The following is a 72089-nucleotide window of genomic DNA, read 5'->3' as shown; positions in this document are numbered from 1 at the left end:
TTCAGTCTTTCTCAGACTTTTAGCAAATACTGACTTTCTAAACTGCATGAGATAGATTTTCATCGGTTTCAAAGATAGGAGGCTACAAAAGCGCACGGATCAAATATTCCTTGCAGAGTCTCCGTACTTGTGACCAGCTTAACTGTAAACTAGTTATTTCTGCATATATGGCCGTTTCTGGATACTTCACTGGTATATCAGAGACATATTTACTTGTCGGACCTAGGAAACTGCACGTTTCAGTGGTTACAGGGATCAAATAGGGGTTTCAAGGAATGTCGTTAGGCTAACCAAGCGTATAAGTCTGATTATACGCGGTATACTTTTGCAGTATGACGATAACACGGTTTCCGCTGATCTCATTGGAATTTCGTTTGTATTTATTGAGCATTGAAAAATCAATAGTTACCGACATTCTCTTGTTCATATTTTGCATTTTCTAGTCTAGCCATGGCGCAAACCCAGTCTTCATATATGTTAATTACGGGTAGCAAAACAGTCACTAATTGGCTCGTCTACCTCTTAGTTATGTTGAATATTAATACCTGAGATTCTGTATCGTTTCTTTGGGTGATCAGCCGCAGCATTGTTGCATGGGTAATCACCGTAGAATGCCGAATACGTAGGATGCTTCCTAGAATTCACCAGGGTTAACCAGTTATAATTTCTAATCCCGCATACAGTATCTCTATGATTGGATCTTGTCTGAAAAAGTCATTTCGGTCATTTAACAATGTTCTTCTAGTTCCTTTATTCTGGCTCTGACAGGCGTAGCGCAGAACACATACTGCGGACACGAAATGCTAATGCTACTTGGAATCCAATGGCTTGGGATGCCAGAAAACTTTAAATAGATCTCGTGGGTATCCACTGTAAACATGGCCTAATTTAGAGGACCATCTATAGAATATTGTTTTCTGGATTGGAAAAAAAATTTAGGATGCATCTTTTGAAGTTCTTCATAACACAACTTTTATCCATGTGTAAGCCTGTAGAAACGGCTAATTGAATCCGACTTTCATTTAGCTTGGCGAATCCTAGGTTCGCTAACGAGGAGAGTATTGGTAACTCGTTTAGCATACATAGTCACTGGTCAGTTTACTGAACGTAGGGGTGGTTCAGTGGCTATGCCCTGCAAGTGGAGCCCATGTATGGGGAAAAGTCAGAAAACACCATACAGTTGGTCCATCCTGTTAGAAGATCATCACTAATGTGTATCTAACGCATCTCTAAGGGGATGCGCAACATCTCCGTTAGTAGTTCTGAGTAAATTCGTTTGACCACGGTTGCCTGATAGACACTGTAATTAGCTGGCATTCGAACAGGATATAGCATCCTTCTGTCGAGAGCATCTCCATCTGGGGGACACATATTTGCTGGCTGCCCCAGTGAGAGTCGCTGTGCCTCGTCTAAGTGCGAGTTAATTACACGAGCGATCAACCTTCTGTTTTTTTGGATCTAGCCTGGAAGTAGCGGGTTCGTATCACCTTGTATATTCATGAGAAGTGCATCACTGATGATTCTCAGTGAAGACAGAGAGCGTGGAGAGATTTCTGGACTGAAAAGTTAAAAATTCCCTGACGTCACCACTAATCTGCATTACTTTTGAGAAAATGGAGTTAAATGAAATTGGGTATTGAATTAAAATTATCCATGTTAAGCTGAGGTAATGAGCTGGATCAAAATGCAAACGAAAGTCTCAAAAAGACTGAATAACTTGCTCCTTCCCTGCCTCCTCTCTCGATGTGTTTGTATATGGGGGATCACTGTATAGGGTACGTTAAATTTAGGCAACAGCGGACAGAGGAAGAGGTTGATGGATTAAGTGGGCATTAAGTTCGATGACATTGCTTGAATTATGATTGTGCAATATGGCTATAGAGGCAGGTAGGTTTATTTGGAACTAGAAGGCTACGTCTACCTGGTGAGCCCGGTGAAGAGCAAGACCACCAGTAGGTCATCGAAACTTTTTCAAATCCCTGTATGTCAAGGAAGTTTAAGGGTCTTCTGCACCACGGGATTTATGGCAAATGCTACAGAAGTGAGGCACATGCGGTTGTCGATATTCTTCGCTCCTTTTATGCAATACATATCGAAAATAATACACTGACATTTAGGGACATTGATTCTAGCGTCATGTGATGTAAAAAAAAGCCAGGAGAGACAAGAAACTACATTCTGAATATCCGCATCGTTATTCCGTTCGAAACATTGTCCAATGTTCATTTATCACTTCGGGCAAGAGGCACGGCTGCTTGTCATCAGTAGAATACAGCTTCATTTTCAGAACCAGAAGCAGTTACTTGACTATGCCGCGCAAAGCCGTGCAAAAAGACTACACAAAAAATGAAACTGCAGGTCAATGCTGGCTCTTGTTTAAAAAAAGAGATTGTTGGTTCCGTGGGAGTGCACGCCTGTGTACCTCACGGACCAGGAAGCTCAGATAGGTCAAATGAATAATCGAAGAGGAATGTGAGTAGATCATGAGTTTTTCTATTTCGAGTCCACTTACTTTAAACGCAGTGTTCTTCGTCTGGATGAGTGAAAAAATACCTGCCATGTCAAAAAAGTCTGACTTGGTAGAGCGTGACAGTCAGCCTTCCCATAAATTTTCCATATAATGGACCACCAGCTTGAAACGGAAAATCGTAGCAGCAGCTTGGTTGGTCGTTACTACAACGGCAGACCACACGCATTTTGTGTCAAAGACAATATACTATCAGATTTCCAGTACGGTAAGGTGTTTCCGACATTCAAAACGAATTGCTGCCTACCAGAGTGCCGATAGAAGTGTGTGATTTACTGAGTTTTACTTGGTGTTCCCTACCGTTTGTACGCAAGAGTTTCATCCGCGTATCGCTGTTCCACTCAGATTCACCAAGCAGTTTATATGCTTTCCAACTTACCCTTTGAATACTGAGCTCACTAAAAACTCCGCAAAAAATCGACCCATTCTTGTCCTCACTATTTTTATTCAACTTTGGAGCCATCTGTCCAATGTCTTGCCTCACAGTCAATCGTTGGGAAGCAGCAGAAAGAATGGCGGAAAACCCTTCAGGCACTCCGATGATATTGAGGGCCCCTGACTTATCAGACCTCCAAAAAGTAATGCTTTTTTGAGACGATCTCCACAGATAAAGGCAAGTGCTGGTCGAAGCCTTGATTATAAAATTATGCTGTGGATGTAGCATCATACTGTAAACAATTGGAGCAACAAATAGTAGCAAATGATAGCTCAGCTACAATTATGGATTATCACATCTTGATTTTTTCTCTTCGAAACGAATGAAGAACATTGGGAACCAGACAACAAATTCACTGGGCCTCCGTACAGCCCAGCTTTAGACCAAAATGACAGAAGTCTTTGTGTGGCCTTCCACCATCTGAAGAAAGGAAGCGATATGTACTGCAGGCTGATCGATTCCGTGAGTCAGCAGTGGAAGCCGGCAATGTCGCCAGGCTGTCTGCGATAGACTGTAGGGACAAGTTATTTCAAACCATGCAGTCGACACTGCACCAATCCGATCTGTGCCGATAGATAACAGCTATTCTACCGCACATGCACTCACATACACAAAACCAACTTGTCATCCTTTGGGGGATTTTTGTTTTATGACCAAAATACAGATGAAAACAAGGTTTTTGTGTATAAACTCACCAAAGAGGGGCACAGACACGGTGGCGGCGGTGGTGATTTTAACAGCAAGAAAAAACGTGCCCAACACTCAATCGGAAGCAATCTGAAGTGCGCATCAGGCATCTCGTTTCAATTGATTTATTGATCTGGCGCCACACTGTCTAGCATCGCAAACACCACTGCATACTACCTGCTACGTGCTTTCGTTTGTCTGCGCATGCATGTTGGTGATGTTTCTGTAGGTATGTTAGTTGGCCTACTTGGAGGCTATAGTGAAAAGCGACACGTGCCTTTCTCGTTTGCCATCCATCTAGCGCTCTAGTTCGCTCGTCTACTAACTTGCTGGATTAGTCGAAGTGGGGTGTGAGGGGCCATCGAGTGGATTATCTCCGCATACGTTTTAGAAACTAGTTCTCTGCTCCAAGATCTCAACACATGGTGGCATGTAAGGGAAATCAATTGATCTCGACGAAGTGTGCGGTCTAATCTGAGCGAAACCATGTCTTTTCGAACGTATCTACGGCTATCTTGTGGAATTCCGTCAAAAATGAAACCTTTAACTATTAGGAAGGTAGTTAATTTGGGATAGTGTTAAAAGTGCTAAAAACTGACATTCGAATATAGTCTTGTTCTTGTCTCTTTTTAGGAGTGAATAGTGCGAACTGGGTTTTTGGGAACAAACAGCACCGAATCGCTGTGGATGAAAGGACCACTTTGTAAAGCACATTTCCTTCATGATGGCAATCAACCATGATTTCACCAGTTTTTCTTCACTCCCAAATGAAATGAAAAAGCTGCAACAAATGAGTGAAAAGTTGTTGAATCCTCTATCCAGATTCGATCGTCAACCTTCGGAGAAGAACACTGAGATGAACAATCGCGGTGGCCCAAATCAAAATGCGACTATTCCAAACCTCCCTTCTGACAGTTCTGATGTAACAATTATCCCAGCTGACGTCAGCTTGGATAGATGTTCACGGGTGTCTGTATCAAGGACCACAAGGTCTAGTGATGTCACGCCATCAGAGTTACCAACCCACTCCCCCGGCTCGAGTAACCCTCTTGATTACTCTACGCATTCACGAGTTTCAGACTCCGTAGGACATGGGTCAACACCGCAGGCTTCTCCTGCTGCTAAAACGGGCTCAAACAGTGCTTCTCTTATTGGTTCTTTCAGCTCTTCCAGTTCGCCTTCACCATCTCTACCTGAAACCTGTTTCACTGCGCTACACAACAATTCGGATCAGTCTGGATGGAAGGGGTCAAAAATCAGTACAAGCCCATTTGTTCAGTCGAACAAATTTCCAAAGCCTTTTAGCCATCTCTTGGGCTCCCAGGAACTGGCAAAAAATCCGCCTGATACGTGCTTGAAAAGAAGAGGTCGGACGAAAAAAGACCTACTGAATGAGAAGACTGTAACAGAGGTATCGGCAAACACCAACGGCAGTACTTTTGATGGGTCAGTGAAGAGTTCAGCTATAAAGAAGGTTTGTGACCCTGTGAAGCAGACCATAAAACGCCACACCTCGACCAACTTGACAAGCACTCCTAATGCAAGGACTACCGTCTCAACTGCTGCGTATAAATATCTCACGTGGAGAGAGAAAGACCGTCGAAGACGATTCCGTGAAGAGTGGAAACATCTGTGGCTGGTGGTACCACATGGCCGGTATGAGGTAAGAGTATCTGTGTGGGTTGAAAGTTATTTGCGATCGCTGGTCTCAAGCTGTTTGTCTAGTAGATGTATGCAGTATGCAGAATGTGAGAACTTGTTTATTTTTATATTACAGTGGTCGTAACTGAAGGTTTTAGATTAATACGGTCCGCCTTAAAGTCGAAAAAGTTTCCAAGCGTTTTGCTGAAACAAACGAGTAAAAAGTAGGCCTATTCATGAAATGTATTTTTTATAGATGGAATGATGTTAGTCGAATTGAGGTTTAACGGTTAAAGTTTCTTTTTTTCTTGCATACTGGGGAGCTAATTTTGCAAGCGTATAACTTACTGGTTCGCCACACGCTGCTGCCTATCACGCGTTTTCTGATGCATGACGGCGGACAGTCTCTGGGGTATCGGTAGGACGGTTTTCGTCGGCCGCATTTTCTCCAACCCATTCTCCCAGGTGCACGCATGTCTCGAATCCGTTCCTTTCTTTGAAGCCTGTAGTCATCGTGACAGAATACGACAAATGCAAACGTTCCACACTGTACGACAAATATCCACACAGTCCGCGTTGTATGCACTGATGCATTCAATATTTGCGTGGATTTAAAGTTCAACGGTGATAGAAATCTCGTGCACCCCGAAATATTTCCTGAATAACCAGCTGTGAAGTCTGACAGATCTTTATCGCTTTTGGACTATTACCAGTTAAACATCCAGAAAATTAGAGCCCTTCTACAGCGTGACTCTTAGTGATAGCGTGTACTCGGTAGACTTCTAGTAGGCGTCATCTTGCGCTGTAGAGAACTGGACACTAAATGATCTGGTTACTTAACACTCAATCGTAAACTAAACGACATCTCACATCGTTACTGGTTTCAATATCCGATTTTAGTACAAGAACAGTGTAACTCTTTATTCTATAGATACGGCATGGACAGATGTGTCGCCGCAAGAAAATCAGGGGTACCGGAAAAAAAGTAACATTCGCTGTACTGTGTCAAACTGTGGGGGGGTAGTGGGTTGTTATACATTCAAAACTAACAAAAACGTGGAACAGCCACCAGTATAAAAAATGTACTGATTCCACACAAAGACTAGCTTTCTACAACAACTCAATGCCTTGTCACAGTATAACCTTTAGGCTAACGCTTTTATTTATTTGACCGATTATTTTTTCTGTTTAACCATCCTGATCTTAGGATTCGACCAGTTTCGCGGCTTGTTCACACCAAAAATTTAGATTAGCACCGACACCTGAATAAACTTGTCTATACCAGTAGTTGCACTTGAGAAACACAGGTTTGTCGTGCAGTACAAATTCTAACTTTCAAACACAACATTTACATAGAATGTCGTCGAATACGGTGACCAGTGATGATCTAGCTCGAACATACCTTCACTTTATGTGGTGAACCTGACAGTGTTGCAGGTTTACGCCACCTGAGGGTCTAAACCGTAGATTGGTTTTCAGGCACGCAGTAAGGATCTAGGTGCCCACTTCTCGTGTTAAGAGTAGCAAGGATAGAAGAATCATGCTTTTATTGCGGTTCTCCTCACAACTCCTCCTCACAACAACTATTTGTACTGTACGGCTGATGGCTCCTGTGGTCTAATAGGCCGGCCCCATGTTAGGTCTAGGTCAAGGCGGAAGGATCCATGTCCATTACGTTTCAGGCCCGTCTTAGCAACGAACGCCACTAAATGAATTTCCAGACAGTAGGCACTGGAGTTGAATTACCGTCACAACGGTGGCTTCAAGCTTTGTAGGCTATGAAGGAGACAGCTTTCTTCACTTGTTAGTTTAATGGTTTCAGAGGCAAGCTTAGTATGCAATGTCACAGGACCTTATAAAGTTGTTAAGTAGAAGCAGCTTTGTCGATCAAGCCAGCAAGATAAAAACGTGCTCCTCAAACACCGATAGCCAAACATCTTAGGAAGTCCAAAATTTTAATCGAGAACTAGGTCTGACGTCCGATAAATAGGACAGGGCAGGGACACAGCTTGAATTTCCTGAACCTCAGTTGAAACGCCGAATTCAATTTTGTGCTGTCAAGCATTTCACAGTAGAAGCGACTCCCTTTTGGCAACATTCATCAGGTTTCTCACCTCATCTTTGGCCTGATCCTTATGCAGAATCAACAGACCAAGGTATTTGGGGGGATCAACCGGAGGAGCTACGTGCAGATCACCCAGCTGTATGTACAAAGCGGATGTCCCGCCAGTTGCTACATTCTGTCTCAAACTTTCGAACGGACCAGAAGTGGAATCCAGTTATTTCATTCCGGTGTAAATATTTCTGAGTTCCAGGCAGAACGCAAAATTTGGCGAGACGGGTCAAGTGGCACCGTTTTATGCTTCATAGAATTCAACGGGAATGCTGTCATCCCCCAAAGATTAGCCATTGTTAGGCGGTTTGTGACCACAAAAATCCATGAGGATGACGGAATTGGATCCATTTCATCCTCTTGGCAGAAGAAGTATCCGGAATCGAACTGGAGGTACCTGTTTTGCTCCAAAAAATGACCGTCACATCCCAGTTCATGGGAACGAAGTGTGTTAGAAATAACCTCAAATTATTAGTGTGCACAAGATTTCATGTGCCATGAAGAACTTGATGCATATAAATTCAAACCATTTTACTGGGTATTTATGTTTAGGTGATAGCCTGATAAAAGTGCCATTAGTTGAGCAGTATCATCATCATCATCATCATCATCATCATCATCATCATCATCATCATCACCATCATCATCATCATCATCATCATCATCATCATCATCATCGACAGCATGACATCAGTGTTCAACACCAATGCTTCACTGCCATATTCATGGCTGTACATGGACTGGGATACTGTCAGGGCGCCCACACCTAAACAGAAGGAGGACTAGGGTCCTCAACCAAGGCCTTTGGCTCAAAAGCCTAACCGCAAGGCAGTGGTGTTTGGCGGGAAATGCAAATGCATTACCATTTCTACGGAACAAGTCGCCACATGTCCCAACCCCCAACCTGGAGGGCCAGGAGATTGTGTTCGTCAAACCTCTAACCACTTACCAAGCTGGTATGAGAGACTCTGTGAGTGTCGCGGGGACACTCTCCAGTATAGCTCAATGGATCGCTGAGGTGCGCAAACCGTCACACCACGGTTAGGTCCAGTCTCTTCGTGACGGTTGAGAAGTATACTAATCACAACTCATTAAAGACAAGGAAGTGGTGAACTTGAGCACAATAACTCGATATTCCTATCGTTTGTCGTTAAAGATTACTAAGAAACTACTGATTTTTTATGGCTAACATTTTGATTTAGCTATGGCCCCTTGGCATCTGCTTGCTGTTGGATACTTAGATAAAAGGGGTTAACGACCGTGCACATTTTCAGCAGGCGTATTGCACTGATGCCTCAATTAGTTCCACAAAGAATTTTGGAAATTAATTTTAAATAGTTCCAAATAAAGCGACTGTCTCCACTCCACTACCCAAAGGAACTCGTTGCAGACCTACAGTTGTCATTATTTTTGTGCTTGGTACAGTCGCCTTCCCATTAGGACTACCTTGGTTGAGAAAACATTTGGTATCTCCAAAGATGTCCCCTCAAATAGGGTAGTATTAGGCTCGGTTTCCAATACTGTGGATCAGTAAGATAGAATGGGTGTGTAATTTCAGTAATTATGCCTGCGTAGTGCTGGTTGTGTGAGATTAATAACCCAATAATTCTTGTCAAAGACCGTTTCTAAACTTATAACTACAAACTATCCCGCTCTCGATAAGTAATTCTTATGAAATGTAGCGGCAGTTTCGAGAGGTGCACGGAAGATGCCAACGTATGGTTGACTACAGATCAAAGAGAATAGAGGCAGTCTGGCTGTAGGAGTTTTTGCTTCCCCTATTTCTGCTTTCAATAACTTAGGTATTTATGTGTCATCTGGAAAGCGATTGTTTGCGCATCCTCATTCACACAATAAGGACATCAATAATATGAACCAGTTCATTATGAATGTGTATCGCCACCCCGGATTAGCTGAGGTTCCTCTTCCTTCCAAGTTATGGATGCCCGGTATCCATGCTCTAAGCACACGCACAAGTTAGCTGAACTGTCCATTCATTTGTCTGGACATCCGACAGCACTGAGGGGGCAATAAAACGCCGTTAGAAACGACCAGCGTCTCAAGAGTTTTATGGACAGCCGGGTGACATTTATTGACTCACACAACGTTCATAATTCACTTAGTGTCGTGGCAGCAGCAGTAGCAGTAATGGTAGTGTTAGTAGACTAACAAAAAGGCGATTTGTGATTTGTTCAGGCCAGCTCTAATAATACGACTTAGTAACATTGCTGGTGGGATGAGCTCAAAACTGGTTAGGCTTTGCTGCCCAGATAGATAGTGTGGAAAAAACAAGTGCTTAATTGTCTTTGCATAGTCAAGTGAAATTACCGGTTGCATCGGACCGTATGAGAATTAGTGGCCATAAAAGCAATGATTCTGGGACTCGTAAACGTGTTATTATATATCATCCCTCCGGTGGAAAACGCACATTTATTTCCACAAGGATGGAATAACTCCCCAATCCAGCCGAACATTGATGAGCTCGTGACTAGGTCTTTAGAAACAACTCAATCGAAAGCTTCTGTACGGATGTAGGTTGGTCAAAGTGAACGCAAACGGTCCCTGCAGTCACTCTCACTTAGGCATAAAACAGTCTAAGTAGGCTGGCAAAGTCCCATTTTCAGTGAATGCTCTTCGTTGAAGTCGAAAGAACTACAGTGCTTGAGATGTGTCCTAGTCCTCCAATCAATGAAAAGAAGCAACAATTTATGGTTGACTGTGAAATGTGGATCTTAGTTATTGGTCGAGCTTACAGAAATCCTGTCTGGATTGGGCCTGGCGTGACTAGCAGTAAAAATCGGAGCCGATTTTAAGCGCCGCTAAGACTGGGGAAAGTATCCTTTGAGAGCATGGCCGTAGAGTATTATGCCTGTGACAAGGCGGGGACCATCCGTCGAATCTTCCAGTTTCAAAAATGCAAAACTGTGTGTGCGTGATTGAGTGAGGCACTCAAACCATGGAATGGCTGTGCTGGTGGGTCCTTAGAAGAGTACGAAATGAGTAACAATTTTCAGCGATGCAAATTATTCTACAGCCTGTGAATTAAGGGAAAGGATCATTCTTCTTTCTTTACTTATCTCGCACATAAGAGTTTTAACTGTTGTAAACCTACTTCTGCTCCTACCGGCCAAACTCATTTAATCGGCCAGACACAGACAATCCAAATTACCACAATAAGTCTCCCGTAATTGGGTTTCTATTGTGGTTTGTTTTTGTTTTTAAACGAAGGAAGGGAAAAATGGCCTTTATAAGGCAATTTTCCCCGGCTGGTACAGTGCCCACAGCAATTTCACTGATGGCTTCTTCATTATTTAATCTGGTCACCACCTATCTTCGTTCTGATTAAGTAGGTAGGGATAATCTCAAACTTGAAGTGCATAAATCTTTCCACCAACAGACCTGGTTTAATTATCTAATTGCCCAGATACCGGCGGGATAGCAACTTTAGAAGAAAGGGAGAGGTATAGCCACAAACTTGGGAACATAAATCACTTAGCGAGTTCGACTGAACGAATACGGTGATATTTAGGACATGAACAAAAGATTCAGTGAATGTATGCTTAAGTTGGGTTGGTGCTCGGTATCACTTGTTTTGTAAGATTTTGACCAAATTTCGCTTAGCCCAGGAAGAGCTTTGAACACCTCTTTCTTGTGGGATTTACAGTGAAAAAAAGACAAGCATACCTGAAGAATAAGTGAAGAGATGCGGTTGAAAATATGTGCGGATCAAACACCTAATCAGCTTATCACATCATTCACTTGGACACACGATGATGAGACCACTTCTGTCACTCGTTTATCTGGAAACATGTAAACATTCTTAGTGAATATACACTCATTCGCAAACTAATTTGGTTCTTTCGAGAGACTCACCTGGAACCCAGCTGAATCTCTCGTTTTTGATGTTCTCAGCAACCTTATGAGTAGTACATTACAAAGATGTACATGTACACATTCTGTCTCCTGCGACGTTTTTCTGCCAAAATTTCTCACTCGACCAGTTGGACAAATAACAGTAGAATACAGCAGAATTCCGTCTTTGGTTATCAGAAGAGGTCCTTTACTCTAGGGAGTGCAGGTACTGTATTAGCACTGTAATAATAAGTTTCTTTCACAGTCGCTCTTATTAACTGGTTGAAATAAGGGAGGCCATCACCAGACAAACAAACCTAAAGAACTCGTCACCCAACCATCAGTTAGGCGAGTAGCCATACACCCACTTCATAAAATAAACTAGCACACAGAGGTTGCCTGTCCGTAAACGTGTGTTCATGATTCGTGGTTCCAGCGGAGAATTTTAAAGACTCATATTCCGACAGCTATCCTTGTTGCATTGATGTATTTCTTCTCCAGATCCTAGTTGAAGTTTTAATCATCACACTGTACTTGAAGCATTTTTGAATCTCGCTTTGCTGGATTAGTAATATTTGCTTGATGTTCAGCATAGTCCGGACGGTTTACTACAATCACCTTGGGGATTGGTCGTATGCTGAATGCTGGATGGTCCTTTACGAAGATAGTAATAAACCCAAATCATTGTTTACGAAACACTCATTTGCATACCAATTTGGTTTCGGTAGGAGACTCACCTGGAACCCAGATGAATCTCTCGTTTATGATGTTTTTTAGCATGGAAAACTGGGGGTCTTATGAGCCTTGGAAAAGGGAATTCAAGTGAAGAAATCCAAAGATACTGTTGCTTCATTTTCTTGAATGTGATAAATTGCTTACACCAATAGTATATCCACATTTCACGAGGCAGTATACTGATTTTTTATTCAAACGATTTGGTATTTTTATTAGCACAGTAAAGTGCAGATGCTTTAGGGCGCTAATTTGTTTGCCCTTTGCTTGATTTCCGGATGCCCGTTTAAACTGCTGCTGGTGACAGCAGGAATTCCTCAAGGCTGATAGTAAATTTTCAAATCTCAGCTGTCCATGTAGGCCTTTCAAATTACTCTTGAGCTTAGGATGACAATTTTGGGGCAAATATGACATCATTTTTAGCCTGACGCCTATGGTTCCACTAATCTACTTCCAGTCTTAGCGATAAAGAACCATGGAAAAATCGTTGGAAATTAAGGGGACTTTGTCTGTATGTTTATTTTTTTAAAAGAACTTAATGGTCCACTACTCAGGCTGCAGCATCCGAGTCTTAAGCTAATGACTGGATTTTCAATAGACACTGGCAATCGTCATAGTTCTGTCTGACGATCTGGTCAATGGGATGTCTCCGACCGTTTGTCCTCGGACAAAATTGGTAGCTCACGTCATCTAAATGGATTGACCATGGGCCTTTTTATATGATCGTTTACCGTTCAGAACAGTGGAGCTAACGTTTGTTTCAGTCCTGTGTTTAAGTGTTGTCTTCTTTGAAATCTTATGGAAGTGAAGCTATGCTGATTTGCCTGGTGTACTTTTTTATGGAAAGGAAGATCGTTCCTTTTTCACACTCTTCATATCTAGCTGGAAACAAAATTGTTGTCAGTTTATGAAATCAAAACTTCCAGTGATCTCACCAAAATAGGTTAACAAAAACTCGATATGTTAAAAACGAACAAGTTCAGGATTTGATGTATCAGTGAGTTAGCTGTAAAAGAAACATGGACTATTCTTAGCCATATATTTCGGTTTCTACCCATATTAACCTCATCAGTTTATCACCTAAGGCAATGGGCTAGGGAGAGTGGGCCACATGGACTAGGGGTATTCGGCTGTTCACATTATTAAAAGGACATTAGTCTGGAAGCGACAGTACAAGGAAGTTAAAACTTTATAATTCAGGTATGATGAACGTGAGAAATACTCTGTAAGCTAAATTGGGACAATATGATCCCAAATATTGGTCTGACACAAATGTCGATCTAAATTGATTCTCGTCATGGATTTTTCACGATATAATATTTGCATATTAAAATCAAGATCTCGTCATTTGAATAAAGTTAGTCGATGTTGATTGGTCGTTTAGGCTTTTGGATTAGTCTATAAAAATGGAGCTTCAGGCGCCAAAAGAAATCAAGACACAAAAATAAGTAAAATCCGATGAAACATACTTGGTAGATGGTGCATTTAAAGTTGATACACACGGTCATTTTGAGACTACTCGAATGTTACGGTATATCCCCCCTCTTTTCCCCTACACTTTTGTTCTAATAGTAATTAATGATCACAATCGGAGAAATTCTCCTCTGAAGTGGAAAGTGTGATGTAAAATTTCACTCAATCTCTTTCGAGGGCAAAAGTTCGTCTGTTGTACATAAACAGCCCAGAAGAAATTTTTCTCTGATGTTGTAAATGAAGTGCTTCTTATTGGCCAGCCAATGTTTTTTCTGTTGAGGAAAAATACCAGATTATTTGGTATCGACAGTCGTTGCTTTGTTCTCTGAACATTGTCATTTACTCTCGCAAACGCGTGGCTGTCAACTGGGAGCACAACCAAGATCTGGCGATGAAAATTTGCAATAAAAAACTATTGAGCAAACCAACGGTAATACTGGCAACTTACTGTCGACTTATCCATGTTACTGCACGCATGTATGTAGCTCGGGAATTTAGTTCGTTTGGCCGATAGCTAGTAAACATGCATGTATCGGTAATCAACAGAGCAGAAAATAATACGTAGTTTTACACGGAAATATGTGAAAACTACAAAAACTCGATTTTGGAATTTTTACAAAATTTTCACAGTGAGCTGGGTCAACCGAAAACTGCACTCGTTATACTCAATTTTAGTGTAACCCAGGCACCCAACTTGCTCTGTGTTTTTGGACCAGATACTAGACAAAGGACAAAGGCGTTACTCATCAGGGTGCATCGACTCACTTCAAGTCAACTTTCGATCACCTCATTTTGACTAATTCAAATTACCTGATGCATCGTTGAATGAGTTTTACAGGTGGTTTCTCCAACGAGAGCACATGATATTTAGAACGGTCTACCGAATTGTCCTGAAACAGGTCTCCGGTTTCTGAAAACTGGTCTTTTGTAAATTGTAATTTTTTAAACGTTGGGATTTGATTGGATTATCATCCCAAATAGAAGGTTCTTCAAACTCTACCAAGTTACCGCAGAGTTTTGGAATTCGCAACTTGCCTTTCCACAGATTTCGCACAGGCTAGGCCAAGAACAACTCTCGTCCTGTTAAACTTTTATCTCCTGTGTTTGTCACAAACAAGGAAATTCCCCGGATAGGCCGTCACGAGTAAAGCGAACATTCGGATTCCCCTGCAAACCCCCGTTTTGGGAAGATCGCTGATTATTGGACACCTTCAGCAAGGTTATTTTCTAAGATTTCATTTTACTTGACGAAGTCCGCTGCTTGGAGAGCTTTATACTGATACCATTCATACCGTGATTACCGTGGTAGGTTTAACCCTGTGACTTCCTGTGAGATTGTACTCAGGCACGAGTTTGCCGTGGTCGAGATAGCGCCCTGCTTAGTTTTCATTCCTCGAGACCGATAACTATGTTTCAGAAGTCCATAAGATCTAGCTAACTGTACCGAAGAATCGAGTAGGGGTTAGTTTATCAACAACAGAAAAAGCAATACAGCGATAAACACTACATAATTGGCTTAGCAAAATTTCCCACTGATAATAAAGTGATTGGATCCTCATACCGCCAGTAGCCGTGTGCGCTGAACCACTGAACATGCCAAACTACTTGAAGGGTATTTTCACGGGAATTCTACTATGGCGAAATTCCCCTTGACAGGGACAAACTGATCCGAAAATGCTAAGATAGACCGCTGTTTGGGTGTATTGATTATCTCAACCTGTCTTAAGAGTACATTTTTTAGTCTCCTGTGTATACATTCTTCTGAGAATCGGACAAGGAACGTTACAAATTGAAATCACACGGTGGCTACAGCTAGGGTCTAGCAGCCAGCCAGGATTAATCCAGGTATATAAATGCTTAGAACCGAACGAAACCGAATACTAATGGCTCACGATTTAAATTAGTACGCGCCGTGCCGAAGAACATGAATCAGGACACTTAAATTTGTCGCCTTAGGAAATATTGATTTAAGAATCACTTACCATTTGTCACTTGGGCTCAAACAAACCAAGTGCTCGATTGGTCTACACTTTGTGTTACTTATGACGCTGCTTTTGTAACGTACTTATAAATTCTTGAAAATAGAACAAAAAATCGAGGTTTTCTGTTTGTGTGAATGTTACGATCTCACCTAATAAGTCATTTTCATACGCCGCTGACAGAGTAGGAACGAGTAATGCACGTGAGACTCCATTAGTACGCGAGTTTTTTTCAAGCATCTAGCTAAGATCACTCTCATATTCTCGAGTGTAGTGTCATGAACAGGTGGGTCGCAGTCATATGTTCTTGATACGGACCATGTTCACATAGTCCATGATGTTTACGTCTACATCGGACGAAGCCAGACCGAAATCATACGGTTGCAACTCATCCTTTTGGGCCCAAGTTGTATGCAACCAATTCTATGTGGGGATTTTGTCCTTGTCAGTGAGAATATTTTAGTGAAATATTCATTCATTGGAGGTGAGTGGCACTGAATGCTTTTTGAACACATACCATGGTAATCCCGTGATAAAACTCACGGCGTCTGAGATCTAGGAATGTGGTAAGTAGTTCTGAAGAGAGGTTATACCGAATAAGGCGCAGATAACTTTCATGGCTGGAGAAGCCATGGAGAGCCCATACTTTTTCTGTGCACAACCTAATGCAGATTACAAAGCATCGACAAGAACTTACAGTAATGAGGATAATCGTTTTTATGGCGGTCGGACCCAGATGACTTCATCCCCAAGAACCATCTCCAACGTTCACCACTGACCACCAAGAAATAACTGATCTCTTCGAACACGATTGACAGCTTTGTTCCACCTGTTGAAAAAGTAAACCGGTTTGTGGCATGCAGACATCCAGTTAGGACCGCATCTGAGAGTTGACTGTCGGATGTGGTCCACATACTGACGTCTAGTCCCCATTTGATGCCCTATAGACCGGTCGGATGGAAACGGTAAGAAGGGAACTTGATTAACTCATCTTTTCGGTGACATTCCACAAACTGGAAGAAACTAACGATCCCTTTGTATAAGCGGATCCAAATGGCGAATTGGTGGTACTTCATCCATTGCTATCGATCAGTTGAGGACGCCGGAATCCTCCTATCACAAAGGGATGCACGGTGGAGACGCGAGAGATCGCCTTGGAGGGAGTGTTTCATTTGTTGGGGCCTGCCATGTGTGTTTCTTCCACCAAGCACCTTTTACACTGAAGAGAAATGAATCTATTTTGAAAGCACGATTTAGTGGTAATAGCTGTGAATCAGACAAATTATTTGTGGCTCTCAGTATTTCAAATCCATCGTCATGGCTGCGAGGGGAATATTTTGCGCTCAAACATAAGTTCTGAGTACTGTGGTTTTCGAGTCCTGAACTGCGATATTCGTATATGCTTACCTCTCCCTGTAGCACAGTCTAATTCGTATTGTTGTTATCTTTTAAAAAATGCCCGGTATCCTTACTGGCGAAGTGGGGCTACCTAATTCCGGTTTCATACTTCCACCTGTTGATAATCCAAACTTATGCCACAAAGGCAGGCCAGATGATTCGACCAGCTGAAAACGCAATGTTTATTTTCAGTTCGTCATTCGAAGCCACAATAGTGCGACCATCCGGGCATTAATGACACGCGGTGTTCCATGCCCGCGAACGATTACTTCCTCCATATGTTTATTTGTCCTTGCGCGCGTGTGTAGGTAGACGAATGTTGCTAAATAAGCATATGCGCGTTTTGTTGGCGGTAAATTCGTATAAACACCCTAGGGTGACGGAATACAGAAGTTGTTACTGGATGGCGTTAAACCACACAATCACCAGCTGGTGCGGTCGACACCAGGGAAAATCGCCCCCGATATGTTCGAACAAATCTGAATGACTGAATCACATTGTTGCTGATGTCGCTACAGCTGCCTGGCTGCTGCTGTTTTGTTATGGTTGGTGGTGGTGATTCCGATGACAAGAGGGTATCAGTGGTCGAAGCTGTCCCGTATGGGACCAAAAACATCTGGACCAAATCGTTGCTTGGTAACAACGGCAGTACAATCATCATCATCATCATCATCATCATCCTCGTCCTCGCCACCACTAGCATCAACCACCTCCCCACAAAAGCACAAATCAATGGAAACTGCAAGTAAATAAGCAATTGATCAGCTTGTCATGGCACACCTTTCGCCAATTGATCATACGCTTCACCGACAAATGATTAATTTGAAAAAGCCTCCGTTTTTATTTGGGCACCATGAAATGATGACGGGTCCAGTAAATTATGATTCCATCCCTGGAGTATCTAACAAAAAACGCCCTGCCGCCATTTCCACCCCCACTACACAGTCACCTAAGCATCGGCTGTTGCCAACGTGCAAAACAACATTAGACAAATTGGAAATAGCCAGTCCTGACGGATGCTGTGAATGTGAACGGAACGCAGGTAATAGATCAGGTTGCACCCTGTCTCCGAAATTCGAAAGGTATGTGTCTGACTGAACACATACTGTTGGGGAAAACTTAGTAACATTTCGATTACGGAAAATTAATGAGCTAGGTAGACGTTAAATACAGTTCCAACCGTGGGAAGCGGAACCTTGTCAGGTGGCTAATGAGTAGTCGTGGAGTCATCCTTTCATAGTCCTACATAGTAGCCGTCTAGTACTGACCACATAGGCTCGGAAATATTATGACAGATCATGTTAGAAAATGCAAACATCTAAGGCCCTAAGCCTCTATGCCAAATACGCTTTACTGTGTGTACTGGCTTCCGCTGCGTGTACTGAAGCAGGTAGCGTCAAAATACAGAATCCGATTCCAACTGGAAAGAGCAACTGGTGGTTGGTCAGGTGGTCGCTGAACTGTTGGGTGCGCTTGACAGTTAGCCTATGCTTCATCATCATCGTCGTCAACATCATGACATCAGCATCCAACACTAATATTTCACTACCGTATATGTTTCGTCACCAGTATCATTAGTACACGGTTAGGCGGAAATACGGAGAAGACCGACTGTTCCTACGGTTTTCTGTTGATAGACACTATGCATTCAAACACAACGTTCCTGATTGGTTCTAACCTTGAACAGTACGCTTTATTGAGGTATTGGGTAATGACTGTAAGTTTTTGACTACCTGGAGGGCTGGAAGTTGCACCGGGGCTCAGGAGGAACTATCGACTAGAGAGATAATGGGGGGGGAGGTTTTTTGAGGGAGATTTATCGTTACCTCGTTAGGAGGTGCAGCGGTCGATATGCAACCCAATGCATCCCACACACTCCCTTTAATCAGGATGGAAATGATGTAGGATACAGCAGGCCTGTTACATTTCACATGAAATTGTCATTTGAATTCAGTGCCCTGCCACTATCTGAAAACTGTCACAGGTAGTTCAACCCTACGATTTTATACGATCGTCTGTGCCATATTTACTCGCTTGTTTTGTAACGTGAATTATCCGACCTCGAAAGCCTTCAGCCAAAATTGGAAACAGTGGTAGCCCAGTTTCATCCTGGCTTTCGATTTTGCGGACTACATTTTACAGAAGGTGAAAGTTCCACTGCCAAGGAGCAAATTTTTAATTGGGTTGCATGAATTTTCGTTTGTTAGAGTTGAACGAAGAAATAATCACTGAGCAGCTGTTAGCTAATTCTACATACACTCCCTTCAGGATGGAAATGATGTAGGATACAGCAGGCCTGTTACATTTCACATGAAATTGTCATTTGAATTCAGTGCCCTGCCACTATCTGAAAACTGTCACAGGTAGTTCAACCCTACGATTTTATACGATCGTCTGTGCCATATTTACTCGCTTGTTTTGTAACGTGAATTATCCGACCTCGAAAGCCTTCAGCCAAAATTGGAAACAGTGGTAGCCCAGTTTCATCCTGGCTTTCGATTTTGCGGACTACATTTTACAGAAGGTGAAAGTTCCACTGCCAAGGAGCAAATTTTTAATTGGGTTGCATGAATTTTCGTTTGTTAGAGTTGAACGAAGAAATAATCACTGAGCAGCTGTTAGCTAATTCTACATTCTGCTTACAACTACACCGCACGACCTTTTAGAGTGTTTCACCGTAGGTCGCTTTTAACCACCAGTCAAGTGCACAATTTAGAACGATCCATCACCCTCACGTAAAATTTGAGTATTGTTTGTTACAGACTACAGCCTCGAGGTTATCCGTATTTGAAATCTGATGGACCATTGGCTGACTACAGTACACTTACAGCAAGAAGTTTTGAATGTGGTCGAGTTCGTCTGTCATGAACATGAACGAAATGAAAAAGTAGAATAAGTTAGCTAGTCTTGAGGCTCGACAATCTATCCAGTTTGCTTGGAAGCCATTTATGAGGGAGAAGGGCACACATTGTACAAAACTGATCGTTCCGTACATCGGATTACGTAGATCGACACTTTCTCGTTTTTTGTGAATAGCCATCCTGAATGATGATATGGTAAACACCCTCTTACTCATACTACCACATGAACGTCTTATTATTATAAGAGTTATTTTGGCTCAATTTTGCAATGCGAAATGGTTTAGTGCTATTTTATTTGCAATAAACTCATGATATCTTCGATAAAGGACAGATATAGGTTCACAACAGAAGGCCGCCAGTAAGGTAATTAGAAGCTTGTCTATTGAAAGTAAGCTCAAGTGGGACCTGTTTTGATCAATTAAGAACAATTCCGCGACATCCTTTTCTTATCATGTTTCACCTGATGAACAATTAGGTTCTTGCCAAATTGTCTCGAGACGCAACAAACACCATGCTTAATTTTCAGGTTTAGTGCTCCATAAACTTATAAGTTCCCCATCATACCATCGAGAATTGCCTGCTAGCACTATCTGCTGTCTAAAAGAAACAAACCTCGATGTTCGACGTTTACAAAACTAGCGGTGACATATTGTTTCTTATGTCCCAAATAAACTTCCAGAATGAAAAATATCTGCCAATAGCTGGGGATCTCACAATGCACTAATTTTAACCACCCGTACACACTGTTTGTCTGCCTACTTGCTTTTTGTTCGAAAGAGCACCCTAAATGGCAAGCTGTAGACACTAACCCAAACAACAGCCAGAAGTCTGAAATAAACAGATGGAATCAAACCTGTAGCAATTGGAGGTTATGCACTAGCTTTTGGTAACACCACTGAAACAATAAGTTCCTGTTCCCTGCGTAAGTAAGCATCAACATCTGCCATTGAGTATGTGATTTCCGATTCTGCATCATGTTGCCGGTTTGGTTATATTTCATAGGATTGCAAACTGGCTACTCTGCTCGGCTTTTCTGCTCACTCAATAAAGAGGGGACTCATTTGGTACACATAGTGGTGGCACTGCGGAATCAAAGCTTATGAGTCGGATTTTGAAATGTCGCTTCCATTGGTCACCTATTGTTGCGTGAAACCAGATAGTTGATAGTCGGTACGGAATATAAACAATGCACACGCTTTCTCTTTGTATAATCCCGCATAAACACACACGCTCAAGTACGTAGGTGTACACCACTGTGCTGCAAACAGTGGAAGATCGCTCGGCCATTTGGATTAAGGAGGACGATTATCTGACTGTGGGATGCTATCGTGTAACATCTAAACCGGAGCCTACCGTGTGGAACGCATGAGCCATTAAATAACAGCGTTGCAACATAGATGCTCGCAGCGTATTGACTCGCATTCGATTAAATACATGAAGTAGTTTTAGGGTAAAACATCAACAAGACCATCAGAGGACAACTCCTCTTCAGAATATGGAACATCGTGTTTTTGCTCCGCAACTGGAGAGACTTATACCACATCTTTAGGGACACAAATACCAGGTTCAACTTGCCTGGCGTCGAGTGAACGAGAAAGAGAGCACCAGCAAAGGGCTGCCAGGGTAAAACTCCGGAAGAGATGGCATACCGGAAATTTAATTTGTGTGTCACTTTTTCTTTCATTCACAAAACATGTGTAAATTGTCTTTGTGAAAGCTGGCCTTCTAGCCGGATTGCCACTTTTGGTTCTGAGTTGTTAGGTCCGGACTGACTATTGAACTAGACGCCTCAAAATACCCGGAGACTTTTTCATTTGCCCGGTGATCAATTAGTGAGTATTTGTATGGAATCCACGTTTACTGGTCCCAGTGATAAGTCAGTTTCTAGCAAAATACACTCATTTGCAAACAAATTTAGTTTTGCGAGAGACTCACCTGGAACCCAGCTGAATCTCTCGTTTGTGATATTTCCAGACAAGTGAAGGTTCTGCACCAGGCCGCCTCATGTTTCGGTATTTGGCTAATTCCGTGCAATTTGATTTCAAGTAGAACATAAGGTTGACAGAAACTCGGGGACTGCACCCACCTTATGAGCCCCAAGAAGGGATAAACCGGTCGTGGGCTGTGGAAAAATTTTCAGCACCTTTATAATTAGTGCATTACATATATACAAGTACGTTTCTACTTACGTCGTTGCCCATAAATTAATGTTTGTTTTTCTGGTGAAATTGAGTAAAACTCATGAGAAGTCAATCAGTTTAGGGTCAGATCTTTAACTCAGTGAAGAGGAGAATACATAATTTTGAGCTTGTCCGATTGTATGCTGGGGTGATCGGTGAATAAAGTCAATCCGTCGTGGATGGTGAGCATAAAAAAACTGAATATACCACTTTAAAGAAATTGAAATTTCACATCAGAAAGAACAATCCCGAATAGAACTGGAAGGGTTGGTTTTTCTGATTTGAGTCGAAATATTCTGCAAGTAACGAGATTTGGTAAGCTGTGAATATCTCCTTGAATTGAAGAAAACCTAGCTTTTCTTACCTGAGTACTTCAATTCAAGACTGCCCAGATATAGACATCAAGAAAATCACACAATCTATAGCTGTGATTCGCCTGTAGAGCGAAGGCACAAAATCCTGTGTCGTGGATGTACTGAAGACGTACGGAACAATAAAGAAGCGGAAGTTCCAAAGAAGCATCCCAGATTCAGACCTTCCTAAGGTACTAATAGCAGGCGTTGCAGTTTCTGAAAACACTCAAATTTGTGCTTGTTTTCTACTCTGACTTTAAATTTCGCATCCACCAAGGTGTCAAACAATGTCTTCCGACTTCTCTCAAGTGACAGTGTTTCGTATCAAACTATCTCAAGCTCGTTAGGAGAGAATCGAATAGAGAAAAAGTAGCTTGGTAGCATCTTATACAATATATCCTCCCATCTGTCATTGTTCCATTCTAACCTCCAAATTTATCCAAAACACACGTTTGGATTTTTAACGTTCCCTGGTCAGAGAATTATCAGTTTTCCTGGTCCCTTTTATCACATGAACAGATTGTGAATTTGGCCTTCAATTCTGCCGGTAACCCTTCAAACCTTACACTTTCCGAGCATTTTATCCCCTTTCATTTCATCTTAGCACACTGGTACCAAATATTTCTGGGTAATGACAATATTCTGCGAGATTCCCATGAAACGAATCGACTGTAGAGTAAAAAAGTTGGTGAGATATTGGCAGACGGAAATAACGAATATGACCTTTTCTTATAAATTCTTTCAGAACTGTTTCGTGGTAGGTCGTTTAGGCCTTACGTATTACGATCAGGTCCTTGTATAGTTTTTTGACCCTTCTGGTCAAAAGTGAATTAATACTGTCGTTCATTTTTGTTCAAGATAATAAAGGAGAAATATCTACCGAGAATGACTACGGCAGAGCGGATTAGTAAAATGTACTCATAAACGAGACTAATTCTATCGTGAATTGATCCCTAATCTTTTCCTCCCGACAGATGGCTTTCGGACACTCTTGTAATCAAATTCCATGTAAAAGGTGTGGATGTATTGTGGACAATGTGCACTGAGGTGTTCAACGGAGGCAACCAGCAAATTGGTTGGACCTTCTCTCCGCATATCATTACTGGTGGTTCGCCAGACATCGCAAATGACCTTGATCAAGACGTCGTTCATATACCGGATGGACGACTGTCATCAGATTGATATGAACACACGCACACCGAGACGGGTGTGCACACAGTCTTCGAGTATGCTTAGCTCATTTCGGCCGAGCCCGACATCTACACAAAGCTGAAAAAGCTAGCTACTTTCACTAATGTGCGGAATGTGCACAATGCATTCAGTAGGTACCCAGACATCTAGGCGTCATTTTTGTCACCCGCCAATACCACCACTCAGACCACAAGACTAGTTATTGTGCAGAATGTCGGACAGGTGATAGGCGGGAGAACTGGCTGGTACGATGAAGTATGCGACAAAAAACAAACACTTCAATGCGACATTTGGGAGTGTCGGTTTTGGGTGACTAGACAGTTAGGAGCCACTGAGATAGATGTTCGGGTGGGGTTTACTGGAGGATGGAACCAGACACAGCCAAACAATACAGCTGAATATGAGTCATGGAAACCGGGATATCATGACCGTGGACCACCCAGATGAATGGGAACGGATGCGAAAAACGCCAAAAACATTCCAGCTGACCTGCTCTTGCCCGATGAATTGAAAAATCCATTAGCTGGCAGAAGTGTAAATATCACTACTATTTTCTGTTGCTATAGCTGCCGCAGCTGGTGTCACTTTACACATCTTTTCAATGAATGTATGTTACAATGATTAGGAGAAAGCTTGTTCCCTTGTAGATAAAAGTATTCCTTAGTAGATTGGCAGGTGAGCTGCCATCAGCTGGCTAAAATAACTTGCACTCTTTGATGGTATGCATTAAAATACTTAAATTCCACCCCAAGAAAATGGTTCCATGTTTCCCAGTAAAATCCAAGAAGCGCTTCAAATGTATCCAATGTAGTGGTCTAATGGTCAGGCTCAGGATTTATTCCTCACTGTTAAATGCATTTGAATGAACATGGAAGACGCGTTCTCACATAAGGAATGAACATTTTTCCCGTGACACCTAAATATTCATTGTTCAACAACAAAACATAGCAAAACAAACTGAAAAAAATAATGTAGTGTATTTGAGATTATTCTTCGTCACTGAGCAACCCAACACCAAAAACTGCTTTGATTTTAAAAAATGAGTAGTTGGATGTTTTACAGTGGTTAATTTCGGATCGTGGTAAGAATCGTGTATCTTCATCCTTTACATTGCCGTAACTCAGCTACCATACAGAATTATTTCAGCTCACTTTATTTGCTGGAACAGAACTCCCCGATTGAACTGTTCAGAGCTGTCAGCGCTTTCGAAAAACCTGAACTTTTATTGAATGGTTCCTAAACGTAGATCGAAAAAAAAGAAAACTCGAAGACCATTCCCACCTAATGAACCCCATGAAGAACATAACTCGGCATGAGCTGTAGGTCGGTTTTCAGAAACTCATGGACAGTTCCTTTATAAAAATAAGTCACTGTGCTTACTAGTAGCTCTTGTACAGCGGTCGATCATGCACAGCTACTGGCTCCCTCATAAGTCTCTTACAGTATGATATCTAGTCGATGTGTATGAAGCGTCTGACGGGAAGTCATAGGCAGTTCAGATCTTGCGGCTCGTGAAAAGACTCAAACAGAAAAAAAAACAAATGAGTCTAAACAGCACTTCAAATCTACCGTGGGTACTGTTGACGAGAGAGCTTAATTTTATCTTACCGTTACTAGCAACTGACTGTCGACCTAATTTTCTGCAAAACAACCCTGGAAGTGAACAACACCGAAAACTAGTGGAGTAAATAAAAAACGGGCCACTTTTGGCAAAACGCAGACCGATGGCCCACCAGTCACCGAACGAATGCCAAACCAGCTGAAACATCTCGTGTGTCGGCCGACAGAATCACCTGTGGTGGGGTTTTCAGTAAAGGCTATGGAACTTTCCGTCCCTTTTAGAGCAAAGCAAATCGGTGAAACTTGTTCATCTGGGGATGTCAAATTATAGCCTACTTTCGGGGTTCATTGATGACTGACATAAATCCGCTTTTAATTTGTCGCACAGAGTGTTGTCAACTCAATATTAGATGCACCTGTGTAAAGGCGTCCGAGGACTAACTCTTTTCACGCAGGCGAGGAAGAGTGTGGTTTCTTACTGAACTTGCAAGACCTTGACACCGATGCAACACCTGAACAACATCGTACTTACTTACTGTATGTTGAATTGCTTAACCCAAAATTCCACCCTGACCAGCGCATCTTGGGTAAGAAAGAGTTATTGCAACTATCTTAAAATGTTCGACCTCACTGCTGCAGTTGCAGAAAGCCTGTGCTTTAGTTGGTCCCACGATTTAGCCTACTGACATTAATAACCTAGGGCGACAGTTATATCTGCCTAATTTTCGTTGATTTTGTGTTTTTCCGGTTACGTCCAGCTACCTGATTGATGAGCTGATCAAGGTAGACGGCCACATAGTGTGGAGATATGGAATATTCCAGAGAGGCATATCAATCCAGTGACACATACATATAAATGTGTATAAGAGTGAGAAACGTAGAACAAATGTGTCAGTGCACAATAGTCTAACTCTGGTGCTAAAATGAACACATACAGGCCCACACATGAAGAATAAAAAACTTCCACAAACGAATAACCAACAAATGTGATGTTCGACAGTGATTTGTGGTTATCTCTGGTACAGACACTCACCTGCTTGTTAGACAGATATGGTTTTGGGGAGAAAAACTGGTGACACGGGGTGCGATATTGTGGGCTGACTTCTCCCATTGCTCATACATCAGACAACATTTAGACGAATATTGATTATTCATGATACAGGTTGTCTGAGTCTATTTAGTTTTCTTCCATCACTCTTATTCCCTCTTAATGGCGGTTTTGCGTGGTTCCTCTTCATTACGAATTGCAAATAGTGAATATTTGAGCAACCGTAGGAACAAACACTATATAGTTCCGGGGGTCTCAATGAGTACAAAATGAACAGGCAGTACAGTCATTCGTTAGGTCCAGAGTGCCATTGGGAAAAAAACGTTGAGGCAAAGATGGTTTGCAATTCTTTATGAAGTTGCTGGATTTGTAGAAGTACACGAGAATTTTCACATTTTGACCGACAGCATACCTTTATCCGTTGGAACCTACTACTGACTTGCATGTCTTAAACCATCATTTTAATCTTAATTCTGATAATGTGACATGTGGATAATATGCACGAAGTTATTTCTGGAAGCAGTACACGCGGGAATCATCTGAACACTTCGAGATGTCCATGACTGAACTATTCGGTTCATTCACCAGCACTGATTTATTGATAACCTGAGTCTTCCACGGCTGTCCGCACTTCATAAAGAATGAACTGTTTTGACTCATGATTTAGTAATTCACTTTATATTTGTTAACCTGATCAAGTTCAAGAGAGGGCTTCCAGTTTGGAGCTCACTAGTGAGCTACAGTGTGCGGAACTTTATCAATCTTCTTTCAGACTTGAAAATGATTGAACCTTATGGATAGGTAAAAGTGGGTGAGGTAGGTGAAGCTAGTCCGCTTTTGACCTGAGGCGTACTGTGCAGAGCACAAACGGTGTCTTAAGAATTTGAATTATCTGTCATTGCCGCTTCAGTTCAAAATTAGATGTTTAAGCCTATGCACTTCATGACCCACTTCCTTCCATGTTAGTAACGAATTATTTGGTAAGCCCAGACCTATTTAATCCGGTAAAGTACATGAAAAATATTCAGGGATAAATTTAAATTTTGGTTTGCAGTGCTGAGGGTTTTTTGGTAAGTTGCAACACGTTACCATGGTGGTCACGTTTAGCATCGGAGATGATTTTTTGGGCAGTGCACATATGTGCACACATTCGACTGCGACGTTTTCGACGCTGCATCATGTGTTCTATGGACCCCGTACTCCTGTTCACCCACAGTTTGAACCATGCTAACACGTGGCAGCCACCGTTCTGCTCCAAAACCCAGTAAGGCCCGTGTTCACGCTTGCGCCACAAGAGCTAAATGCTGCCAAACTGGAATACAGAAGTTTCACACCTCCATCCAGTTATTTCTCTCATCTATACGCTTTACTGCTTCCATGCTCGATCTCCTGGGACACAGGCACAGCGTCACGCCAGCAAAGCTGATGAAAAGATTTGTTTCCGGTTGACATGGTCTCATGTGAATATAAACATCAATAAATAAAGCTTCTGGATTCACAATGCACACACACTAGTGACTGGTCAAAACCGTTCTGAAAATTCGTTCTCGTTAGTTAAAATTCTGTGCTAGTTGGACAAATGACTGGGTTCGATGATATATAAGAGTTGACTTGGTCAAAGCTAGTCATGCCTTTTCACTCAGTAACTAGGTGCCGTTTACCCACTGGTGTTGAGTATAATTTTTTGCCTCTCTCTTCCGAACAGCCACAGTTAGTGAGATAAGGTGAACTCAGGGGACTTAGCACAACACGCACGTGTCTGGATGGTGCACTGGCGAATTCACCAGCTTTGTGTGGCACAGAACAACAATATCAAAACAGTAATAATGAGCATCAGTATCTCAGCCTAAAGTTACAAACCTAAGGACATTTTAGCTAAACGGTACTCTCTGAGAAAGCTTTGCACAAAAACATCGTCTGCCCCTTTTTTGGTCATGGAAAAGAAATTTGGCCCCAAATAATTTCAGTGAGGCTAAACTTTGCGAGATTGAAAAGTAACCATAGAAATCACGGGACAATTTTTTAGGCCACAGGTTTACTGGACGTAGTAGTTTCTTTGCATTAATTTCATATCTGTTTCCAACCAACAGCTGTCATCTTATCGTGGTTGTCAGTCTTTAATGTCTTACGACTTCTCGGGTTGAAGTGGTTAAATCTCGATTTCATAATGCCAGATTTTTGCCAGAAATTTTAACGTGGTACAATCTGACGAAAAAAGACGCACTGATCGTTTTGAATGGAGCGTAGCATAGTGTTTCAACAAGAATGCTATCATCCTCTTCTTTGTGAAAGCTTCTATGCTGCCTTCCCAAGAGTAAGAACAGGTCGTGAAAAGTTGCCGGACAGTTGACCGGAGGGCAGTGATCAAGACAGCCGAGATCATGAGCCCGAGGTTAGTAGGAAGGCACTTGGTGTGCACAGGAGTATTAGCAATCGTAGGAGCCGTCAATACCTCGTGTGTTACACATTGAGGCCGAGGGATCCATTCACTTCCATTCGGAACGATTTTCAGACTCCACTTCCAATCATGTAATACGGTCTATTCAAGAACGAATGAAAGTAGATCTTCTGTGACCTGAATCCTGGAATGCGAGGGTGCTCTTTTCTAAGAATGGTGGAAATAACTCAAACGTTACGAGTATCATTGTGCAGCAACGTGCTGATGACGGAAGCAATGAGTGTCACCGGCTGACATGACCAATTAATCTGTTTGGTTCAAAACTGCCAAGATGAAGCAGGAAAAGGCCTCGAAAATCTACAGTGCTCTTGCATGAAGGCTAGTGCTTGGCCAAGCCTCATTCCCACTAGAAAGCCAGTGGGCTCAAGGAAAAACACTTATCTAAACAGCTGCTGCGGGTACAAGTGGATTAAACCAAGATCGAAGGCGAGATCGGTTTGATGAAAGTAACTTATCAAAATTCACCTTGATTCGAAAAAAGAATTCGTCGTTCATTAAAGCATTTTGAGAACTTGCAGATTCAACGACGAGGAAGAAACATAAAAACACTACGACAAAGCTCCTGAAATGTTTGTGGAGTGCAAAAAATGATCATGGACATGCAGATTTTTTAAAAAAACTTTTGGTGGGCTGACGACAACCGAGGTACTAAAAGGACTTGTTTCATGAATAGCGTGATGCGAAATGGCTGATTCCCCACCGATTTAGCTACAGTTCTGTGCCACGGATGACCAAAGACCTTAATATGTCTCATATCCTGCACCCAAAGTTGCTGGATCACAATTCATACGACAATACAACCTATACTGTAGTCTGATAAGCTCGTCCTTTGAAACAGATTGACATGCTTTTGATGACATAAATAGCGCAACTTCGTAAAAGTAATTTTCGCCTCTGAGATTCGTGCGTTCACTTAGTACGTCACAGTACCGCTAGAACTAATAGAATTTCCGAGATACGTGCATCGTCCCAAAAGTTACAGTAACACTACTAGATTTCTTAGGGACCATGCACTTCACAGTTGTCAAGCTCATGTGGAAGAGTAGGATGATTATGTTCGGCATTGCCAATCAACATTTGCGTTTTTCGCTCTTTTTTGGAGTGAGTGAAATGTTGTCTGCATATTCTAGGTTGGCAAGATTCCGACTCCGAGGGGTCTAAACAGCTGGATTTCGAAGGCCATCCGGATTTAACCTCATCATTTCGACGATGATGAACTTGAGCAAAAATGGGGAGAGTAGAGGCTGTCAAATATAACTTATTTTGGGGAAACGTTTGAGTAGATCCCCAAACACCCTCAAGCTGGCATAAGTATACGGTTCAAACAAGTGTATGACATTGACAAGCTTCTGCTGCACAAACACGTTGAAAACTGCGAACCGCCCGACAGAATCGAGCTGCTCTCGTGTAACCTCGTCTCGCGCCGTTGTAAGGGAATTTCAAACAAGTGATTTTAAGAGTCTGGTCACAAGGAGAATTAAGATAACTCCATTCTGATTGCTGTGTTTGCTGCAGAGCACTACCACAAACTCACCCCAGTTGACCGAGAGAGTCTGTACTTAGACAGAGGTAATTAGTTTATGCCAGACCAAATTAGCACAGCACTTCCATCTTTAAACAAAGAAAGCAGGATCAGGAGTGATGTTTGGGTGAGAAAAGATGCTTACGCATTCCCAAAGCAACCAAACGTTCTAATTTCTCTGTTCGGTGCTTTGGTACAGATCGGCAGTCAGGTTGAAGAACTGTAGGTAGCCAGTTGAAATGTTGTTGAAGCGTTTGACGCAACAATTCACATGAACTAGCAGTTTTATCATTCCTCATAGGCCTTTTACGCTTGTTACTCGTATCAGTCTGAATAGCCTTCATAATGTCCAGAATTTCTCTCTGAGTTGCCGGACTCAAGAAGCTTCTCAATCGGTGCGGATTCTGTTTTTTTTTGGCCTGACCCTTGATGATTCATGGAGTTGTGTTGAACTCCCAACACAGGAATAATTTTGAGCTTCCAGTAAATTAAAAACTTTCTCGGGATCCAATGCTTAGTTTTAGCTGGTTGCGTAAGCAAAGCATTCTGCGTTCTGCAGGATTGTGACTAGTACTTTCCAGTAAAAGTCGTCTTCAGAAGAGGAGCTGCCCGAAAACGTCTTAGTGGGTTATTCAGTGAGCTGAACCAGGTCTTTTCGCCTCATTTTTAGTTTGTTACTTTTATGGATTTAGTTCGCCGAAACTCCATTTATCTTCCAAACTTTTGTAATAAAATCTATGTTATAATCTCAAGCGGATTTCGGCTGGTGACAGAAAACAATTGCTACTTGAGCATCGTATTTCGTCTTAGGCCACGGTAATTTACATTTATAGTGTAGTAGTTTGATGCATGGAATAGCTCTTGCTGTTGCACAAAGACAGCCCATAAAGAACTCATCACAAATAGTTTGGTGTTTCAATTGGCATTCCATATTTAGCCGTTTGAAATAATTAAAGTGCTCAATAAACTTTCTAGCTACGCAGAATGATGAAGAAGGATACTGCAGGGTGGTAGTGTAACGAGTGATGTGTGGTAAAGCTTAACACTACCAACGGTGCATTTGTCTCTGAACTTGAGACAGGTGATCCGAATCGTAGCACCTTTGCAGCTGTGTGTAAGCTGTTTGGCGTCAAATAACTCAAGTCTTTCAGTACTTAAATTTACATAGAACCTCAGTTTTTGGATTCTGTTCATCGCAGAACGCTTTTTGAGGAATGTTAAGTATAATTTCCTTTGGGGGGTTGGGGCGAGAAACGCGTGTTGCAAACTCTCTGGCAGGATGGTTTCTTTCGAAGACTACTGGACTGCTGTCCAAGCTATTGCCAAGGTGCGGTTGTACAGACTGGTCTAGAAATCTACATAGAAGCTATATGGTAGGCAAATATGTGACATAATTCTGTGTTTTGGGTCACAGTAAATTTCCCTGCGAGTACACAAAAATTAGTACTTCTCCAAACGGCGGCCAACAAGTGGTCCAAACGAAGTTTACTGAGATGGGCTAGCAACAGGTCCTCCTATCACCCAATCTTTTTCTTCCTATTCACTTAAGGCTTTAGATAAAACTAAACAAACTTCGTGATTCTGCGGCAGTGACGCGACCGCGACACGTCAGTGTCAGCACCAACATTGAATTTTCTGATAATAGCTACTCAATGTTTTTGTTGTATGTCTTTATTTATCCTGAAAGCCAATTATTGGAAGAGAACATTCGGGAGCTAAAATGTTGCCATGTAGATTTCTGGCCGCATGCCCAGTGGCTTAGGAACTTCCAACGTCTTCGACTACAAGTTACTGAGTTTGTTTGGAAAAGAGGTAGAATTTTGATTTGAAATTCGATGTAGTTTAGAAAAGTGTCACTCAACGTTCACTGCTGCGCCCAATACCCCCTATTCAGAAGAAAAAGCACAGCTGGCAAGTCATTTATCGTCCGCAAACTGGACCTCATTAATCTGTTTAATATGCCTGTTAGTACTGCTGTGTAAGACATGTGCCATTCAGCCTTGCGCCTTGCTGTCTTATTTGGTATCGAATACGTACAGACACACGTGCAGACAAACCTAGCGAGCATGAGAGTGCGAGTGAGCGAGCAAGCAGGAGATCAGATGCACTGAATAGTGCATTCCATTGTCACATGTCACCCACACATGCTGCAGTCTCGCCACAAAGAAAACGCATCTTCAACTAGCTAATCAAGATTTGGGCGACCTACGCAATTGCGCACACCATGATTCTAGGCAGTGAAGGTGGGCCGACACAGCAACGCGCCGTAAGTAGTGGCTTGATTTTCAACACGACCGGCGTGGTAGAATACCTAAATGACAGGGTTCACATCGCCGAGTGTGAGACAGCGTGAGGTGTGAAATAGCAGAGACAAAGTGCTAACCTGGACTAAAGCATCATCTGGCAGTATGCTGACAGCTAACTGAAGGGGGTGATTTCTGCTTACAGCCGGCGAGCACGTCCAATTCTGAGGCGCTTAGTACTTGTAGCAGTGTCACCTTTAGTGCAAATAAATGAACGTGTAGAAACATAATAACATAACATAATAATGAGATGACATTTGAAGATATTTATGGACTCTGTATACTTTTATCTTCAACACTTGCTCATCGAAGTGGAAGAGGGAAATTGACCATACTCTGTGAGTTCTTAATTTCTTCCTCAAGTAAATGGAGGTGCCAAATGGAAGTTTTTAGCCATCCTGATATTTTCCATTTGTGAACTTGCAAGTGAAATGAGTTCGGACGTAAGACGCTACTCGTAATGTTGCTGAAAATTCTTTGACAACCTACTACCTGTTTCGCCCTTCTCGGGGCTCATCAGGTAGGCGCAGTCTACGAGTTTCCGTCAAAAGTATGTTCTACTTGATCCCTAATTGCGAAAATTAGCGAACCACACTTATTTACAAACCACTTCAGTTTATGATGTTTTAAGAAGAGCAAAACCGGTCATGGGCTATCGAAGAGTTTTCAACAACCTTATGAGTAGTGTATTACGTCTATATAAGCATCGCGACTTCTCGAAAATCGTACCAACTGACACATGAGGCGGCCTGGCGCAACACATTCAGTTGCTTGAAAACATCACAAACGAAAGATTCAGCTGGGTTCCAGGTTAATCTCCCGCAAAGCTTAATTGGTTTGCAAATGAGTGTATTTCGCCAACGCACTGTCGCAGTTTTGTATTGCGATTACGAACTGCGAAGGTGGACCACCAGGTGAGCACTAATCACGATTCAACAGGCTTCACACCTCTGTCACAGGCCACTTAGTGTTGGCTTAATAGAAACACGATTTATCTATCTAAATGTTTGTGTATGCTCACAGGCCAGAACTAAGGTGTGTGGTTTTTTCAACAAAGACTTTTGTTGTTTTTAACCGGAAGTGAATTCATGTTAAAAGTTGTTTAAACTATATCCGTCCCTTTAGTTAATTATCATTATTATTAGTCAGGCAATTAAACGGACTGATGTACAGGTGATCCTACCGATCATCATCACATTCATCTGGGCAAATTTTGTGAGCAACGAAGCTATAAAAAATATCTCTCTTCGTCTTTGATGAAGTGTTACTGAAAAGAAAGAAATACAGGTATTGCAATGCAGTTGTGGGTATATAAAGCTTTCAATTTCGATAAGATCAGCGCAGACTGCATTCAATCCTCTTGGTAAAAATGCAGAGTCGAAAAACACAAAGGTGACTGCATTTCGATAGAGCGAATGTGGACATCTAAAAGGCGCACACCAGAAACGCTGTTGTTTCTGAAACAATTTTAATAGCGAATGGGACAGATTTAATTTTAAGCGGACACACCAAACTTTCAAATCATGTTGATGCATTTTCGATCGAATGCTGCAGTGAGATTATTGAAATTTTCACCGGTGCCATGAAGTGGACGACTGCAGTAATTTTACTTAAAGTTTCATCCTGCAATGAAACGTACCTGTCCCAAAAAGCCCGAAAGTAAATGATTGTTACGTACTTCTACTACTTCATCCTCCTACCTCAAAATATTTACTGTGTGCATCTCAGGAGGGATCCAAGAGACTCTGAACAACCACATCTAGTGGCTGGGGAGTTCCGTCACAAATGGCCTATCAACAGTACGGCTAATGCGCGTTTGGACAGGACATGGTAGTGCCATCAATCTGTCACGCAGTCCACATCAATTGAACCGGGCCCCTGGACTGGCGGTTGTTCTGCCAGATGAACCATGGAGGGACCATGGGATTTATTCTGCTACTAAATAAATTACTTGCGTTTCGTAGGGAGTAGGACGCTGATGTTCCAGTTAGAATTCCGCCTCACCACTTAAGCCCGTCTGTACTGAAAATAAAAGCACTCCTTTACGGTTGTTCCCTGCTTATTAGGAAGCATAATTTATTCGCATCTCACTTATCACTCGGTGGTTGGAACCCAAATATTACAGCTAGCAGTCGGTCAGCACCAAATTGCCTGGCGCGAAGTATGACTGAAGGACGGTGTATATATTCATGGTTCAAGTTTGAATTACACTGCCAAACAAATGTTGTGGTGTCCTGGTGTAATATATATTGTTGAAAGTTCGAATATCCTCAAAGTTGCATTGAGCGCGGACCTCTAGTGATTATCAATAGGACTAAAAAGAGCGAAAACGGCTACTGTGATAAAAACTGGACCAAACTCAAAAGCGTACTTTAGAATGAAGTTGGTGGAAAACGGGAAGTCTATTGCAATTCGAATGATTATCCCGTTCGTAAGATTGTTGAAATGAATATGCTAAACTTATGCAGCCTCATATTCCATTTGTGAAAGTAAGTAACCAAACTCTAGACGGTCCTCTACTGTCGAGTGATGTTGAAATGGTCAAACAAACATGATGATTTCTGTGGAATGAATATGCTTATGCAGCCTCATATTCCATTTGTGAAAGTATGTAAGTAACCAAACTCTAGACGGTCCTCTACTGTCGAGTGATGTTGAAATGGTCAAACAAACATGATGATTTCTGTGGAATAATCTCTCAAGGAACTCCTCCTCAGAAAATGATGGGGGCATATATTTTCGGAGCGATCATTTTCGGACATTACAGCCCCATAAATTCCACCCATTCTAAAACCTTATGCGTCAGTGGTATTGGTCCGAAACGAAAATAAAAACATTTATAAACAATCATTTTAGTGTTCCTTAGTTTAGAATGTGAACTGTGACTTGCGGGCCAGAGGGATGAAAATGTATCTAACTGCTTTTGTGCAACCATAAGGCTAAATGTGGCTGTTTGGTAGCTGTTTTCCTAGCTTAGCTATAAATTACATTCCAGTCTAAAAGTAGCTATATAATCAACAAACTTTTGCCGGGATGGCTTCCCCATTTTGGCCTGTATTAGAAACTTTTCATCTCGACAAATTGAGATATGATTTAGCCGATAGGAGCTTATATCGGAATCCCAAAGTCATCAACCGTTAGAATAAAACGGTCAACCCCTAAGCTCTGTGCACCTTTGTACAGTCACGTTCTCTGTTTCACTCCTTACATAACGCAATTGATAACTCTAAATAACAAGGATCCTGAAGAGCTAAAACGAGCGCAGATGGTGATCAGAGCAATATCCGAGTGACCTGAGTCGGAAGGTCCCGGACTCAGTAGGTGACTGATAACAAGATTCCTTACTGTCAAAATGGGTTGCTCTGATGACACAGATAACATACCTCATGAAGATTAGTCCTGACAGTTAACACTTACAGACTACGTTATGACGAAGATGTTGTCGATTTCAGAGCCGTCGTATCCGCCCGAAACCACGCCTTCTTCACTGAGCCACCCACCCGAAACATTTTGGTTTATTTGCACTCTTGTTCATGTACATTTTGGAATCAGAAAAAAGTCTCATTACGCCACTCGAAGTATGTCGGTTTTTCATGGAATCCACCGAGAGACTACACGTAAACTTAACGAATATTTAGATCTACTTTCACTTCCAAACAGATAGGTACTAAAATCTGATTCATATTGTCATTTCGGAAGATACAACCGGGAGGAGTTTGCTGCCTGATAATCAACTGACTTCCCTACAGAACGAAGCACTACCTCTGTAATAGCTAAGACGCTGAGTGGGACTGCGTACTTGGACAAAATCAGGGAAAAGATCTGTAGACAGTTGGTTTCGATAGTCTCAGGAAGCAAGTCTAGTATAGTAATATTAGAACTGTTTAATTGTGAACCAATGTAGTCAATAGCAAAAATAAACGTCTTTTGTTTTGGTAACCGATAAAATCGACGCAATACGAATGTGAAGGATGTCATTTTGCGTCTCCAAAACCAAAGGTTTGGAGTCTTTTCAATAAATGCTTTTGGATTTCTGGTTGCCGGCCTTTCTTTCTCGAAGAGGCTGGAGATTTACCGGATGATTGTCAAATTCAAGTGTATTTGATTATTATATTGAGCTGCGCTTATTAAAGGTATCAATGTGCATTTCAATACCTTATGAGTTTAGCCCGACAGTATAACCACTCGGGACTTTGTTGCATATAAATCTTAATCCAAGAATGTTAAATGGAGTTGTGGGCGCTGGATATGGCGAGTTGCTGAGCAACTTCAGGGTGTACCTTAAATAAACTTTTTCACGACAGCCACTAAACGAAGGCATTTGTCTTAACGGGTCAGCGGCTAATGAATGTTGGGGTTGACAGGCATAGTTAGGCTTTTAACTACATATTCAGTTAGGGCCTTCATGGGTTACTGTAGAAGATGGATCCACTTAGAACTTCCTCTTATAGTTGGACTTGCAGATAGCGATCAGAGTTCATGCTCATCAGACGATACAACAAAGCCACTAGCAAAGGGGTATACAGGGCCTAGAAGTATTGAACGTGTTGACCATATTACACAAAACAGACCACACATTCCACATTCTATTCTAACGCGGGCATTGTTTTTCTTCAACCTCAGGTCATGTGTTTGGTGTGTCACAAGGTAATGACACAACGGAAGTTGGATACAATCAAGCGTCACACAGTTCGTCGTCACGTGGAGTTGCTCGGCATGCCTGAGACGGACAGACAAAATTTGTTTGAACAGCTGGTTCGCCAACACAACTTGATTGGTCCCATGGATGCTGCCCAGACAAACAACACATCCACGACCCGCGTGAGCCGTAAGGTTCCGGAGATGACAAAAGCACTATTAATGAACAAGCCTTTGGAAGGCATAGCTTTGGGTGGTCTGGAAAACCAAGTGTCAAGGTTGACGAGCGCCCGGTCCACTGAGCTTCCGACATGGCATCCGAACCATATGAGTCCCTCGCTCAAGTTGCCAGAGGAAAAACCCGTGTTTCCAGAAACCCGGCACAGGAAAAACAACTTTGAGCAAGTAATCATACCAACACTAGGCCGAGTAGGGAACCCAACACCTACTACCCGTCCCATGATCTCACCATTCAAAAACGTCTCACCAATATTCAGCAATGAACAAGGTCTACCGGTGTCTCCAATTTTGAGGAGTGCCCCGACTGATTCTCCACTCAAATATAACCGTGCTTCATTACGTGCACCCTCTTCGTTTCCAAGTGATTTTGGTGAGGTTGCCTCCCAAAACCATTATGTCACACCTTCCTTTTTTGACAAAATAGGTGGTAATCCGCCCCCATTCCCTTCTCCGCTGCCTTCGACCAACTCAGTGTTTCGGCCTGCTGAACTTCTGGAAAGCGAGCGAAAATTGAGATCCTGCGCTTCTCCATTCAGTCAAATACTGGATCAGCTTGCAGCATCCAGAACGAAACACTGTGCTAGCGAGGAAATGGGAACCGTTACTCGTCTCAAAAGCTTTTATGGCCCTGCACAGACAGCATTTCACCACATGGAACCAGCACCTTCATTTAAGCTTCTACCTTCTATCGGGATGAATCACACCAAACCTGGAATCTGCTCAGATGCTCCCAAGCCACATGTGTCTAGCCCGAATCTAGTAGCTTCGGGTAATCTACCGGGTTCCAGATGCAATAAGACTGATAATGACCAATCAGTCAGTTCCGCACTGCCATCCAGTCCCCTGCTACCCGGTATAAGCTGCCAGACGGGGCTCGGGATTGAACCAATCAGTTTGCCAAAGTTGGCATCGATCTCAGACAACCACACAGCCTTTGCGTTGGCTGCAGCCGCGACAGCACAATCCCTCTTACGTTTCCCTCAGAATTTGTGGCCTCCACATTCTCCCGCCGAATTGATGAACCAGGTGAGTCTCGTTTTTACCGTTCGGTCTATACAGATGCTGCCATACTTAAAGAGATTATTGTGTGAGAAACAAGTTCGAGACAGGCTAGACGAATTTACACAGAGTTGAGGACAAATTGCGAGGACCATGAAAACATGAGATCAACAACCCACCGTCATGCATAGCTTATCATGTTAGGAGCTCTGGCTTCAGACTCATCTTTAGCCATGTATCTGAACATAAAAGTGAGAAAGGGATTAAATTAGATTACAGTGCAAACACATTACTATGCAGCTTTGGAAAGGAATGGGATGAAAACACGCAGCAGGTATAACAGGTGTCACTGGTCTTACCGACTACAAAATTTACGGCCTTGCTCAACGATATTTCTCCCCATAGAGCAACATTTAGCGGGAGGCATGGTCAGACAATGCACTCTTTCAAGAGGCTCGGAGAACACAGCAAGGAAACAGCATGTCCAAACATACTGCATTCTACTGAGCTTTGAGTGCAGATTCCGGAAGAAGTAAACTCAGTTCAGTATGACGAGCCTATCTGAGATTGGATGAGAATTGTATTGCCAAGCAGATCACTACAAAATTCATCACTGGTAAGCAGAAACGAGTAAGTTATTCAGTAAGTTGTTGCAAAGCATTTGTTGGGTGAGGAGGGAACCCATCTGGTGGCACTCTAGAACAATGAATGGCAACGAATGCTCGGGAGATCACCGGGGCGAATCAAATTTCTGCACGAACCGATTGTTCGCAGTTCACTGTGAATAGAACATGAAGCCATGGGGATAGCTGTAAAAACACTTTTGATTGAAACTCTCACAATAAACCCACGTTTGGGAGCTTTGATGTAAGATATATGGGTATCACTCTGGGTTAGTTTGAAACTCCACCTGACAGCATGTAGTGTAGGCCATAAAGCAAACTTCCAAAGATTTTTTTCAGATCGGATGTCAATGTTTGTCTGAGTGTTATAAGAGTTGTTTGCTCAGAACAAGAATCACCATATTCTAGAATTTACAAGGCCGACGGACCAAGAAAGTCACTTCTACAAGACTTTATAGCTCTAAATATTCAAGATCGTTAGCTTTGAATATGATCTTCTACCAAGTTGCCCAGGCGCTGTAAGATCGGTCGGTTGTAATATCGGAAATATTCTCCAGACTTTTTTGAAATAACTAAAAGCCCTCTGTATACTAGCTGGACAAAAATAAAATGTACTCATCATAACGCAGCTGGTCTTGTTTCCCATCCGACTTTCAATAACTGAATAATCGATTCCGATACATCTCGTGGTGTAGCAGTGGCCAGGACCGATAGAAAGAAAACGAAAACGGCATGTTTCTTTTCTTCACTTACCACTGTTTTCTTCTCGGTAACTCAGTTTGTCCGCCCCCATTTCATAGTTGTATGCTGAACAGCATTGTTAAACTTTACCTTCGGAACTCAACAGAGCCCGTAAAATTGCTTCGCCAACTGACTTCAGTTCCAATCACGCGAGGTTGATTTATTAGGCTGTAATCATACAGAGTTTTACAGAGTTGCTTTCACAATGGACTCCTTGTGATCGAACCAATAATGTCAGCCAGAAAGACAGCAGTTTGTTACTGCAAAGATAAGCTGTTTTATGAAAGTCCGTGGACTAATCCGCAAAAAGCGCAGTCAGTAGACCAGTTTCACGAACCACACTGAATCAGTTTGTAGTTGACTACCTCCCTCTGTGCACAAGATGTGCACATCTGCTTGGAACTCCACAATAAGTGGCGACCTTTTGATGCAACGTGGTACAAAACCAAGTTGATCCGGCTAACAGTAATCTGATTTACATAATACAGCAACTGCATGAAACATTCACAATGGACATGGGTCCCAGTATATAGACGAATACGAAAAATAGACTACTGAGTTCATCGAACAATAATCTATTCTGTCGGCGCATGGCTGTCTGAAATCATCTATTTGTGGCAGAGACATGTCTAGCGAATACTTTCTCTCACTTCGCGATATTCATGCGCCTGATACCTCTACATCGTGAATGCTATATTGGGAGACTACGAGAGGCTTTCAAGAGCGAACAGTCAGGGGATAACGACTGTGTAAAACGATCTGCTTTCGGTAGTCTAAAGGCTACAGAACTCAAGGTCTATAAACAGGCCTATCAGGGTGGCCCCGTTATAAAGGATAACACTGCCAAGATGCATAAATGAAAAAATGACTGCTGCATTTTGTGAGACTTATTATGCTAGGGTCAGATTACACAACGGAGCAGGTATTAAGGTCCGATACACCGCGAAAATACAACCAGATACAACATAACGTCCCTGAATGACGTAATCAAAATGCTCTTAGAAACGTTCTGCTTTTTCTTAAGTATATCATAAACCCTAATATTCAAGAAAATAAAATTGTGTTGTACCCTTAAACATATAAACATATTTGAGTCGAAACTCGGTTTAATGAATATAACACAAAAAAATACGAGAGAGATAGGGAATATCATTAGGGGCGAACTGGACACATGATCAATGCTATTTGTGACTGAATACCATAAAATTCATGTGTTAAGGCATGTTCATTACTTCGTTTCGATCAGATGAAAGGCGAAACGTTAATTGTGATCAGTGAGTACCGGTTTTTGTGTTAGAGGAATGATGGCCGACTACGAATTGTACACGTGGATGAACGCTACCTTAGCTTGAACAAAGTCAAACACTGGCTTTCGCTACTTAGCATCATTACCCTGGGAAAAATACGAGGTCGAACCAAAACTAACCATACTTTTTCGCTTATTTCAAACAGATGTAAAGAGACTGAAGGGTTGCAGCTAGATGGAGACTCCAATTTTGGTAAAAGAGAATTAGTGTGTCTCTCCTTCGTCTAAGTGATGACTGCTTGAGGTTAAAATGATCAACTGAGTCAGATGTAACTGTGCAAATAGCGTTTGCCACATCCTGGTCTCCGCGATTTACGCTGGCACCTAACTGATAGAATGATCCACCTTAAGGGGACGCACACACACACACACCTTTGTTGTGTCTTCGGGCGAGGGCCTCCCATTTGGAAAATGCCATATCCACACATGTATCATTATTAAGATATTCCCATGCTCATGATTTCCTCTGACGCATATTTTCAGATGCCCCAGTGGTCTGCTGATTTAACTCCCATGATGATGGCAACTTGGGCCGCTGCAATGGCAGCGGCAATACCAAACGCAGGACCACGTAACACATCTGATGGTAGTGAGATTCTCACCAAACAAGGTCATAAACAAACAAGCACAGCCTTCAACGGTCCGGGATGTCGAACACCTACTCCGGCATACCCACCTCAAGTATCCAACAGCAACAACCCGCATGTGTTATCCACAACCCCTTACAATACCAACCGCCCTTCTGCATTTCAGAATTTGCCGCCAATCTTTACTGCAGCCGTAGCTGAATCCGCCTCAAAGCTAGCAAGCAATTTTACAAACTTACCTTCTCCCAAAAGTGATCATAATAGGCTATCGGGAGTTTCCGCGGCACCTAAGATCTGGGACTGGAAATCAAGGGAGGTGTTTTCGCACATACCCAAGCCAACGTCGTTTCAGTCTTTTGATCCTGACACAACAAACATCGCCAGCGATATCAGAAAAGCATTCCAGTCCTCGTTTTTGAATCAAGTGCCACCAGAGCAGTCATCTAACCACAACCCTAATTCAAGGAAAGATAATTTCATGATGAGACACACAGATGGAATAGTTTCCCCGAAATCTTCATTAAATTCACTACATGAACGACTCACGTGCCTAGTTTGCAGCTGGGAGAACAAGGACAATAACAGCGTGGCTGATAAAAACAACTATGACCCGTCTCTGTTACAACATATGTCACATACTTGTCGGTCAATAACAGGAAACACACCACAAGCTTACCACGACAAAGGAAAACAGTTAAATGGACACATGAGCCCATGTGATGCATTGACAAATTCTGGAGGAGGACCCTTGACAGTCAGCCAGAGTACAATTACTGTGAACTGTTCCCTTACACCCGCTACTTGTGATATACCGGGAATTCTAAGTAGCCGAACCCCACCCATATTGTGTCCCCCTTATCAAATTAGCCCCTGTCTGTCGGCTTCACTAGGAGATTCGAACGCCAAATTCTGCAATGACCTATCCAGCCAAAAATCGCACTGCTCACCATCGGATGCCAAAAGTGATTGCTCCTCTCCGCAGTCCGCTAAGAGTTGCGCCGCCAAAGACAAGGATTCCAGGCGTCGTCCATACGCACATAACGGCCTAGCCATGACGTTCGGTGGCGAACTGACAGTTTACCGACAAAATGGTGAAGATCGCAGTGTCTCAACTTCAGTAAACAAGGTAGGCATGTTTCGATCTGATGTGAATACACAGAACTTCCTTTTACCACATTGAAACATGTTTTTGTACAAACAGTTAGCCGGTCATATGAAGATCCTCATAACGAGAAAGCTATAGAGGAAAGACATCTTGTTACCATCGTCGTTAGAGAAAGCAATACCCCCACAGAACATACAGGTACTAAGCCGACATATAACCAAAGAAGCCTTTTCTTGCAAAGATTAACAGAACTGGGTGGTAGGGACTCACAGAAGAATGATTTATATCCCTAGGGAAAAATGTAACCAAAAGGGTGCCTGCATCTTTCAAAACCATGAAAATTGGTACACTGGAAAATCACATTCAAGCATGATACAACTAGTAGGACTGACCCAAAATTTCATGCGAACGCGATAACAAGTTCAGCACCAGAACTTTAACAGACAATCAGGCTAAGAAGTGATGGAATGCTCGTCAATGGAAGCGGTTTGACAATATATTTTGTATGGCCTCCAACCATGCGCAGATTGAATCGCCTTGACATCACTCAGGAAGGCGTGCAGGTTTAATGGTACTCAACCTGGCAATGATCATCTCAGTTTTGCACTGTCATGCCAAGAAATTCTGCTCAACTTGGAATCTCATCTCCTCCGCCCACTGAGGTCTGCTATAAGTAATACGTGACCCAAACATCCGAGAGCGGAAAGAGTTTTTTGCTGTTTGCTCGAACCCGATTCATTACCTAGCACCCATTTACGAATATGTTGAAGAATAAGAGGATCCTAATGATAAAATCTTTGAACACACCCCAGAGAGAGAATCAAGGCCCTATGGCCATAATTTAAGTCTACTTTCAGGACTTTTTGTACGTGCCTCAAAGATTACACTATCTGGCATGCGCCGGCTTCACGATACACACCGACTACGTCTGTCGCAGTAAAATCACGGCTCACGTATTTGCTGAACACGCTGATTAGTCCAAATACAAGCCACTTATTCAGAAATCACTTAATGATACACGATACTGGGGCATACTGCAACAAGACGGTACTTTGAAGCTACTTCCGATACTTCATTTGGAACAATTCGCGCGGTCGCATGATTGTCAACTAAAAGACCAGTATCAACTGTATAATGCAGACTCACTATTCTTTCTCCACATGTGATTCTGGTACCCAGGTTCATTTTCTCTGGAAAGTGTACTTTAAAGTGCTACTAAAAATTCGAACAAGGCAAAAGAGAGGAGACATTTTTGACAGATCCCACTAGTTGCGATGGGACATTTGGAAACGTAGGGACCTATCAGTTCACGGAGTAGTGGGCTCTGTTGAGGTCAGCGAAAATTGCCGCCGCTGGTCGACAGCATGTGTGACGTGGCTCAAACACTAGACGTAATTCGAAGATGGTCGAAAGCTCGCCTTCTGCTGTCGCGTACCCTGGTTGAATAAAGGTGAAGTATTTGATTGTCCTCAGTTCACTGGAACACACATTCTAAGATTAGCCTAAACTATCTAGTAAATGTAAAACATAATGTTACCAACATTTACCAACCCCAATAGGAGCTCATCTGGCTCCTTTGCCCGATGAAGTTTCAACGAAGAACGGAAGGCATAATAACACGTCACCATCGAGACCCAATTCTTAACTTCCCCTTGAAATTTCAAGTTCCAATACTAGTGTCTCTCCCAGAGAAGGCCAATTTTGATTGGTCCCAAGGTAGTAGCCTCAAATAAGGAAAAAACCCTGCTTAAATCGCAATCCAAAGAGCTGCTTTGTTTGGTGAGTGTCCAAACCAAGGGATCTCGTTAAGCGAAAGCTCACTGTGAAATTCTAGAAATCGTCAAATAAAGCAGGATTTTGCATGCAGAGAACATTAGCACATCGACTGAGTCGTGATTTTTGTTAGTTTACACTAAACGGACAAATTTTTAAACCTAGATCTGGGTGCACTTACAATTCCCCACTTTAAAGTTCACCCCTTAGAACTCGTTCACAGAATACCATTCTCAGTTCTATTCAGAATGGAAAATCTCAAAATGACATGCAGAGGGTAACCGTATTTGAGACCCACACGTGTCCGTGAGACACACTAAGAATCAAACTGGTGGGCTTGATACGTAGCTAGCGCATGAATGAAAAAAACTAGTGCACGAGGTTTGTAAACTGGTCTTTAGAAAGGACCCCCGATCCGAGGGTGTATAAACTAGCCTCTCTTGAATGCCGTGAGATGGCCAGTCACGAAATATCAATTTAAAAGGGCCTGGCGAAGTGACCGTGGCTAGAGAATGGTGAACTCTCTTGAGTGGGTGAAGCTACGGCACATTTTTACGCTGGTTGATAACGGAGAGTAACGTACTGGCGACAAATTGTTTGAATTGTCTTATTTCGGCCGGATCCATCGGTACACGCTTTCAGATGAACATATTTTATCGAAATACAACGATAACACCACTTGGGAGCGGTAGCTGTTCAGAGCTTTTATTGTCGAGCTGTATTGGCATGTAAGCGGAGAAAATAATGGCCGATCGGCAACTCGTAAAATGTAGTTGGAAATCATATCTCTGGAATGGCTCACTCCCACCTTAAAATTCAACCTCGAAACAACCATCCTTCACTGGTCCTTCACAAATTTTTCTATGTAGCATTGGTGCTACTTCTACAGTGAAAGGCGCTTCAAAAGATTCGTATCATCAAAAAAACCACCGTGCATCGACTCATGTTGTTGAAGTCTTTAGTCGTCTTGCGTTGTCACATACTGAGATATCTCTTTAGTGTTTTGATTTCGTAAACCCAACGTCCAGACGCTGTCTTTCGGATGCCCCTCATAAGACATGAAATATTACACATGACAACGTTTAACCTGGGAATTCTTCGTTTGTGGAGATATTTCTATTACGGACACAGACTATTCACACATTCTTTTAAGCATACGAACGCACATGCGTGATACGTAAACCTTTACAAGAAGGCCCGTTTTCGTGATTTTAACAGATATGAGCCAGTGGTGCTGGTAAAGTCCCCACCGCTACTATGCTGTATAAGTAAACAGTTACAGAAGTTGTCTGCTGTCTCACCAATATATCACTATCCAGTTATTGCTTGTTAGAACGGACCTTGTGAACACGAGCTTTTATTCGAGTAATCACAGCAGCGATTACTTTCTGGAAGGCAAAGTTCTAACTTCAACCTATGGTGTCCTCTAAGATAGATAGAGGTCTTGTCCACTTGTTATATGTTACATAATCTGGTCCAGCGGAGAATTGAGTTGTTCCACATATCGAAGCACAAGATTCGAGTCTGACAAAGTCCGATCCAATAGAAGGAAAAGAAAGAGAATGCATAAGCTTGAGCGTTTATCATCTGTTGTGATGTAGTCAGTGAGACCACCCATGTACCTAGATTGGGACACTGAAGAGGACCGGTATTTAATGCGAACGGCGTTCTGTGAATCTGGTCGTTTTGGCACCTTAGGTGTGCATCTGTGCAGTATCAGGCTCCTTTTTATTCTTCGCATTGTCTTACTTTCCTGAAAGAACATCATGTTACTTTGGAACGACTGCAAGACAGCTAGCCGCCAGCTTTCTCACAATGATGTCACTGTCTGTGATGATGATTATGACTTGCCTGGCAGCCGATCACTGTGATTGCGAAATGCCAGAAAAGCTAATTTTGACTTGGTTGACGAAACTTCTGAAGGAGTATATCCTCGAGCCTCATTCAGGCCAGTTTACACTATTCACGCACACGTAGCAGCAGCACACCGTGTACATCAGTGAAGAGACTACACTTATTCCGGGTCGTCTATTAGGATTCCGTGTTTACTGCATAAAAGGCGACGTTTCACCAGTCCACTTTGTCCCTATTTACGATATACTTTATCGAAGGCTACCAGCACCGGGTCAAGCACCCCTAACCGTCTGGACGTGTATACACGGTGGGACGTGCTGGATCGATATCGTGTTGACGGTGGCCTGGGTATAGCCAATCATGTGCAGGCCACAAGTGGCTAAACTTGCCGGTGATTGGTCAGTTGCCGAATGCATAGTTGGAGGGCGCGCTCATTTTCTTGACTCCGGGACGATCGGTATGTCAGGTTTGACGTGGTAATCCGCATGTTGGGTAAACACGGCTTGGACAACGTGGATAATGTGCCTCTAATTCATAAACTTACTTTGTTGGACACCATGTCAGATAAGGTTGGTTTGTAAAAGCACCGATTCTTCGTAATTTGATAAAATCGGATATTCCGTTTTGAACCGTAGTTGAACAGTGTTTGATGAATTAGTAGGTCATGACAATCATTATTCAATAACCCCGATAGAAATTACCATTTTGTTTTATTTGACGGGAGCTTCCAATTTCGTTTCTGTATGTTCTGTGTTTACAGCGTGTATGCACACCCGTCGAATCACCAACCGTCCAAGAACAGTTTAGGACGCCTTCTCCAGTTCCGTCTTTGATGGAGCACCCGTCTAATACTGCTTCTGAGTGTAGCTCATTCGATCGACGCAAGGATGACAGCCCTCGAACTACTGTACAGCCCCCGCCATCCCTCTCACCGTTTTGGTCCACGTGTCTGTCCGGTCAACATTCCACTCACGCACCAGCAGAAATTCTGGGTTCCGATGTCTCTTCAATTCATTCTGCCGGTGAGGGCTTCGGAGTTCATATTTTACGGCTTGCCCCTGGACAAGAGGTTCGGAGCTGCTTGTCTCACTACGTACTGAGCCATCATCTGGCTGGGGCATTCATCATCACATGTTGCGGCAGTCTTACAAAAGCTCATATACGTTTGGCCAATTTACAAGTGAGTTCTTGTCTTGAGGCATTGACTTACTAAATTCCTCTTTTCCATGTTATGGATTACGTTGCAAAGTGTTGTTCGATTTGAATAACGCTAGCTTTGTAACTGAAGTTCTGCAAATGCCCTCTATTTGGGGTTTCCAAATCCGTTTCAACGGCCACCGTGCTTGCATAGGTGATATCCACGTATGAGAGGCGTATAACTAAGCTTTTTCATGGGTGTTTGAGAGCTCTGCAAATTCGGTTGTCCGGGGTTATTGAAATTGAGAAGTGAGAGTGTTTATTTCATCACTGTCCCCACATTCTATCAAACTAACGGTCTTCTTATGGGGTTGCTGATGACTTGATAGGTCATTACTGATCTCGTTCTTGGGACACATCGGGTAGGCTTAGCCCCCATCAACGTCACATCCTATTTGAAGTAACACACAGACGGCGAAATACACTGGTTTACAAACTGCATTCGTGTTGACGGTAGATTCAACTGAATTTCTCGTTTATGGTAAACCAAGAGGCTATACATGTTTTCCAAATCTTCTTGACAAATGAAACATGAGGCAGGGTTGGTTCAGCACATTCATATGAAGAATATCATAGACAATAGGTTCATTCGAGTCTGCCATTGACACCACTGTAATCTGCAGTGAGTGTATTTCACCAGTGTTCCAGCATCTTATGGACACTACGCTTGTCAACAGGGGGCAAGAAGCCATGATAGGAATAATTAATCGTTGGTCAGATGTGAGTCAGTGATTGACAACAAGGAGAAAGTAGCCTAACTCATGACGGTATCGTCGACTATTTTGTGTGGGAGCGCCTTGGACTATATATAACTGTTTTCACAATACCACTGGGAATTTAGAACCGCTTAGGCATTCAAAATAACTTAATAGCTAAGGTTAAGTAGGTACGAACATCAATGTACCAAAATAGTTATCATCGTCAGACAAGGCTAGTTTCCTCAATCCTACGAGTATTTGCCGCGATAGGGATTGGAATAGAGGACGTCAAAACTGCTGTCGGCCTTCTTTGATTAGCCGAACACCGTCGTACATAGGTTCAGCTTACCGTGATGCTACGATTTGCACGTCAAAGTAACCGCATTACTGTGCTGGAGCATGTAGTATTTTCATAAGTCCCCCAAGAATAGTTAATCTGTGTGGGCTTGATAAGCACCAAATTCTGGCCCTCCACATCCCACGGGAGAGCAGGCGTGAAGAGTAGATATTTAGAAATGAGCTACTGTCGTAGGATTGTGTTCATCGCTGTGTGGGCTGATAAGCACCAAATTCTGGCCCTCCACATCCCACGGGAGAGCAGGCGTGAAGAGTAGATATTTAGAAATGAGCTACTGTCGTAGGATTGTGTTCATCGCCATTGGTTTTCACAACTGTGGACTACAATTGGTATCGCTAAACGTCCTCTTTTCAGTTAGGTCTGACTGCCCTGTCAGTACATCAGCCCAAATGCACCATGTTCGTGCCTTGATTTCACATCGACTCTCTCACACGTGACAGCCTGGTTGACCACATTGAATCGCTTAGACAAGCTGACTCCGCAACTTCGATCGATCCGTTAAGCGACAATCGATAGGGCCACGTTCTCCGGTCGTCCAATTCACGGAAAACGAGGTTGAAACCTTCACCTAATCTTGGGCGCAGGGACTTGTTACTATCGTCGTCTCGGAGATTCATTAGAATGTGGACAGTCGTTAACTCATTTGATCCGGCCGAAATTAGGAAAGGCGTTTGTGAATCCCTAAAACCAGAGTCGAATTTCGCGTAACAGAAACCGAACACAAGCTACCATCTCCACCACTACCCCAACTGATTGGTTAGGAAATAGTATCAGCCTTTATTCTTTCTTGTAATTAACATGGCGTGATTGACCCAAATCTACCGATCTTAACCTATTTTTGAATTTCAGCCAATCGTCTTTGTCAGTGTAAACTAACTGAACTCTTCCAGTCATACAAATTTAATGGACTACAAACAATACACACCGTCCATTTTGTCGTCCTTCGCTTTTGGCAGTCATTAATGAGTACTGAAGGTCACAAATCCTCAGTGTTGATGTTTTTCACCTGTGCAAGTTTAGAGAGGAATGGACACTACACTTACCCCATTATGTCTCATGTTGCTGGGCATCTGCTTAGATTAGCCTATCTGTATCAGAGTCATTGCCCATAATGCCCATAATCTGGAATAAGCAGACAAGCTTTTTATCATATTCGAAAAGGAAAAGAAAGTGTGGGAGCCTAAGGTTGAACGAACTACTGCCATCTCATTCTTAGACCTAAATACACATCACGGTTCCTAGACAAACGGACGGTGAGCACACATTTCGTGGTTAGCAATAGAGATCATGCATCAGCCAGTAAACTCACTGGGGATATATTCCAACCTAGCAACTAAGACTAAATTTATAAATTTTACGTAATTTATCAATACAGTGAGTTAGGCCATTTGAGCCTCTGTCACATACAGTGCGTGAATTTTCATGTATGAATTTGATAGACACATAGAGGTAGCAAAGTTAACATTAAAACGAACACAGGGGGGCACCACGTTACGGGAATAGGCTTCAGTTAGGCACAGAGCAAAGCTTTTTTCAACGCACTTAAACTCAGGGACCACAGTACGGTCATGATTGACCACTTTTAGCGCAATCAGAATTAAATGTGACCTATAGTTATGTGCAAGCCTTGAAGTTCCAGTACCCTACGCTACTTCGAAAACATTGTCGTTCATTTTCTAGCGCGAAGTCATTAGTGATGCAGGTCGTATATATTTTATCCATTTATCATCCCATCAGATGTTCGGAAATTAACCCACACACATACTAGGCGGTGCTCAGTAATTTTTTATTAGCATGCGTGTTCCCATGGCGTGTTACTGAAGCTGCTCGGTCCGATAAACGTAAAGCATTCTACCAACTACCCTATCTATTCACAGATACAGCGTGCATCTCGCTAGCAGTCTCTGACTTCATTTACTATTGATAAGGTGTAGTGGAATATTTCTCAGGCTGTTACTCCCTTGAACAACCACATCATCAATTCACAGAATTCTGTTGCTTACGTCTGTTCGCGCGCTTAATAGCTGAGTCTGATAAGCTAATCTTTTTGTACTTAGAGCACTCTTGTGCTCACGCAAACAGCTACCTGTAGCACTGCCATTTCGGTCTAAAAGTCAGTGACTTCCAAATTCTGCAAGCAAACAAATCATCGTTTCTAGCTACTTAATTTTTCGAACATTTTCAACCTAAAAATGGGTAGCTGAACTGTTGGAAGTTTGAGCTGACAACGCTAGTTCTTTAAACTTCAGAATACCTTATCGTTATTCCTAATTGAATACAGGTGGATAGTTTACATTTGTAGACGATTTTTCACGAAACGGGCAAAATCGAGGAGGCAATGAACAAAGCCTCATTTAATTCCTTGTCATGACCAGAGCCAAAACGCGACCTTTTCTGCTGGTGGTCTACAATTACGAGTGCTCATCACATTCATAAAATGTAATAGAAAGAAAAAAATGGATGAGATGTCTTCGCTCGGGTGGAATTTTTCAATTTTTCAGTCTGTTCATATAATCCACCATAAACCGTTTGCTTGGCGCAGCACGGAACTTCCAAGTTGAGGAGTCATCTTCGTCAGTCAAACGCAATTTTGATTATTACCCCGGTTTCTTTAGACGTCCACTTAAGTTATATAAAACTTTTCAGAGAACCATGACAAGTATCACGGTGCTTTCATTATGGCTTATTTCACATTCTGTGTCAAAGTGGGGTGTAGTCTGAATTTCTTTGAGTGTGTTAGGAAACTATGCAGGACATGGCGTGCATCTGATTCCAGTGGTGAACTTGCCGTCATTTCCTGGCCTCACTAAAGCTTATGTGCCTTGCTCCAAAACGATGCCCAGATTTATTCATATCAAAGGTTTTGGAAAGTGCAGGCACCTTGCTTTTGAAATTTTTATACAGAAACTTAGGGTTTCCTGCAAGTACCCCACTTTTATCTTTTTTAGACTGCTACTGCCTTTTCCTTAGTCGGTATATCACAGTTAAACACCAGTTTCAACCAGTAGTGCGTTGCCATCTATGGTAGTGATGATAATTATGGTGGAGAGGCTGAGTAGCCTAATTAAGTGCACTATACCCCACACGTCTGTATACTCTATTGCTTCGGGTAGTTTGCTTTCCTTGAAAACACAATGGACTTTTGTGCAGACAGTAAAGATAACCGGACGCTTAATCTATGCTTTCCATTCAGTTCTATGAACCGGTAGGCTGACAACAGTATAGGATACTACATTTTCGAAAAAAAACAACCTAGATCTGAAAATAGGGATGTTTTTTTCAGGGATCGAAAATGGAATAATTCAGGCCCACCGACAGGGGAAGTTCTAATTTCGATGGTCATATTGGGGGTTCCTGGGGCCCCCTAGAACAAAACACTTTTAAGCACTTAAAGATACTGTAGTTAGTTATAGAGCAGTAGAAAAATCTGGCTTAACTTGCTTAGAATACCCATTCCCCAGCATATAGGATCTAGACCTAGGAAGAACATCTCTTTGAGTGAGAAGTGTAGGTCAGGGATAATAGCTCTATTCATCTGCATTTAATTTACAGGACCTGTTTATCAAAGAGGCAGACTACCGTGCAGAACATGCCCAATCTTAAAATTCCTCTTTTTTTTATCAACCGGGGAAGCATAGGATGGTAAACTGTGGTAGGACGTGTTCCGTTAGGTGAGCTGAAAAAAGGAACTACAAGAGCATTTTAAGGACGGTCATGTTTGGGGATCGTAGTTTGTGTTCAAAGTATTTACCGAGTTGTAAAATTTGACCCACCTGAATCTTTTCCTGTTGAAAATAATGTCTATTCGTTCTAGCTTGTTTCGCTTTGAGCATCTGCTTTTCATTGCTTAAATTTTTTACGGAGTCATATGCTGAGGAATATATATCTTCTGAGCCTTGGGACTTCAACAGCTGTTACTTGAGTTTTCAAGAGGGAAGAGAGAAACAAGTTATTCCATTGGGCCTATTCTTAGCACACAAGATTCTTGCTACTGATAGTCTTCATCAAATGTTCGTGTTGTGTTCTCGAAAACTTTACTAGTCATTTTCCAATGAAATGTTTACGTGGATATCCAGGCTCTAAAAATTTATGCAGTTCTCGTGGATTTACTTCCTAACTTTAACCTACATTTCCTATAGATTGATTCCTTATTCTCAATGAGTACTATGGCTTTCCTTGTTTATAAAGCAAATAGGCAATATATCGAGTGCCGTTTATTCCATATTCTTTCAGGAAAGTGAATTGGAAGGCCCCTTTGAAATTGTTTCAATGGTGGGTACTCTTGCGAGTGATGGACATCCACACCTACACATTGCTCTGGCCGACTCGAACGGTCAGGTATTAGGGGGTCACGTGTTGGGGTCCTGTCAAGTGAACACAACAGCCGAAATCGTCCTGGGAGCGACTGGCGTGGAAATTAGAACAGCGGATGAAGTCCGTTCCAACCCTTCCCAGGAAATTGAAGAGGGCGTTCCAGCAAAGAAACGACGTGAAAATGACGTCTCTAACACTGGAATACGCCTCATCCGAAGAGAGGATCCTCGTACCGGGTTCAAAGAACTAGCGGTTGAGAATATAGCTGATCGAATATACTCCGACTAGGATTGCAGAACAACCATTTGGTTGGGAAATCCCGACTCAGTGGCTATGATGCGTTTTTCCAACATCCCTGCTCTTTACCCGCAACACTTCCAGACTAATATCTGACCAACTGTGACAACCTTTCACATTCCTGAAAAAGATTAAGAAATCAGTTGTTTGGCAAGACAAGTAAAATTATCCTTCCTCATTTGGAACGATGGGTCTTGGTCCTATTGTTCGGCTGTACATGCTATACAAAAGCAGATATTTTCTCAGTTGTTACAGCATTATTTACTTTTCTCTCCTTTGTGCTCCTTGCTCGTTTGTTGAGCGAGGATTATTAAACTTATAGATATATGTTATGATGCACACTGTACAGTAATTTTTTGGTTTGCTCTCTAACTCTTCTCACTTCCAGCAGTCTTTTATTCAAAATCACTCTCCCTCTGTTTTTTGAACGATTTGTTCAATTTCTATTCCATGCCTCTCTCTATATATCTGTGGTTTGTTACTTTCCGCTCCGAATTCCACACTTTATTCAGATGGTCTGAGGAAAAAAGTCCATTTTCGAATACCAGGTTGATGTCTTTATGAGCATGGGGGCTGGAAAGGAGTGTTTTCTGCAGTGTTAGACGGACTGAGTCTGTGAAAGAAGTCTAGTTTCGGATGATGTGGGTGTATGCAACAGAGCTTGTTTTCTATGACTGATGCTGGTAGATAATACTGGTAAGGAAGCAGCCGTATCGTTACCTGAAGTCTTGGATGCGTACGTAAGGTGACGTAGGGGTATGGAATCTACTGGGGTAGTTATGGAGTCAATTAGTTTTTACACCGATCTGTGACCATGTGCAATGTAAATGATGGCAAGAGTATGTACGATGGATGCATTTTCCAAGAGCCCACACGCAAGTTTAACCAAAAGTGCGTAGTTCTAGGAAACGCTGTCCATTGGAAGGTACTAATGGCCTGTGGATACCCGCTGAGTACACAGGTTGCAAAAATTAGACTGAACTATTTTATCGTGGTAGATCTATAGCAGGAAAATATTCCAGCCTACGAAGAAGGTCTGATTCGAAGGCCTTTCACAGCATTTGGCTGTGATGTAGTTGTACATTTAGAAACAGTATGAGAAATACAAAAAAAAACATTTCAGCGCATGCCTCGGCTGACCCACCTTTATTTCCAAGAAAAACGGCTTTTTGTTTCCCACTTCTATGCAGTCCACTACTCATTTGATCTATGAAGCCCACACCAGCGTGCCACAAATGTTTGTACTAAGGAGTTTCCTGTTTTCTATCTAGATATATCGAACTTCAAAGGTTAACACCGAAAGAGTTAAGCAGATACTTATACCGACAGCCTTTGCATTTTGCTACAAGTAAAACCCAATTTTCAAGGCCATCTCAGGGAATGCGTCTGACAGCTGTTTTTGCCATTCGGTTTAGCCGTTCTAGACTAAGAGCAGTATAAAGGAATTAGGTTCACTTCAACAAAAAAATAATTGTGAGGCCAGTTTTGTCCGATTCGGTGCATGTAAAAACATGGAGTCAGCTGGAACACCTGAGTGCTCATTGGTTTTACTTTTGGCATCTTGCCCAAACGTATTCCTGGCATTAAATCAGCAGCCAGGTTTACCCCTAAGAACATTCAAAGCTCCGTTGGTCTGGGATGGAATATTATGAAAAGTGATTTTCAGCCCGGGAATCTAAACTGTTCTATTCTTGGAGACATTTCCTCGAGCGCAAATCAATTTGGAATAATTTACATCACCTAGATGCCCCAACTTCTGCTTTAACCTCGAAGGCTTTGTTACTACCCAGAGTAAAATATTCCCATATTTGATTCATTCCCAAATTTTGACGTTGTATTAGTAAGGGTCATCCTCAGGAAAGGCTTTCCGTAAACCTCAGAAAGGGATAGGTTTTAAATTTGGTGTATACAACAAAGTGTGAATCAATCCGTCTTCTATTTGAATTTTTTTACATCAGCCCATTAAGCTGCGCCACCAAAATTTTGTAAATTTACTCTCATGTATTGGATAAACTGAGGATACCGAACTTATTACCCGATAATTTGTAGTTTTGAAAAACACTCAACCTGTGTTTCCCTAGTCTAAATTCGTTCTGAATTCAATAATTTGTTCGGAAATATCAATGTAATAAAGTACTGTAAAACCTAGTTCTTCTATCACTTTCAGCTTACGAATGAACACAAAGTTGGCGGGTAGAGTGTCTCAACAACTAGAACCTATACTTAAAACTAATCGAACCCCAAAATAGGTGCTTCGCAAGCCAAAAGTGCTGTCCACTGGGGTTGGGCATGATGCTTGCTGAAAGGTTGTAAATTAGGTAAATCTCAAAGGATGGTTCTCTAGGAGTTGAGATGCTCGGGACAAGAAACCTGCATTCATAATGGGAGAAAGATAGTATACTTGGAACTGGAACTGATGGGAGCATTTGACTCTATATGGGTCCGTCCCTTCCCAGTCTACTTCTCATTGGATTTACTTGCGATGACAGGGTTTTATTCATTACTAGGACCAGAGCCCTTCCATAAAATTCCGTCAACTGTCCGCCTTTGGATGAGCAATCTTTCCGAGTATTAATAAAAACATTTTCGGATCAAAAAGTCCCATCTTCTGGGCCTAGTGATCAATGACAGGAATATCTGCTGTTATATATATGTTTCATTTTGAATTGTTTTTATAGAGCATTTAGATGTCCCTAGTTTTCCGGTTTACCAACATTTGGGGCCCTGTAGTGAAATTTAGGCTAAAATGCCGTTGCGGTTTAACTGACCTGCGCAGATTCTAAATGATGAATTAAAACAGAGGACTCGACAAAACTTTGTGATGTTTGGCCTCAGAGAGAGGCAGTTGTCACTTGTGAGAATACGATACAGTAATTTAGGCTGACCTGCCAAATAGATCATTAGGCCACAAGACACCACAAGGCTTCAGCTCATCCTTGGCACAAAAACATCAGAACAAGAACGATTCTCATTGGGGTTCGGGCATTGGACGTTCCGCAATACCAAATAAAATAATTCGGCCACTCTCGCACCCATGATGTGCTGTCATATCTTCAACAGATCTACTTGAATTGTCAGCAGAATGAACACATTACTGATTTCTACCAGCAAGTCAGTAGCTTTTACCTATAAGAAAAGTAGTCTATAAAAGGGATAGCGAATCCGCAACCCTTAATGTGAAGTTCACCCGCGACTCCAACTAAGGATGTCCTCCGTAGACATGTTGATGCCGATCCTGTAATTTGCAGGTCGTTAGATTTAATTTCCAGCCTTGCCATTTCCTTCTGAGAACACATGAAGATTAGTGTTTCTGGAAGCGTGGGAAACACAGTGGGAAGCGGCTTTCCAAACTCGTACTGAAAAGGCATTTTAAGTCTGATTGACAGATTCAATGCGGTTACTTGTGCGTTTGATGTGATAAGGATTATTTCAATGATCACATGTGATCTTTTACCCATCCATCCACTTCATTTAGGTTCAGTGTTTATGAGGTTCATTGTAGGCCTTATGCTAAAATTTCTCTTCCAACCACTAACCCCGATAGCCAGGGCTATTTTGAACGACCGGTAGCGCCGGATACCATGTCTCTTGCTAACCAGGAAGGACGAGACTGGAGGAGCTTATTCACCAAGGTATCAAATGGTTAAGTGACCCAGTATATTTTGCGATACATTCCTCAATCGCGGACCTGACAGGTGATTGGAATCCGTGAACTCCGAACCGGGAACGAAAACCGGAACCGGTAGACTAGGCGTTATCCAAAATCGAAGGCAAGTGCGGGGAAACCATGCTGACTACGTCTAACCATGGTACATTAATATACTCTATGGAACAATGCCTTTTTTCTTCTGATGTCTCGATAATTTATTCAGCGTGTATCGACGAAAGCCGTGCCCTACTGAAATGTGTTGACTGGAAAAAGAGACCTACTTTCAAGTTAAGCTGTTTGGAGTTCCGGACAACTCATCTGGCTTTACTTTTAAGGTTGGATATCCCCCGAGACACCTTAAGTCGGCACCTGTTCGTCTTGAAAGTTCTACGCAAATGCTTTGAATTTTCGCTACAAATATTTCACTGGGGTATCTTGCAGAAATGTCCAGACTTCTTAACGCAAAATAATATGGAAACAACAACAAACTGTCTGCCGGATAAATGTGGATGGCAACCAAGTACGAGTGAAAATAATGCGGACGTTTGCTCAAATAAGGGGGAAGGCTCGACAGAAAACACCGAAACGATCCGTTGCTTACGCAACTCCAAATAGCGACGATTACCACTTCAAGACACTTGCGTAACGTGGTTTTCATTCGATATTCCACTGTTCCATTAGGTCAATACGTGTACATCAACTTGATAACCTCCGGATGCGTCTAGACCACCTCACGTGCCTAGCACAGAAACATGTAAAGTACGATCAATCCATCGACAGCCCACGACCGGTTTCGCCCTTCTTGGGGCTCATCAGGTAGGCGCAGTCCCCGGGTTTCCGTCAACCATATGTTCTACTTGAAACCAAATTGCACGAAATTGGCGAATATACACTCATCTGCAAACTAATTTGGTTCTTTCGAGAGATTCACCTGGAACCCAGCTGAATCTCTCGTTTATGATGTTCTCAGGCAACTGAATGTGCTGCACCAGGCCGCCTCATGTTTCAGTCGCTACGATATTTGAAATATCGCGATACATGTATATTTGTAATGTACTATTCATAAGGTTGGTGAAAAAACCAAATTAGTTTGCAGATGAGTGTATATTCGCCAATTTCGTGCAATTTGGTTTCAAGTAGAACATAAGGTTGACGGAAACCCGGGGACTGCGCCTACCTGATGAGCCCCAAGAAGGGCGAAACCGGTCGTGGGCTGTCGATGGATTGATCGTACTTTACATGTTTCTGTGCTAGGCACGTGAGGTGGTCTAGACGCATCCGGAGGTTATCAAGTTGATGTACACGTATTGACCTAATGGAACAGTATCAATCAAGTTGCGAAACGTCAAATCGTCAAGGGGGATAACACAAACAGCCAATCAAAGGCGCGAGCTGGTAATGCGTATGATCTGATTTGGCGTCGTGCCACTGAGTTGTGCAATAATGACTTATACCCGTGTGCGTCCGAAACACCATAAGAAAAATCTACCCAGGAAATATACAAAATAAGGTGTAACATAAAGAAGACTGATGGGTGCATTTCTATCCAGCAATATTACTTTTGATGGTTGCTGTTAATAGACGATAGACTGATAGTGCCAATTCGCATCATCATCGATCGTATGTAGGGAGCCTAAAATGGGAGTTAAGACAGACTCCAGGATGGTGTTGCTCCCCAGTGAGTTCGAAATTATTTGAAATCCGACCACAGGTTACGGATGAGTGACTGGAGGGGTTTGAGGCCTGTTTGTGGAGTTTGAATTACCACGGCCGGAAAATTTTTATTGCGTGATTTTGATCATCGGTCCACTTTTCTTTAGACTAGAAGCTGTAGAGTTTCAGGATCAGGGCTGGTTGCCATGCTCTTGTAGAGGCACTCTATTTTAAGTCCACCGTATTGTCCAACCGACCACGAGTATCCCCGCTACTTTCATAGATATAGTCGATGGTCAAGTTTATTGTTCCTGTCATCTTCCAAATGTGAACCTTACAGTAAAATGATTCCGTTTTTCACCTCAGGATGGATTAAGTCACTGTCAACAATACAGAGAGATAATCATAAGCTCATAAGCTCATAAAGGTTGCTGAAAACACTTCGACAGCTTACGACCGGTTTCGCCCTTCTTGGGGCTCATCAGGTAGGTGCAGTCCCCGGGTTTCCGTCAACCTTATGCTCTTCTTGATACCAAATTGCACGAAATTGGCGAATATACACTCATCTGCAAACTAATTTGGTTGGTAGGCGCATCTCCCGAGTTTCCGTCAACCTTATGTTCTACTTGAACCCTAATCGGACTGTTTTCAAGAAATAAACTCATTTGCAAATCGATTTGGGTTTCACGAGAGACTCAACTGAATCTCTCGTTTATGCTATTCTACAACTGAATGTGCTGCACACAGACCTCCTCATGATTCAGTTGGCACGATATTCGAGATATCGCAGTATATTTTCATAAAGGAAACTACTCACAAGGTTGCTGAAAACTCTTCGACAGCTCACGACCGCTTTCGCCCTTCTTCGGGCTCATCAGGTAGGCGCAGTCCCCATAAGCTAAGAAAATTTCAAGGATAAAGTTGGTCCAATATCCTTTTTTCATAACCGCCATTAATTTGAATGTGTTTAGCTGGTTGCGCTGACTTGGTTTCACCTTCAGGAGAAAAACGTTCCACGTCTATTATGGTGATTTCATATGAAATCACGAGGTGTTCGCGAGAAGGGCGAAAGGGAATTCAAGCCTTAGTTGTTAGTTCACTTCGGCCGCTTAAATCCTACGGTTCCTTTTATCGCTTCAATTACATGTAGACAAAGAGCTCAGTTGAAATCTAATTGGAGATTGCAGCATATGTTCAAACTGTAATCACGAATCGTCACTGTGTGATTCTTTAAGAACCTATTGAAAGCCCTAATGCGAGCATCTAAAGTAAGTAAACTTTTTCTCAGTGTTTGTAACCCACTGACCGTTAAGTTTTACTCATCTGCTATACTAATCTGTTATAGAAACGTTGTTGGTGTCAAGAACATCAAAGTCCACTATGCGATGCACGCTATCATGGTTTAATGGTACAAGAAAGATCTTAAATAATTTTTGGTTACAGTGTTTTGCTAGTGCCAAAAAAAAACACCATTTTTCCGTTGATCCAACGGTTTAATTCGTTAACCTTTTGCAATTTACGCCCATGGCATTGACAGTCAGATGATTTGTAATACAGCTGGTGTTCCAAATAAATTTCATATCTGCTAGAATTAATAATTGTACCACCAATAGCCAATCACGACCTTATGTTCGGCTACCCACTTCAGACATCGGATCTGTTCCGTTTATTTTCATGCTGTTTTTTATGTATTCGCGTTGCACCACATATATGTTGTATATATCTATGTAGCCATCTAGCATCCAAATCACAAGCCCTGGTCCTATGGGTAAACTGATGACAGGACGAGATTACATGCTTGTACACGCGCGTTACTGGACTCCGCACACCGTCCCATCACACCGTTATGTTTGTCGAGCTCCTACTGACCACCCAGTTTGGACAGTTCGTTCCGTCAGCTTCTCACGCATGTCGTTGTGCCCACGTGTAGGATGCGAGCGAAAACCGTCCTTCTACACAAACAAAAGATGCAACGTATCACGGAGGCCAGACGCTCCATGGACTCGCAATATTTGTTTCGGTGCTGTTGTTGTTTTTGTTCGCGATTGCCAGTCCGATTTGAATCGGCTGTCAAATCGAGCAGTGACATATCGGTGGCCAGCTTCGGCCATCTGAATAATCGTTTTAATCGTTACGTTTACGGACAGTTTAATGAACAAATTTGCACAAACCTGTGTCCAGTGTGTACGTGAACAAATTGCAAACCAGGCCCACCTAAGAAGTTCATCGATAATGTTGATCACCCAACCTCCCCCAAGTGAATCTGTCAGTTGCTCTTGGGTGTCACTCAACTGCATACTTATTCGCCTTATCAATAGCTTTTGATGCGCAATTTTATAACTTTGCAGTACTCTGCCTCACCAGACCAATTTCATTTTCATACGAGACTTACACGAATCTCAAATTAATCTTGTAATATATTCTTTCAAGGAGTGTGCTGCACATAGTCCGCACTATATTTCAGTTAGTACTGGAGCGTTTTTCTTTGAACAACTGGTAGTAAAAAGTGGAAGATTGTATCCGCATAAGCCACGTTGATGTGAAAAGACTAAATTTCAAACAAAGTACTTGGCAAATCCTTTATCGTAAAGGCCTTTTATACTTCGAATGCCTCTGCGTTTACGCAATCGCGTCAGTCATTTACTCAGCAAACAACCTGAAAAATTAGACAAATGGTTACTCTGAGTTTCGATAGTTTTTTGTCCCTTTATTTCGTTGAAACTTTTGCATTCATCGTGGCAAAAGTATCGATTTTTGAACTTGCTTATCCGAAGCTACTTCCGTTGTGTATTTAGCCGGACATGATCAACAGTAATCACGTGGGTTGTCCGCTCACAGTGTGATGTGCTATGAATCGGCTTTTCATAAAGTTTCCATAACAGCCCTAATTTTGGAGGTAGTATTCAGTTTGTGGATCATATGCACCTGGCTGGAAACACTAAATACCCTGTTTCGTCTGTGCTTTCGAAACAATCTTACATGCGGTATGCTACAGCAACAACCTTTAATGAAAAAGGTTACAAGAATTTGTAGCGTTCTTCCTTCTAAGCAAGATTAACTGTTGCTGTTTGCCAAAGTCTCCCGAGACGATGAATTCTCTCCGCCGTTCGAAACTGAGGGCACCCTCATTCACAAAATTTGTTACCGTATTCATTTAGAAATCCAGTAAGTTCTATGCACAACTCCTAAAAATGCAACTCAAGAGGGAGCCTCAATTTATTCAGTCGCATATTTCTATCCTTCCGCGGAACTACTACTATGGCTACTACATACATAAACCACCATACGTGCGAATACAGAAAGCTGAATCTTGCTTAAACTTTGTGTTGTTCTGGAAGTTTACAAAGAGCTAAAATGTAGACAAATCCATCAGACTACCAAGAAAAGTGTAGAAGCGTGTTCCTTTCACATGTGGCATACTAGGTAACTCAATGGATGTGTTCTCTTCAGGAAGTTTCTTTGAGATTTCGCAAGGTGATGTCTCATTGGACTGTATCGAGCGGATCTTAGTTGGACTGGTATTCATTAGAGGACATAGTGCATGACAAAAGCTGCTCAGCTTTTCCAGAATCCTTCTTTATGATCTACTGTTACTGTTCGTGACCCAGAGATGCTCACTAAGACTGGTTCTAACTTGCACATCGACTAGAGTATTCCGGTTTGCAAGAAACTTCTTTGCCTAGCTGTTTTAGTTGTCGCGGTGAGTTAACATCAATGTAAGCGTTATTTATTTAAATTTCCGATGTCAAAAGTATGACGCCCACCGTCTGAGGTCACTCGGTGCATGCGTTTAATCAAGCCGACAACCGATGAAGTGACATTTATCTGAACAGCAAAGCAACTTTCACCACTGTCTTGAAGCCACTGAAGACTCTGCAGAGTTCACGGTCAATTTCACATGTCTTGAGACGCAACATATATATATGGTCACCACAAGGGGTCCAGATGTATTTTATGGGTCTGGCGTCAACACTAGTTCAGTTTTCAAAGAAGCGTTCATCGCTCCAGGTGAACGAAGTGTTTGCCTTTGGGGATGCGTTTAATAATCAATTGTCCGATACCTGTACTCAGCGGCTATAATGTAAAAACAGAAGTTTTCGGCCAACAACAAAGAGTTTTCAGCAACCTTGTGAGTAGTTTCCTTTATGAAAATATACTGCGATATCTCGAATATCGTGCCAACTGAATCATGAGGAGGTCTGTGTGCAGCACATTCAGTTGTAGAATAGCATAAACGAGAGATTCAATTGAGTCTCCCGTGAAAACCAAATTGATTTGCAGATGAGTGTATTCCTCGATGAACTGGAGTACTTTGCATGTAGGCTGTATATTTATCAGCCTGAAAATCGCTGACATTTTCCGAGTGATTGTCAGCGCCGTTTACCAGCATAAGAGCGACACTGATGTCAGCCAAGGATAGTCCAAAAATGGCCACCACGGGGTATCGTAGATTTGGTCATCCACTGGGGTGGGCTGGTTTCGGCAGATCATTGTAAATTAAGGTTGACGGGGATACCATTGCACTTTTCAGGCGGTTGATCCACCTTTACACCGAGAGGTGGAATTTTACGATTAATGAAATACGAATAAAACGAAGAGCAACTGGTATAATGAGCAATACATCCAGTGGAGATGCGTTGATGAGTTTAATAATCACTGGGTCATAAGTCCTATTCCCTGATTCGAAGTCTCCGATCGTCCTCGTCGATGCTCGCTCACAGACTAATTTTCATGTACTTTTTTTCGCCTACTCATGAGTAGCTGAGTAAAATCATCCACTGAATTTTCACCCGTGGCTGTTTCTCTGTTTGCTGAGCTTGGCAGTGGGCATTTAGAAGTTTTGTTAACGGTCGGCATGATAACACCGGTGCGTACTGACGGCAAAAACCTAAGATCGTTAAAGTCAGTAAGATCGTTGACGTCAGTATGAGAAAACCTTAACCATTCACCAGTGGGCATGTTGTTCTGCCTCAGTTACACGTTAGAGAACTGACCTTACAAATTTTTTCAGGGATGGGTTTTGACCGAATTTTCCTCAGAAATTTGGTTCTGGTCCGAATTCGGAACTGGCGTCCAGATCTACCAAATAATCATCGTTCTGCTCTATTCGTCACTAAGTTTATAAGGTATGGCAAAATATCGGTGTTGCTGGAAGCATATGGATGTCTTTACATTGCTTGAGCTGAAGCGTTACGTATCTGGGTATCCACCTGTTAACCAACTTTAAATTCAAGATGAAAAATGTTATACGGAGATATAACCATAGTTTATTCCGGCGGTCTGTCGGACTTCTTAGAGGCTAAGATTGCATGGCCCGTCATTAGGGGCCCGGTCGACTTTTTCTGTCGACAGGGTGATCCCGAACCGATCTAGTTACAATCAGCTGATATCTACAAGCAGCGCAAATTGCTCCAGCTTGGACGAGAGAGACCCAACTGCACCTGCCAATCGGGGACTAATCGGCTGCCAGGTCGGTGCTATTACCACTTTCGATCATAAGCCGCCGAAAGCCCAGCCAATACGAGCAGATGGGGTCGACGAAAAGCATCGCCAATTATGCCATGGCCACAAATATCACCATCAATCCGGTTACCATTTCACTGTATCGGCCTCAGATATGGTAGACTAGAGACTGACAAACCAAATTAAGACTAGTCCTGCTGATCAACTGACTGATTTTTTCGGTATAGTAAATAGAGTAAGAATAGTGGAAATCCAACGGGTATATGAAGTTGCTTTAATCGCAGTCCCGGTCAGTGCTCACAATAATTGACGTTTTTCTTCATTGTGCATAAATCTCCACAAAATATTATGGTGAAACGAATCTAACGCCTTTCCATGAAAAAAATAGTGTCTAACCTTGGAACTTTTCGATGAAACATGAAGCCAGTCGAGCTATCACCCCTACCCAGTCTGATTCCAAAAGAACCTCTGTTTGCTTAACTGTCCCTTAGTCCTCTATAATATTTCGTCCGGGTTCCCTAAATCTTCTCTAGTTATCGCTCAAGGTGGATGTACTTATCTATTTTCGGAAATTTTATGCAACCCGGAATGCTAATTAGTATCCATTATTCAAGCGGAAAAATGTGTTCGATGTTCGCACGACGGTGAGCGAATACTCGGCACTCAAAATTGCGCAGTACTTTAGACATATTTATCTCTTCAGATATTTACTATCGTCTTAGCCTTTTTATCATTTGATCCGTTTTTGGTATGCCTTATCAACCTAGTGATAAGATACCCCTGTTCTGTTTGTCGACGGCAGAATAAGCTAGTCCCATGAAGGAACATGGAGCTGCGTGAAGAAATGGTGATATTTTTGTACACAAGAACGTCACGCCATTGAGCGATTGTACCAGGATATATTCTGAAATCTCCTCGCATCCCACAGAACAACATATGCTCAAGTTTTTTATGAATTGGTGGATGCCAGTGCGCCGTTTGACAGCATTCAGTGCAGGCAGAAATCAGTGCACTTATATAAGATACTGTATTTCGGCAAACACGGGTGTCTTGCATCGTTGCCATAGAGACGATCACAGATTTCGATTCAACTTTGCTGTCAGTGGTATAGGCCATTGGTAGACTGAAGTATTAAAAATCGGACCTCATACCGTCGATTCGCGACACTAGCGATTTCCTTGAAGACTGCATTGATGATGCTGGTATACTGACGGTAAAAGGCATGTACAGGCAACGGGAGTGGTCAGTATCGATAGTTCGCTCGAGTTCAGCGGTGCCAGGGTACTTGTTCAATAATGGATATAAAAAATGAGCCTTAAATGAGCACCAGCGAATGAAGGACCTCACTATAGAGAGTATTCAAAACAAGTACAGATCCTGTTTCACAAACAAACCAAAGTACGTCGGAATGATTGATCATGACTTCTTTTCTGTCTGCTTTTCTGTTTCCCATCGTTTGTAGAGCACACTGCTAGCACTGTCTAGACGGGTTGTGACCTCCTCGTTGGCCTGGCAATTCGAAAGAACGGTTGGATCCCGCATAAGTAACGTAAGTGGTTGCTGACATCTGCATGCAGAAGGAGAAGAGATCCGATTTCAAGACAGTATGTTCAGATTTAGGGGAGGAAACAGTGATGTATCCAGTTTGGTAACCGCTGTATACTGAGTGATATGGGACATGAGGCTTTCCTGAGATTCCTTTGCAGAATAATGGAGTATCAATTATTTGTTTCACTATTTTATTAGGAAAATCTTGCTAAGCATATCTTTTTTATTCAGGTAAATCTGCGCTAGTGATGCCGATCGTTTAAAAATAGGATAAGTTTCAGTAACAAACCAATGCTACCCGAAATACATTCAGGGATCTTCAGAATTCCTATAATAGTACACAAATGGACTGCAAAACAGGGAAAATGAAACAGATATGACTACCCCGATTCAAGTATCACGCATTAGTCTTGATTTTCTTTTGTTACGCATACAGTTTCATCGATTTCCTGCATGATTCAATAACACTAGCAGTGTACAGTGTACACGGAACCGATTCAGAGCCGTTGGGTTCTCTATACAGTCGTGTAAGCTTTTGATATGCATCGGTCGACCAAATGCATTTTGCTTGTGTTGAATGTGAAGATTCACTAGAGACTTGTAAATAGACATGGGTGCGGGGAGTCTTCCTGCGGCCAGCTGTGCATTCACTGAATCTTACTAAGCAGTCGTACACTACGTAGGCAAAGAAGGTAACTTCACAAGTGGATCAGTCAGTAACCTATGCACCGCACAATCTAATGGAGATCAGTGTGTTGTACGTGGGACTCCACGGAATCGCCAGTTCTATTGACTCCGCCAATAGAATAAGCTCCAAATGTAATTGATATTCCAATCGCTTTCAAGTTGCGGATGGTTGCCGATTCCAAGAATAAAAGTAAAATAACGGTTGATGATGAGCCATGCAGTGTTTGCAGTGTTGCATTCATAGAATGTTAGGGAGAATAAATATGATGAAGGAGATCGCGGGAAATGAGGTTTCTTAGGGAAGACAGGCCATTGGATTAGCAGAGAAAATCCAGGCTAGCCCCAGTCTGGTGTTGTTTTGTTCATCTAAATGTGCCATGACCCTAAAAAGGTTTCATTAATGAGATACTTCTTCTTGGACAGTGAACAGCCATTTGACTATTAGAAAGTGCTTCCGGTCTACTTGGTTTTGGTATTCATCGGTGCAAAGTTATTGCTCTTCGTGGAGCTTGAATTAGTCTAAACAAGTGCGCCTAAATAGGGTAACTTTCTCAGAGTAATAACCAGAACAACCATAATACCAAGTACCAGGTTTTTAAACTGATTACTAGTAACTGAATTAACAATGAATCCCTAATATGTGCGTGACAAGATGATATAAAGTGTTTGATAGAGCGGCCAATAAAAGCAAGCGATTAGAGAAACGCAAATCTCCACAGGAACGCGCAGCCCACTCCCCTGTGCACACGCACGACAAATGTCCTGTGTCAGCTTTCTTTCGAAGGATAATTTATCTTCTACGTGTTGTTGAATAAACAGTTTTCTCCGACGGCCAGTTAAGTTCTTCTCCAAATTGCTGCTGTGCCTAGTGAGTAAGAAAAAACAAGATTTTGCTAATGATGTCAAAAGCAGAACAAAAACGGGCTGCCGCATATGTAAGAATACCACTACGCGACCATCACTTGAAGAGCCGGTATAGTTATTCGATGTAAACTAAGCAATCGGGTAAAGTCGTACGCTGAATTATCAAGTGGTATTAAGTGGATTATAACTATCCATAAGTGACCATTAAAAAAGTTTAAAAATCAAGCAGTCAAACAACGTTTTCCAAAATTTTATGAGTGCTGAAATCTAGGTGATTTCTAAGCACTTTTCAGCTAACCAACTCAGCAAACATTCCTGTAAATTTACCATAAATGTGAAAAAATCCACAGGGCGAATGGCTTGGAACGAAAAACTAGTTGCTTGTGAATAAAACTTATACACCAGAGAGCCTATTCAACAGGTATTATTTTATTTTCTACTACATTATTATGAGTAAGGCTTGCTTAATGTCACTATGTAGTGAATGAACCCGAAACACCTGATGAAATTAGGTCTCCATGCAAGATTCGAGAAAGTTCAGCAGTCCTGTCACCAACAGTCAGGATAGCGCCGATTGTGAAACGGTTGACTGTGCCCAGCTTCTGTGTTCTCTATTCTCATCAGCTATCCATAAAATAAAAGCCTTCAGCCTTTGAGAGTGTGAAGCAAATTAGACTTGTTTTGGTATTTTACATATCTATTTGCGTCGCACCGTCTTGATAAATTTGAACAAATCTTCCATTAATTGGACACGTGCATAGCGAAACTCGGTGGAAATCTCCGCTGCACTGTGACTATAATGGATAAGCGTAGTTCACAGGCAAAACCTTCTATGAAATGGAGCTGTGCATGGTGAGGCCCGCTAAAAATCCACTTATTAACTGCGGTAAATAATGGCTACAAGGTTTTTGCTGATAGATTTTTCCACCAGGACTTTGAGGCCCATTCTAAATTGTTGGTCGAGAGACAAATCGGTGGGTTGGACATTACTCATTAATGCGTAAGTCTTCAGTGTTATTAAAAACTCAGGTTTTTTTTGGGAAATAATTGTGTGAAACTCTCCTATTTGGGACTGAAGCTTGCAGATACTGGCTGGGTACAAAATATTACTTGTACACAAGTTCACACCACCATCCACTGATAAGAAAACCCTTTTTAAGCATTATGTAACACCTTTGAAGAGATGAACGGAAATGTGTCTCCATGCCAAACTTGTACGACCGCCTATGCGTGGCCCTTTCTAGACAGACATGTCGGTGGTCCAGGATGCGCTTCGTTTTTATTGGAATAATGTTTCCTTATTCTAATAACTTAGCGTGGACTCTACAAACAACCATCTTTAATTGGGGATTTTGACCCAAAAAGCTAGAAAAACCAGTCCAAGATTCGAAAGAAGAGATGACTTCTGTGAGGAGCGTAAAAGATGAATGTACTCTCAAACGATCAAACTCGAGTTTGCAGCCGCTTGTGAAATCTACCCTTTAATCTCATATTGGAGTCCTTCATTAGCAGAGTCGAAACCAAATACTAGATTTGACCCATCTATTGTCTTACTATTTATCCCCAGTTGCTACCACTAACATTTACCGATAAAAATGATCACATTATACTGGCACCTGTTTCATTGATAAAATATATATTTGATTGCACAGAATAACCCCAATCACCCAGAGTCTATGAGAAGAAAACGTTCAAATGTGGGAGCAGCAGAATTTCTATGATCGAGGAAAATTAATGGGATTCGATGGCCACGGGGATAGGCAAAAACGCATTAAACCTATACTACTCATAATTATGGGTAGCAAGTGTGCTTTGGAAATAAGTGCCGGCGCAGCCTGAAGCGGAAACAGACACAAAATCTAGATCCTCGTTCAAAAGTGAATATGCAACCAGTATAAGGTGTTATAACTGAGAGAAAAAAAAACAAACAAAGCATCTGATAGAAGTTTTTTTACTAAGGAGTAAACAAAACATCGTTCAACGTACCCCTGGGTGAAGAAGTGAAGAAGGCAGCTGAATCAATGGTGCCATAGGGTAAAGTAAATTAAACTGAAAGATGGCTGTTTTATGACTGATAAATTCCAACGCAGCACTTTGTGGATCATAACAGACTGTGAAACCTACTATACAAACAGTGAATGGCAAACGTTTTATTATCTTCTATTCCATTACTTGGATTCGTACGATTGGAGTTCACTCGATCCTTCAATCTTTGTGGTCGAATCGGGTTTTGAAATAAGTTGTTGACGAAAGCATCATCTACGCTGAAGTAATATATAGTCACCATAGGTGTAGTAATTATTGACCGTTTTCGTAGTGTTTGCAATATTGTTATTCATATTGATAGTACTGATTATACTGCCTCTCGCTGGTCTCTGAACAGTAATGAACATCGTTAAGCATTCCATTTAGTCATTCTTTGCATTCTCTGCAGGGAGACGAATGAAATCGGTGAGTGTGCTGTACTTTAGTTATGTGCGTCAATGTATAATCATTGTTCCACATTCTGCAGGTGCGTTGTTACGGCTCTGGAACGCAAAAAGCGTATTATTTGGGAGAATGCAGAAGTCAAATCACCATTCATGATATTTCTCTGGTATTCGCAGATGCTTTTTGGTGGCTTCATGGCAAATATGCTCCAAGCTTATTTTTGCAACACTACGCAGCATTGCGCTCGTACTGTGAGTTATATCAGCTGCAACAAGTTTACCTGTGAATACAGCTCGTATTTCATACTCTTCGGTTAACGGCTGCTGCATCCACGGATTCAATATACCTATTCATAGCTGTAGGTGTAAATCGAATGTAGATTTTTCATCAATCCTGACTTGCGCTAAGGAACCACAATGATTGTGCAAACTTATCAAATACGTAACCTCTGGCGTTCTCGAAATCAGTTTGTTCATTACTCTGAACCGAGGTGAGTATGATGATTCTCGATACAGTAGATATTTGTGATGAAGATCATTATATCTATATGAGAGGAGTTTTAACCGTGAAAAATAAAACAGTGACTCATCAACATATTTATCCGTCTCAGTTAGGGTTCCCGATTTATTTAAATGGATACGCAGCATATCCGCTTATTCGGATGAAAACTGTAGCCAAATTAAGGGGAATCAATTTTTGTACAACGTGTGTTTGCGTATAAGCCTTTTTTGAATGTTATGACTAGGAATCGTTGAGCGATTGTACGCACCCAAATGTTGCATCTATGGGGACTTATTTTATCGAATTTCCGTAACACGTCTGTTCCTCCAACTAATTGCTGAGTGATATTTAACAGTGCGCACACTACACGCGATTAAGTTGCAATGGTTTCTACTTGGTAAGCCATAATCCCTGAGGAACAGGAGTTTTTCCCTAATTTAAATAGTGATTTAAAATTTGAGGGCGTTCCCATGTGACGTACTCCGAGCGCACTGTTGCCCGATACCTATCGAAGAAGGAAGTCTGTCCGAAATAATTTTCTGATATTTAAGTTTATGTACACAGAAGACTGGCAGTAGGAGTGCATATTAACAAGCAAACAGAGCCGAGACAGAGGGCATAGTTCTCAAGATAAGTGGGCTTATTGGCTGTAAATTAGGTGACATCCTGGCAGCAGCGCAGAAAAGGCTCTTGAAATTACTTAATTGATGGAAATAACGTGGTAGGAACGGTACATTTATCCTACATATCCCTCTGAAGTGAAAGTATAGAAGAAAGTTAATTACTTCAGTTGCAATAAAGTGCTTATTTCGTAAGACCTGAACTGATCAGAAAAAAAACAATCGTGTTTCAGGGGCATGCTTACTTTCTGGCAGAACGTGGCACCGCTGAATACCCACTAATATATGACCTCTGAAATTTGAGCCAGTTTGAACTATTGTGTTTCGAAACGATTTGAAATGATGATGCCTGGTTGCGAGCAAGTGCTCTGTAAAGGAGGAGATGTTCATTTAGTCAGTTAAAAACAAGTCAGTGAACGTAACGAAGTGATGCACCAACTCGATTGGGCAATTTTTCCTAAGCCCATGTCTCAAGCTTTCTTTCAGCTCTAACGAAATGCATTTCATCGTAACTGAAGGCGAACTGATAGATTCGTTTGTCGTTCTAGTGATGGACAATGAGTAGAACTCTGCATTTGGGAACAAATAAACTGCGAAAACTGAGTAATCAAATCAATGATCAAGAAACGTAAGCAGTCATAAAAGAGTGTATGCAGAAACGTTTTTGCGTGAGTTCTACAGTTTCTACAGTTATTTTCTCTGTTTTATTCATTGATATGAATGGATACACTATATCTTTTAGTAACTCTAAGCCGACATGTCTTCTCTCTGCAGCGACTGGCATTCTGTACGGTGTTCTTGTGTGCTGGACGGTTTCTCTTTGGGATTATGTCAGGTCAGTGAACTAGAATAACGTGGCCTCTTAGATAGCAAGTGAAATAGTGTAGGTTCTAGAATGCAATTAACTTACGACAAACCAGTGTGGGGTTCTGTCCTGTACTGTGATATGTGCCCGCCAAATTGCTACAGCTTGCCATCTACCACGCATAGTTCAATGAATCCATAAAATCTCAGATTTTGCGAGCCGACTGCAGTTGGTTACTATTTCAGGTAGGTTTTACCTTAATGATTGGGAGAAATGTTTGTGCCTATTCATCCACAAGATGTTTATGCCCTGATGATCAGACGGTTTGTTCCCTCTTGAACAGGCCGTTCAACATGCAAAATAAAATTGCCTGGAGCCAGTTGGCTTTCCTCTTCGGCGCTTCTAGGAGCGCCCTTCTCCTGAAATTCATCGCTACAAAGGGGCAGCAATTAAATTTATACTACGCATTAAGTAAATAAAGCACTCAAGTTAGGACAGATTCACATAAGACAACATGCATACATTCTTGGATTAATTTCGAAACAAGCAGGAATCCATCGACTGTCCAAAACTGACATTTATTCTTTCGATGTTGAAATTTCGGCTGAGAAAGATCACCTGATTTGAGTGGCAAGTTCAAGATTTGTTTCTCGATAAAATCCAGCTTATTCGTTCGCAAATGTGGTCTACAAGAATGCACATACGGCGACTCCAGGTGGGGCAGAAAACTGGTAGTTATTGGGCAAAAGTGACTCTGCCATCACAGATTGTCGTTCAACAGTGAAGTGAAGCTCAATTTTAAGTTTTAAGTTTGAATTCTTGTTA

General features: G+C 42.1%; 1 protein-coding gene across 1 annotated transcript; it reads left to right on the top strand.

Annotated features, from left to right (window-relative positions):
- Positions 1-38108: 38108 nt before the first annotated feature.
- Positions 38109-53035, top strand: T265_12748 (hypothetical protein; the record flags this gene model as incomplete). The annotated part of the gene is made up of 4 exons (XM_009165271.1): positions 38109-38218; positions 41345-42574; positions 46941-47360; positions 52667-53035. Coding segments are annotated over 4 exons (2127 nt in total), but the record flags the coding sequence as incomplete, so codon positions are not given.
- Positions 53036-72089: the final 19054 nt, after the last annotated feature.

The sequence above is a fragment of the Opisthorchis viverrini genome, assembly GCF_000715545.1.
Source record: "Opisthorchis viverrini unplaced genomic scaffold opera_v5_13, whole genome shotgun sequence".
Classification (NCBI taxonomy): domain Eukaryota; kingdom Metazoa; phylum Platyhelminthes; class Trematoda; order Opisthorchiida; family Opisthorchiidae; genus Opisthorchis; species Opisthorchis viverrini.
Note: the sequence above shows the minus strand (reverse complement) of the source record. Positions and strands in the feature narration are given on the sequence as shown.